We start from the raw sequence: 72,089 nt of genomic DNA, 5'->3' as shown, positions 1-72,089 counted from the left end.
TTACTTTAATATTCAGAAATGATGTTTTGCAGAAAAAAAATCTTTAACACTTCTCTGTTTTCTTAATGACATTCAAATCAGCATTGAAAAAAGGTGCAAGTTTCTCGCCTGGGCGAGTCTGACCACAAGTCAGAGACCACTATGATGACACACCAAATGTGTTTGATGGATCGCGGGAAAAGCGCAGGAAAGGGCTTTTGTTGAATAAATGCTTGGAGGTAAGGATGACAGCAGTGGTGTAGTCTACGGCGACACAGATATCACTTATTATTGATATCTACATATTGCATTGATGTGAATCACACTGCTGCTCTCTCATTTAGCTATTTGCGCCTTATGGATTGTTGTTGTTGTGGATGTTTGTTCAGAAATCTTAAAGTGTATTTGAAGCCAATAATGGTTGAATTCATTAAGTTTAAGCTGCCTATCAATCATTATATTTGATACCAGTGGACAGCCAGTGAAAAATGAGCTCTTGCAGCAGCTGCATCGTGCAGATCCCAGCCTATGGAATAACAGCTGCATAGTGCAGATCCCAGCCTATGGAACAACAGCTGCATCGTGCAGATCCCAGCCTATAGAACAACAGCTGCATCGTGCAGATCCCAGCCTATGGAATAACAGCTGCATAGTGCAGATCCCAGCCTATAGAATAACAGCTGCATAGTGCAGATCCCAGCCTATAGAACAACAGCTGCATCGTGCAGATCCCAGCCTATGGAATAACAGCTGCATAGTGCAGATCCCAGCCTATGGAATAACAGCTGCATAGTGCAGATCCCAGCCTATGGAACAACAGCTGCATAGTGCAGATCCCAGCCTATAGAATAACAGCTGCATAGTGCAGATCCCAGCCTATGGAATAACAGCTGCATAGTGCAGATCCCAGCCTATGGAATAACAGTTGCATCGTGCAGATCCCAGCCTATGGAACAACAGCTGCATAGTGCAGATCCCAGCCTATGGAACAACAGCTGCATAGTGCAGATCCCAGCCTATAGAATAACAGCTGCATAGTGCAGATCCCAGCCTATAGAATAACAGCTGCATAGTGCAGATCCCAGCCTATAGAATAACAGCTGCATAGTGTGGATCCCAGCCTATGGAATAACAGCTGCATAGTGCAGATCCCAGCCTATAGAATAACAGCTGCATAGTGCAGATCCCAGCCTATAGAATAACAGCTGCATAGTGCAGATCCCAGCCTATGGAATAACAGCTGCATAGTGCAGATCCCAGCCTATAGAATAACAGCTGCATAGTGCAGATCCCAGCCTATAGAATAACAGCTGCATAGTGCAGATCCCAGCCTATAGAATAACAGCTGCATAGTGCAGATCCCAGCCTATGGAATAAAAGTGGGGCTTTTATTGCTCAATCTAATTCATGCTGATAAAAAAAATGTCCATATGCCTAATCGACACATGCTCAAACGTTCACGCTTTTGATTGACTTTAAGGGCCATTCTGTAGTTGCTACATCCATTTTTTGACTCATAAATGATATATACTGTATATATATGCATTGATTCTTGAATAATATAACTTATAAATGCCTCATGATCTTAGTTTTTTAAAATGTTTTATTTAACCAGGCAAGCCAGTTAAGATCAAATTCTTATTTACAATGATGGACTACTCCAGCCCAACCTGGACGACGTAATCGTATTATTATATGTAGTAGAATGCGATGGGTTAGAAGAATGCTGCATAATCAACCCATGAAATCCATATAAGGCCAGCTATGTAAACCTTTACATTGATTTATCCTGCAATACATGTTGTTCAATTGGTTACATACATTTTTGTCTTCTTCTAATGCCTCTTAATGGGAAAGTAATCTAAAAGTAACTGAATGTAATCAGATAATGTTCCTGGGTTTGGGTAATCCAAAAGTTTTGTTACTGATTAAAATTTTGGACAGGTAACTGTTAACTGTAACAGATTACATTTAGAAAGTAACCTACCCAACCCTGCAGACAACGAACACAATGGCATTTTATAGAATTGAATGCACAGATATATCGTGACTAGATCTCGAGGCCCATTATTGTGCCATTAATCCACTGCCATCGACTCGTGTTTCAGCATGATAATGCACTGTCCCATATCGCAAGGATCTGTACACAATTCCTGTAAGCTGAAAATGTCCCAGTTCTTCCATGGCCTGCATACACACCAGACATGTCACACATTGAGTATGTTAGGGATGCCCTGGATCGATGTGTACGACAGTGTGTTCCAGTTCCCTCCAATAGCCAGCAACTTCGCACAGCCATTGAAGAGAACTGGGACAACATTCCGTAGGCCACTGATCAACGCCTGACCAACTCTATGCAAAGAAAATGTATCACGCAGCATGAGGCAAATGGTGGTCACACCAGATACTTAATGGTTTTCTGATGCAAGACCCTACTTTTTTTTGGGGGGGGGGGTAAATCTGTGACCAACAGATGCATATCTGTATTCCCAGTTATGTGAAATCCATAGATTAGGGCCTAATGAATTTAATTCAATTGAGTGATTCCCTTACATGAACTGTAACTAAGGAAAATCTTTAAAATTGTTGCTTGTTGCGTTTATATTTTACTTTAGTATATACCAAATATGGTTTAGTAGAGCAAAAAGCTCTAACTAAGGCCAAGAGGTCGACACGTAAGCTTCAATAAAAGTGATATTAAGAGTGGTGTACCATACAACAAGATAGCTCAGATGTGAGAGAACATATTTGAATGTTGAAATGTTGAAAGTAAAACACACCAACAGTAGATGTACTGGTATAAAATAGCAATGTTTACTACAAACAAGAAACACCTTTCAATTAGAAAACAGAAATTAACTTTAGGTAAAAAAAAAAACATAAAATACATAAAATGACTTAATTATGGCCTCTAAAATGTCTCCCTGGCAGTCACGTCCTTCTCCCACCTACACATCTGCACCCTTCTGGGAGGGAGTATTCAGACCCCTTGACTTTTTTCACATTGTGTTACGGTTACAGTCTTATTCTAAAATAATCATTTTATTATTATGATAATCTTATTCTAAAATCATTTCTAATCAATTGAATTTACCACAGGTGGACTGCAATCAAGTTGTAGAAACATCTCAAGGATGGAAACAGGATGCAGCTGAGCTCAATTTTGAGTCTCATAGCAAAGGGTCTGAATACTTATGGAACTAAGATATTTCCCTTTTTAATTTTTAATACATTGGCTCAAATTTAGAAAAAAAAACGTTTTCACTTTGTCATTATGTGTGCAAATTGCTGAGGATTTTTAAAAATGTAATCCATTTTAGAATAAGGCTGTAATGTAACAAAATGTGGAGAAAAAAATCAAGGTGTCTGAATACTTTCTGAAGTAAATATATATATATATATATATATATATATATATATATATATATATAAAGTGGGTGAAACAGTATGTAAACATTATTAAAGTGATCAGTGTTCTATGACTTTATACTGTATGCCAACAGTCTCTAAGGAGCAGGGTAGAGTACCGGGTGGTAGCCAGGAAAGAACAGTGACTAAGGTTCAGGGCGGGGCACTGGGCGGAGGACGGCTAGTGGTGCCTTTTTAACAGTTCAATGGCCTGGAGATAGAAGCTGTTTCTCAGTCTCTCTCTAGCTTTGATACTTCTGTACTGTCTCTGCCTTCTAGATGGTAGCGGGGTGAACAGGCCATGACGAGGTCCTCAATGATCTTCTTGGTCTTCAAGTTTCAAGTTTTAATGTCATGTGCACAAGTACAGTGAAATGCCTTTTTTTGCATGCTCCAAACCATTTTCCTGTGACACCAGGTGCTGTAGATGTCCTAGAGGGCAGGCAATGTGCCCCGGGTGGTGTGATGGGCTGACCGCACCACCTTCTGGAGAGACCTGCAGCTGCGGTCAGTGCAATTGCCGTATCAGGCGGTGATACTGCCCGACATGATGCTCTGTCAGCGATCAATGGCTTTTGGTTTGAATAAGTTCTAATCGTCACAGTGGGAACAACATCCTCTATGCACTTCCTGATGAACCTAGTCACCGAGTCAGTGTATACGTTGATACTATTCTCAGAGGAACCCGGAACATTTCCCAGTATGCTTGCAAAACAATCTTGAGGCATATGTGGATTCCGATTGGTCAGACCAACGTTGAACAGTCCTTACCAGGGGAGCTACCTGTTTAGGTTTCTGCCTATAGGTGAGGAGGAGCAGAATTAATCTGATTTGCCGACGGGAGGGCGGGGGAGGGCCTTGTAGCCATCCCGGAAGGGAGAGCGTTTTCCTCCTATTTACCTAATCAATCACTGCAAACCACCTCCAGGATACTGGTGCTGACTGAAAAATATGAAATAGGATAGCTTTTAGCATCAAACATACTATATGTAAAAGACTGTAAAAGGTATTATGCCAATTGCAATACCCTTCTCTTGAATACTTTCAGTATTTCAGTTCTTCCCACAAAAGATCAGGGCTTTGTGATGGCCACTCCAATATCTCGACTTTGTTGTCCTTAAGCCATTTTGCCACAACTTTGGAAATATGCTTGGGGTCATTGTCCATTTGGAAGACCCATTTGCGACCAAGCTTTAACTTCCCAACTGATGTCTTGAGTTGTTGCTTCAATATATCCACATAATTTTCCATCCTCATGATACCATCTATTTTGTGAAGTGCACCAGTGCACCAAAAATTGTTGGAAAACTTACTTGTGTCATGCACAAATTACATGTCCTAACCGACATACCAAAACTATAGTTTGTTAACAAGAAATTTGTGGAGTGGTTAAAAAACAAGTGTTATTGTCTCCAAACATAAGTATATGTAAACTTCCGACTTCAACTGTACGTGAGTGAGATATTATCATTTTGATTTTAGATTTTTTTTAGCATGAGCATTTTCCATAAAATACCGCATGTCAAATTTGTCCTTACAATTTGTTCAGTTCCAAGCAATCAACATCAATACTGATGAAAATCTTGTTTCATACTTGGTGTCCCAAGTGGCGCAGAGGTCTAAGGCACTGCATCACAGTCCTGTCTGCGTCACTACATATCCTGGTTTGATTCCAGGCTGTGTTGCAGCTGTCTCATCAGGTAGTGCACAGTTGTCTGGGTTTAGGGGAGGGTTTGGCCCGGCTGGGATGTCCTTGTCCCATCATGCTCTAGCAACTCCTGTGGCAGGCTGGGCGCATGCACGCCAACGCAGTGTTTCGTCTGACACATCAGTGCTTCAAGTGAAGTGGGCATTGTGTCAAAGAAGTAGTGTTTCTTGGTGGGGTTCTTGTTCCGGAGGACGCACAGCTCTTGACCTTTGCCGCTCCCGAGTCTGTACAGGAGTTAAAGTGTTGGGACAAGACTGTAACTACCAATTGAATACCATGAGAAAGGGGTGAAAAGAAAACCTTGTTTCGTGTATATTTGTTCAATATAAACATGATTTATTCCACCCATGTCTTGATTATAATTTATTTTTGTTCTATAAAAGAAAAAAGCTTTTATTGATTAATGTGATCTAGCAGAGGTAAATGGCAAACATTAACCACGTAAGCTGACTATATTGCTTGTAATTGACATAAGTCAGCATCTACGTATTAAGTATGAAGTATTTGTATGTAAATGGTTATGGCTGTGTTGTTTTAAAGACTCAGTCCATCATTGGGTGAATAACAAAAACATGAACACCAAATAAGGGTTAATTGCTGTGATAAGAGAAAACTGAGGACGGATCAAAAACATTGTAGTTACTCCACAATTACTAGTCTAAATGACAGAGTGAAAGAAAGAAGCATACACAGAATTAAGCCTATTCCAAAACATGCATCCTGTTTTTAACAAAGCACTAAATGAATATTGCAACTCACTCTTTGTCCTGAATACAAAGCATTATGTTTGGGGAAAATACAAAATCCAATATAAAACATTACCGAGTTCCACCCTCCATAGTGGTGGCTACATCATGTTTTTCAGGATAATAAAGAAACGGAATGGAGCTAAAACGTGGTCAGACTGCTTTCCACCAGACACTGGGAGATGAATTCACTGTTCAGCAGGACAATAACCTAAAACACAAAACCAAATCTACACTGAAGTTGCTTACCAAAGTGACATTGAACGTTCCTGAGTGGGCGAGTTACAGTTTTGACTTACAATACCTTTGGAAAGTATTCATACCCCTTGAGATTTTCCACATTTTATTATGGTATAGCTTTATTCTAAAATCGATTAAGTTGTTTTTTTTCTCATCAATCTACACACAATACCCGGTAATGACAAAGCAAAAGCAGGTTTTTAGAAATGTTTTCTCATTTATTAAAAAATTTATATATATGTATATCACATTTAGATAAGTATTCAGACCCTTTACTCAGTACTTTGTTGAAACACATTTGGAAGATATTACAGCATATTTTCTTCATGGGTATGGCACTACAAGCTTGGCACACCTGCATTTGGGGAGTTTCACTCATTCTTCTCTGCAGATCCTCTCAAGCTGTGTCAGGTTGGATGGAGAGCGTTGCTGCACAGCTATTTTCAGGTCTCTCCAGAGATGTTCGATCGGGTTCAAGTTCGTGCTCTAGCTGGGTCACTCAAGGACATTCAGAGACTTGTCCCAAAGCCACTCCTACGTTGCTTTGGCTGTGTGCTTAGGATCATTGTCCTGTTGGAAGGTGAAACTTCACCCCAGTCTGAAGCCCTGCTCACACTGGAGCAGGTTTTCATTAAGGATCTCTGTACTTCGCTCTGTTCATCTTTGCCTCGATCCTGATTAGTCTTCCAGTCCCTGCTGCTGAAAAACATCCCCACAGCATGATCCTGCCACAACCATACTTCACCGTAGGGATGGTGCCAGATTTCCTCCTTTGGCAGTCAAGCCAAAGAGTTCAATCTTGGTTTCATCAGACCAGAGAATCTTGAGTCTTTAGGTGCCTTTTGGCAAACTCCAAGCAGGCTGTGATGTGTCTTTTACTGAGAAGTGGCTTCCGTCTGGCCATTCTACCATAAAGGCATGATTGTTGGAGTGCTGCAGACATGGTTGTCCTTCTGGAAGGTTCTCCCATCTCCACAGAGGAACTCTAGAGCTCTGTCAGAGTGACCCCGGGTTCTTGGTCACCTCCCTGACCAAGGCCCTTCTACCCCGATTGCTCAGTTTGGCCGGGCGGCCAGCTCAAGGAGGAGTCTTGGTGGTTCCAAATTTCTTCCATTTAAGAATGATGGAGAACACTGTGTTGTTGGGGACCTTCAATAGTGCAGAAATGTTTTGGTACCCTTCTCCAGATCTGTGCCTTGACACAATCCTGTCTCAGAGCTCTACAGACAATTCCTTCAACCTCATGGCTTGGTTTTTGCTCTGACATGCACTGTCAACTGTGGGACCTTATATAGACAGGTTTGTGTCTTTCCAAATCATGTCCAATCAATTGAATTTACCACCGGTGGACTCCAATCAAGTTGTAGAAACATCTCAAGGATGATCAATGGAAACATGATGCAACTAAGCTTAATTTTGAATCTCACAGCGAAGGGTCTGAATACTTAAGTAAATCATATAAATAAGGTTTTCACTTTGTTGTTATTGAGTATTGTGTGTAGATTGCTGGGGTTTTCATGAATTTAAATCCGTTTTAGAATAAGGCTGTAATGTAACAAAATGTGGAAAAAGTGAAGGCGTCCGAATATTTCCGAAGACACTGTAAATCTACTTGGAAATTTGTAGCAAGACCTGAAAATAGTTTTGAATAATGGGCAAATGTTGCACAATCTAGGTGTGGAAATCTCTTAGAGACTTACCCAGAAAGACTTACAGCTGTAATCACTGCCAAAGGTGCTTCTACAAAGTATTGACTCAGTGGCGTGAATACTTATGTAAATGACATATTTCATTTCAATAAATGTGCAAACATGTCTAAAAATATGTTTTCAGTTTGTCATCATGGAGTATTTTGTGTAGATGCGTTAGAAAAAATATATTGAATCCATTTGGAATTCAGGCTGTAACACAACAAATTGTGGAATAAGTCAAGGGGTATGAATACATTCTGAAGGCACTGAATATATCCCTGGGAAATACTGGTAACTGGGTTATTTACCATCATCTCTGGGCCCATATTCACAATTCATCCAATAATTTGAGTGCTGATCTATCATGAAAAATAAGACAGGGTGGACAATATCAAGCGTCTCAAAGTAGGAATTATATTGTGTGTTTTCACAAATTGAACTATACATTTTTGCAAAATGCTTCATTTTTTTTTACAGGTATTCTAAACTCTGCATTGCTGACTGGATTTATATATCTGTATGACATATTGACATTCTCTCTTTTAGGAGAGTATATACTGTATATATATATATATTTTAAACAAAAATGGTTGAAGAATATGTGGAGTGAACCTGCAATCTTCAGCACTGTAGCCAGATCATTAACCCTCTGCATCACCAGAGGAAAACAGTGGTCTTCCAGGTTTGTGTTTGTCCTAACATGTTCAATCAGGACACAGAACACAATTTCTGAGTTATTGAAATGTTCCTATCCCTTTCATATGCTGTGTACATGTAACACTGTGTGATGATTTTTTTAAAATAATTATTTTCTTCATCACATACAAATGCATGCAAAACATATACAAATGCATGCAAAACATATACAAATGCATGCAATACCCATTCTGAAAAATTATGATACATAATAAATATACAAAAACAAATTCAGGTTTAATGCAATAATCTTTTAATTGATTTAAAGGTCCAATGCTGACATTTTAAAATCTCAATATCAAATCATTTCTGGGTAACAATTCATTACCTTACTCTGATTGTTTTCAATTAAAATTGTATTGTTCTTTTTTTAACGCAAAAACAAAGAGCTAAATCATAAATCCTGCAAAATCAGGTCTATCCCCTGGTGGTGCAGAGTGTTAGTCATGTTGCTGCAGATCTGAAGATTGCTGGTTCAAACGCACATATTATTTAACAACATTTCTGTTTTTTAACTATGAAATTGAGCCTCACATATAATCTACTAAAAGAGAGGATTTATTTTATTTTGTCCAGATGTATAAATCCAGTCAGAAATGCAGAATTTACTATAACTGTAAAAAAAAAATATATTGTGTAAATATTGACTGTTTAACCTTTTTTTAAGTAGATTGTGTGAACAGCAATGGAATATTATGTTAAACCCAAATGTGCTAGAAATGTCATAAAAACTAAACTAATTTGGAAATTGTGGAACATTGCACAACATTGTGGGAATGTTCTGTGCAACCTTTGTAAATATCATAATAATATTCTTGCAACATCCCAGACAACTCACATGACATAATGAAATGTTGTGGGAGCCTTTAAAGAACTTAGACCAGGTGTTCCATCAACATTTTTAAAACATTAAGGGAATGTCATGTGCAACCTAACTTAAACATTGTAGTAATGTCATCACAACTGAGCATATTTTGTGTTTTGGGAACCTATCTCTTGTAATGTAACCAGACTGTTCCCACAACCTAATTAATTGTTCTGGGAATCTTTAAAGAACTCATGAAGGCTGTTCTGTCAACATTCTTGCATCAAAATACTGTTTTGTGCAACCTCGTACAAACATTATCTGAATGTCAGCACAAAGTGACAGTTTTAGTGTTACGGGAACATATCTCTTGTTATGTCCCACACTTTTAGTACAACCTTAAAACAAATGTGTTAGACACTTTTTGGAATGTTCTTGTAACCTCAGATGAATGTTTTGGGAACATATCTTTTGTGATGTCGCAACAATGTTCCCACCAGACTGTTCCCACATCCTTTCTTGCAACAGCAGGTTCATGTTTTATACAAACATTGTATACTAATTAGCACGACTGCACAGTTTCACTATGAGAACGTTTGCTGCAACCTAATGAATGTCCTGGGAACTTTCACTGAACTAATTTTAGTTTGCTGGGAAAATGTTACTCGTACCTTGTGCTATTGCATTACCTGGAAACCTCATGAGAACTTGGGGATGTCGGTGGTTGTGTGGAGGTTGTTACAGATGTTGTGCCCAACATTTTAGTAAATGTTAGGAGAACATTCCAAGGATATTTAATAAAAACATGTATACATAATAATTATCCAAAACATTTTTTGAATGTTATTGGGATGTTATGATCCTAATGTTAAATTAAACCCTAACTAGAACTTAATGGGAATCTTAGCTAATGTTTTGGAAATGCTCCAAATTTGCCGGGTAAAACAACCTAAGGGGAAAAACATTTCTCAAAACCCAAGCAGAATTAGAAGTAAGGATTAGGATGTTTTCACCAAACAGGATGATAGTCCGGAGTATTATCATATTAACCATGGAACAAATCCGATAATAAAGGTGCATCAAAGTGATGTATCACGGTGTAATCTCAGGGAGAAATAGGGCCTTGATGGGATTAAGCGTCTATATGTGTTCTAGTTCTCGTCTGATCTGACCTGAGCTGTTACATCTCTGCTGACTGTGGCATCTTTCAGACCACTGGTCAGCTACAGTAGGCAACAGTCTATAATCACCTATAACAGAATCAGGCGGATTCACACAACTGCCCATCTCGTGAATGTCTTTGAACATCGCCCGCTCAGGCATTACGATTACATAAAGTATTATAGCATGTTTGGCCAAACTAATATGATCAACTGCTTGGTGTTAAACAGAATGCATGAGCAAACTGGATACCCCCATTCAAACCCTGAGTTCAGACATCCCAGCAAACAGGAGATGTCCTGAGAACGTTTGGCGACGATCCCATTATGTCCCTTAAGGGTTTCGGTGCGACGTTATCCCACTGACATTCTGAGAACATTCTCAGGAGGACCTTTGTCTAGTTCCCTGTAAGTTCCCAGGACCTTTTAGAACCTTTTTAGGACGCTCATTTTAATAGTCCTTAGGACATCGCATAATGGCCCCAAGGGAACATTCTCTAAGGGACCTTTTTATAGTTCCCGGTTTGACCTGGGGACGTTTTTAGGACATTCTTGGGACGTTGTGTCTTGGTCACCTGAACGTTCTTGGGATGTTGTGTCATGGTCCCCTGGAGGTTTTTGTCACGTGATGGTCCTAGGTGTCTCACACCATTAGAAGTAAGGTAATGAAATGGTAGTGAGAGTTTTAAGGTAAGTGGTACGCTGTTCAGCTAACATAGTGTAAAACATCTTAAATCAATGAGAACTACATTTTACATGATCAAGACTGACTCTTCTATTTGACCCCACCTGGGATTTGAACTCCTCACTTCTGGATTTAGGCATGCTGTTCTTTCTGCTGCACCACAAAGTCTGTAGAAGTTTGGTTCCCTACACATTCATTACCTACAATACATCTCTGCCATCTGCATTGCTATTTTAGATATCAGTTAAATCTCACTATTCTCTCACCAATTTAATTGACCATTTCCAGCACTTTGAGTTTGGGCTTTTTTTTATTATTCTCTTTTAATGTTACTCCTGAATCACTACGATAAATATAATATTTTTAACAGCACTGAGATTTACTTTGAAGTGCAAAGTATAGGAATAGGCCTACATGTGAAATCAGTCATTGATACAGACATGGTGGCGTAGCAGGAAGATTAGAATACTGTGAACAAGAGGTTGTGAGTTCAAATTCCAGGTGTTAAATAATGCTTACTATAAATATACACAATGTAATCATGTTTGTCAAATATGTAAGTTGTTAAACACTGTATTTTAAAAGCACTGTGGGTGTCCCTAACATTGCCAAAAGACCAAGAGCTGTGACTGGATCAGTGGTCCACCAATCAGGGCTTTGATGGACTTGGCAACAGTAACAAGGGGTAATGTGTAATGAAACTAGGGTGCACGTGCCTTGGGGAGGGAGAACGTTTCTTTGCGGCCATCAGGTGACGTCCCTGGGACCAGGGAACGAGACACAACCTCCAGGGGACCATGAGGCAACATCCTAAAACTGTTTGCAGGGGTTGACTTTCAATTATGGATTGTTAATATGGTCCATTCATATGGTCCATTTACAAGATTTTTGCAGATTCAGCAAGGATTTCTGGAAAACCTGTGAATTTGGGGAAATCTACTGGAATTTTGCAACCCTAATCTGTGATTAGCCATTGTGTCACTCGAATAGCCAGTGTGGCATTCCGTTACGAACCAATATGGGTCCCTAGAGGAGGTGGCCCGTGGCCCCGTACAGCCACACAGACAGGACTACACACTGACCGCCCATAGGAAGGGTGTCTGTAAACAATGGGTCTGGTAATCACCAAGCCCTTTCCCCAGATTAATGGTACTGATAGCAAGGATCAGAGTGAACACTACTGCCCCTTGATCTCCTCCTTCACTGTAGCCACAGTACCGTACGTTGGTATGGCGTCCATATTAGGACAGCTTTAGTCTCAGCAGGAGTTTACTGAGTCTGTCCTAATATGGACACCGTACCTGTGCTCAGATATGGTGGGTAGGCCATGCACTGGATGTCTAAACATGAGAGAAACAGTTACATTTTCTGAAGGATTCTAGTAAACCAATCATGTATGTTCATAATTTGTCAGTCTTCAGCAGAGCTTGCTCATTTCAGACATGTCAAAGAGATCAGTAATCCTATGCCCGTAACAGAGCTCACATGTGGTCTTCGTGTACAAAATAATGATATCTAATTAAAAGAGAAATTAGAAGAACAAGTTTGAAATGGGTCTCTTGTGACAATAATTCCTCCTTAGTGTATGGGCAAACAAGCATGAATGACTCATGTAATACGTTCAATAGACATGCTATGGTTATTGACTATGGACGTCAACAAAGAAATTCACAATGACTCATTTCTTCTCGCAATAAAAACTCGCTCAGAAGTTCACGTGTTGTGTGTACTCTCTCAGTTTGGTACCTTGCTTGTATGGACTGGTCCCCCTGATCTGCTTTACGCGATCCACCCTTCGGGAAATATGCACAGAGAACTTTTATTTCCCATCAGTCTTTGGCAGTGCACTGCCTGTTTCCCATCTGCTAGCTCTGAGGCCTGCTCTCCTCGGCCCTTCTTTATGACTTCTGGCTTTTCCTGCTGTCGTTTACACCACAAGGAGCAACGCTTGTTTGCGGAGAGTAATGTACTAGCATTTTCGGTTGCTTACACTTTTGGTCACCTAAATTTGCAGACTCTTTAAATATATGGTTGGTGACACAGTTCATGTTTTTTAATTCAGAGCATGTACGTTCTATACGCCAAGGTCAGACATCGGGCAACAGTGTTTTCTGATGTTTAAAAACACGGATTAAAATGCTATTGAACGTTTTTCTGCTATTTCACTGGAAAATGCTGGAGAGGGTGAACTATTGGATAGTGAATTTGTGCAAAGTTGAGTATGTGTTTACTGTAGGTCCAGTGTGTTATCAATGAATTATTGCAGCATCAGAAGGTTTTCATTTCTTATAAAAGAGGTGTAATACCACACCTGCCAGTTCATGCAATGGGATCAAAAATCTAAATCTCAATCACCAACATAATGTTCGGTACTAATGTTAGGTACTTAGAATAACTTAGAATAACTGGGATATACACTCAAGACCAATAGGAGATACTATTCTAATGAACTGCACAAGTCCAGACCTGGATTCATGCACCAGTTAGTGCCAATGATTGATTGCTGTCCATTTCTTTGTCATTTGATATTTACCAAGTATTTATCTGGATGATTATACCTATTCATGATTCAAAATGTCAATGTCACAGGTTATTTTTATTTTTTTAAGAATGAGAGACAAAAGGGAATTATCAAAGGGAAGCTTAAAATCATCTTCTACGTGTACTGTTTGTACATTTTCTGCCTGTTTATATAAGGCTGAAATGATTAGCTCGCTGCAATTTAGCTGCTGATGAGGCTCACCGTAGACTGACAAAAGGCCTGGGGATATCTCTGTCCGGATTGCCAAACATACATGTCAAACTTCAACCTAGGGTTTTGAGGCACAACATGTTCTCACAGTGCAAGCAGTTCTCACCAAGGCAAAAAAAATAAAAAATCACTGAAAGTTGTATTGGATGCCAAGCTACTACTACAGCTCAGGAAAGAGGGAGAGCTTTTCTTCTCAGCTTGTACGTTTAGATACGAAAAGGTCTGTATGACTTTGCACATTAATAGTGCACATCTATTTACTTTGAAAGCATATCTCTCACATTCTTACACTTGACTTGGTAACTTCATCCTACACGAGGGAACTGAGAATGCATCACTAAGCCAGGATGCCACAGTGGTGCTGCACGCAAACGTCTATGGAAGGCAAACAAGTCGTGATGATGTGCATTGCCGGTAAACTTGCTGACTCATGACAAGATATATTTGGACACTTTATTTTTTAAATAAATGTACTTTTCTCATTTTTCCATCACATTAAATTCCCTTTTATACTTTAGTTCTTTATTGCTTCACAAATATTAAGTGATCCACAAAAATAAAATAACTTAGAAAATAACCATGACCATCGAACATGAAAAATAATACAATTATAACAAATTGCATATAGCTATGTTATATCCCCAAAATACATGTTCTCCAAAACAAAATGCATGTGCAAACTACGAATCTGCATCAAAATAACCTGTGCCAATATACCAGTAACACATTTTCAGTTTTTTTAAACACAGACACAATGTGTTTGCTCATAATAATTTACCCTGACTGACAAGGTATTTGATGAAATGCATTTTGATATATTCTATGGGGAAATAATCTTTTTCAGAATAAAACACACAACACAGACAAACAACGGACCTATTGGCAAGCAAGGATATATACAACCATATATTTGCATTGAATTTTAACGATTTATCTGTACAAATTCTAATGGTGGTTTTACGATAGATTTCTAACATTTAAACTTAATTGAGTCAAACCTATGAGATAATTGTAGTGCTTTATTACATGGACTATATCGTAACAGTTAGTAGTGTGAAGGTAGGGCTATAGATTACCAGAGTTTACAACTACTAACTGTACCAAGAGCAGCACAGACCAATTGGCCCAGTCTTTTCACTGTCAGCTCCACCATTGCCCTCAGGCTGTCCATTCTGTATAACTACTCATGTCTCTATCACTTGACCCTCTGTCTTCACAACTCCATCCTTGCAATCGAACGCCCGCAACCGTCAACATAGTCCACATTTCCTTTATTTTTTTACCAGTATGGATAGATATACTTTTTTTGAGGCACATGGTAGCCATTTTGCAGATTGACATATTGAATTGGCACATTTTGTAACCTGAAACATTACTAAACAGCCCATATGAGTTAACATCATTGTGGCTCTGAGTATAAAGCAAGAGCAGACATAACATTCTGGAACAACCTCTTTCTTTCATATATCTGCTGTTAGTTTTTCTTCTTCTTCTTAAAATACCGGAATCAGAGATTTTTATTTATTTTATTATTCTTTTTTTAAATCTATAGATAACAAAATCAGCCATTTGTCATTTTCAGAAACCTAGTTTAAATTCATGAGTGCTCAGTTATTAATATTGTCCGTAGTATTTCACTATCTTTAATCTAAAAACACTTTCTGAGATGAAGGGCAGTGCAGCTCCAGATGCTCTGAACTATGGTGGTTGGACACATGCTGTGCACACTCTGATTGTACACCTCTTTGAACTGGCTATATTCCAGTCTTGTTTTCGTGCGTTCCATTCTACTAATGGAAATGGCAGTCCACTGCAAAGGGAATGGGTGTTTTGCAGTCTTTCCCTGTTTTTAGAAAAGGTATATTATTGAATTCCTGCATTTCTTCATTTGCAGACACTGACCCACTCTGTTATTCGACACTCTTCGCAGACCACGTAACAGCACCAGTGGAACTTGCAGTTGCATCGTTCACTGCGGGTCTGCTGTAAGATGTTATGTCCTCGCCCGCAGCAGAGGCTTTCACAGTTGTCCATCTCTGGACTCGTCTTGTTACAGATCCTCCCTTGCGTTCCGGCCGAGTCGGACCGCAGATCCCTCTCGCAGAAGTCCGGGGACTTCTCAAAGTAAACCAGCTCGTTGAGGTTGGATCTGCGTCTGTGTGTGGGGTGGTGGGCATGCTCCAGCTGGCCCGTGTTCCTGTTGTGGGCTTTGATGAGGGTGGCGATGTGGAAACGCTCCTTGAGCAGCGAGCCTACCACCCTGAACTCTGGTGTGACTTGCCAGCAGGTCTTCAGTTGGCAACTTCCTGATGTCCCGTGGCATTTGCATTTCCGTCTCATGTGGTCCATCACCACCTGCACAGAGAGGAACAGGGAACTGCATGTTAACATCCTCCTTCATCCCATTCTGCAGTAGGACACACGTTCCCTCATCAAATTAGGCAAATGAACTAGACTGTGATTAGACTCCTCTTTCATTCCACAGCTGTTAACATTTATCACATAATTGTCACTACAATAATTGGCTTAAGTGTTCTACAGTAATGTTCTATAGAAATACACTTTATTTAAACTATTTCTCACTCTAAGGCGGTGGAACTCCCTTCCACTTGATCCTGGCCCCTGCTCCTAACATGGGCTGTGTGTGGGTGCTTCATATTGCTGAGTGACCAATTAGGCATCAAAAGTATGTAGGTAGCACTAGCCTACTATTGAGATGTTTTGCCTGGAATAACTGACTCGAAGAAGCTGTGCTGAAGTAGTGCTCTTTCAGGACAATGCCAAGTTCACATCCCGAATGAGGATGTCCCTCCCACACTCCCAGACCTCCCATTTTCTCAACAATGCACTCATCTGTCAGCCTGAGTTATAAACTTTTAGATCCAATTACCAACAGGAAAAGGGGCCACCCTCAGCACTGACAGATGCTCCTTACACCCACCCCTATCAACAGCGCAAAGAACAAACACACACCTTCAGCACTCACACATTCTACTCTCTCCTAGGCCTCTACGTAGCTGCCCTGGGACACACACACACACACACACACGAAGACGTTCAAAACCTTTGAGAGAAGTCAAGTTTAGTCTGTCGATTGCTAAAGGATTCCGTTTCTACTACCACAGTGTGTGAGTGAGTCAGAGCTAAAACGAGCTGAGATGAAGCTGCACTTTTTCATGTACTGGGTTCTCTTTCTTTGTTTTGAGATAGAATCTGATGAAGAGGTGAGGAGACCCTGAAACGTGTTTTCCCTCGGTCGAAACGAGTCGAAACCCACTGTATTATTCAGCTGTGTTCTGATCCATTCAACAGAGCGCTCTGACGGTTTGAGCCGAGGGCTCGTCGCAGCCACTCTAAGACTAAAGGTCATTTTGAACAGTTGCCAAAAGCAGATATACTTTGTGGAGGAGCATGAATTCTTTAAGGCTTGGGTTTGCGCGCTGCGGGTTTCCATTCCAGGGCCTCTCGTACGTGTTCCCATTGAATAGAGAGAAAGTGATATTCTGTGTGAATTGGTAGAGCGGGAGAGTGATAAATGGACCCACTTGAGTCATCCATTAGGAATGACGGGGAAAGAGAAACAACACTCTTGATCTCACAGGGGCCGAAGCTAACAACTATCGATCACAACCCAATCACAGACCACCATCACAAACCTGGGGAAATACTTTCAGGCCTTTTAAGCTTCGTTTTTACATCAGACCAACTTACTTCCCTGAACTGCATCCTTCTGGCTATATATACACCCTGTAATTACGCAACAGTAACCCACTTAACCCTTTAGATACACACTGAACTGGCCGGTCTAATTGTCTCCCCTACTGTAGTTGTTTTCATGAATTCTCATAATCAACTGTCTAGCTAGTAGGTTTTTTATTTACTACAACAACAAAAAATCTAGACGAAGCAATATCCTGAAGCCTGTAAGCGGGGGACACAAAAATGACACATTCAAACGAGAGACGACTGAAACCAAAACTGGCATAAAACCTCAGAGCTGTCACAGTTTAGGAAATGGGACCTGCCTGCTCTTACCATAAGTGGCCTGTTCTGACATGACTGCGGTGATGATGATCAGATCAGGAAGATTGTTCCCTTTCCTCCAAGCCGTGGTGCACCAGGGTGCACCTGGGGGCATGAGCTGAGTCGACGTGGGTGTGCCTGTGGCACCGGGAGGAAGAGTGTGTGAGCCGCTGCTGAGCTGAGCTCTCCTGGAAGTGACTGCCTGACGAGAGACGCTGATATGGCAGTGATTTATGGTGCCCTTTTGGAAGCGGAACTGACTGGGTTATAGAATCTCACTCATAGGCCCAGAGGCTAGACAGGCCTGGAGGGGAGAACAGAGAGCAGAGTACAGGAACTATCTGATGGTCGTGTCTGTGTCTACCATCCACTGATTAGCATCTCCTAGGCTGCGCCCCAAATGGCGCCCTATTCCCTATGTAGTGCACTACTTTTGACTAGAGCCCTATGATCTATGGGATATACAGTATATATAGGGAATACGGTGCCATTTTGAATGCAACCATTGACTCATTACACTGCTAATACTGCCTGTCTTGTACAGGTCTCACTCTACAGTGTATTCACACAATACTCCCTCATGTTCACAAAGCATATTATACATGGTAACTGTCAGATATAAACAAACAATACTTACAATATTTAGCAAAGACTGGTACCTTGGTATTACAACTGTATCGTCTTAGAAAAAAAACTGCATACAAGGATTCTTTGGCTGTCCCCATAGGATAACCCTTTAAAGAAACCCTTTTGGGTTCCAGGTAGAACCTCTTTTGGGTTCCATGTAGAATCCTTTCCATATTAGTTCCTACACGGAACCTAAAAGGATTCTTCAAAGTGTTCTCCCGTGGGGACAGCCAAAGAACCCCTTTTCTTGATTTGAATACCCTCTTATACTGTATGAGGAGATGTTCATGTTTAACTACACATGGTCATATCCTCCAAGGCCTCTGTCTCAGCACTTTGACTGTCAGTCTCAATGAAAACTGTGGACTACATATGTAGGTCTTATAAACTAACATTGTAGTTATGCAAAGGGGGGGGAAAAAACTTCTATAGAAGTAATTGCCCTCAAATTCATTGGCAGACCACCGTTAAAAACACACATCTGGGCTGTTTTAATTGGGGAAGAGCGAGACAGACTCCTCTATAAACCAGCCCCAGACTGAGATCAAATAAGACATATTGGTAGCAGATTAGGACCACAGGCAATACTAGGTATTACATGGTGTACAGAGCACTTAAACACTTCGCTATGTTTGCATCCCAAATGGCTTCCTATTCCCTATTTAGTGGCGTTTGGGACACAAAAACCATGTTCCTTCCTCTATCAATGATATGTCTGTTTTATATTGCCATCGTGCTTAATCCCCTATTCCTCTCATCCTTATTGTGTCATAATAATTTTCATTGAATAGTCTTTTAAAATGTTAGGCCTAAATAACTTCTGTTGACTGTCTTGTTTGTGGATTGTTACTGGTATGTTGTCTATAATGACTCAATGTTTAGCAAATATGACGTTAAGTTATGAACTTAGCTACATCCTGTGGGTTATGACTTAGATATTTGTGGGAGATAAATCTGTCCTGGAATGTCCGTTTTTTTTTGAGCGAACAACGCAACATTGCACACTGCTTTATGTAAGTTAATTTCGAAGACATGCAATAACAACCATAAAAGGGACACAAAGCCAAGAATTCAAAGAATATAAACAAACCCACAACGCATTAAATTTCAGCATCAAGTAAGTCATTTAAACACGTCATCAAAAGAACGATTCAAACGTGGCCACACAATAACCGACAGTGAACAATGATTTCATCTTAAAGTAACAATCTAATGAAAACTGTTCACTGCACAACAAGCACATGCAGTCTTACTCTCAGTTAATTGTACACGACAGTCACAGATCCAATTTGGGCCCTTTAATAAAACGTCATTACATCGATAGCTTCCACATGCTGTGCCTTAAACAGTGTTGAGCATTTGTTGTGGCGGTGCCCCAGTGAGACCCTAGACCAGGGTGGTGAAACTGATCCACTGCCGGCCCAGTGGAATGCTCCCTCTCCTTAGATGCTACAACTCTCTAATGGAGATCCAACAGGCCACCGTAAAGGCTTCATAAAGGCCAGACCAAGCAGTCACAAGGCCCTGTCAATGTGTAATAAGCTCTGCTACATACGAGCGAGAGAGAGACCTCATTAAATCGAAATATACAACATAAAAGCAGAGCGCTAATATCTACTTCCAGGCACACTGCTCGTAGCTGGGAATACAGACATGCTAGGTGAAATAATGCCATCATTTGTTGGGGCTGTGCAGGTCAAATTGAGTGATTCCAATGAAAATGTAAGTGAAAGGAATTTTACTACCCTTGCAAATGTTTCCATGTTATCGACAGACACCGTAAACATTTAATCATGCATAGGGAATCTCGAAAACCATGTTCCAATCAATCATCAGTAATTATACACAACACACTGCTGTACACTAAACATTTGCTTAAAATTAACTCAGAGAAAATTGTTGGAATGAGAGGGATGTGCGTGCTTTGGTTAAAAATTAGATTTTTTTTTCTGGGACTTTTCTCCCCTGATCAACTTCTCTGAAATCTGTATTTGGGGGGGGGGGGGGGGGGGGGGGGGGCGAATCTCTTTCTACTTTCCGTCGTGTTTGATGTCTAAAATCTTTCGCTGTGTTTAAACATCTGTTTCCAAAGAGCCAACAGCCACTAATTAGAGCTTTTAACAAGACTGAACGTCGTGACAACCAGAGGGTGGGCATGAGGCGACATGTATACCCCACTAAAACCGCCACATTCCTCTATAAAAGACAGCTCCTTTTTAAGGGGAGGGGTTGGGGGAGGTGGAGGAGGGTGGAGGTATTATTTGAGACCTCACCTGTCAGTGTTTTCATTTTGATTTGGGGGGGGGGGGCTTTCTGCTCTGTTTGAAGTTATCAAGGTGCTGCTCTGGCTGTGTTCTCCTAATGATGCATAACTCCATGAGTCATACTGTACCTCTGATGTCTCTGTACACTGCTTTAGTATATTTAATTTGCACCTTCAGTTGTTTTCTCCTCCGAGTTTAGAACTCATTAAAGCATTGATATATGAAGTGTGCTAAGAGAACTGCACTCCACATACCCAGAGCATTGTGCAGCCTGACCTGAGTGACGACTAGCAGATGCACAGACTGCAGCTTTGAACGCAACTCTGGTCAAATCTGTATCAAAACACAGGTCAGATAATGTACATTGAGTTCATTAAAACTGCTCACAATAAACTGCATATACATTCCAGCGAAATGTAATTGTGCCATACTGAAATACATTTGATGATAAACTTCCTGTTAATTACACAGTTGCAACTGTTGGACAGGGTAATTGGATATCAGCTTGGATAGCTTTTGTTTCAACCAATGCGTATGTTAATAGTTCCGGTTTTCTTGGCTCTCCTTCAAGAAACTGTCTCCAAAAGCGGTTTTGTCAGTTTCAAAGCATTTCCCAGTAGCAGCAGGTACGTTTCTAGCACAACCAGCTATTGTTGCCAAATAGGCCTCTTGTCAAAAACAGAGCTTCAATGTGCCCAAACTATGAATCTTCCCTGCAACTTATCACCCTGATTGTCAAATAGATCAAAAAGTCAGTAGCTAGCTACGCCTCTCTATCTTCCCTATGTTGATATACTTTTGTCATAACACTGCAACTTCCTAAAACAAAGGGGTGTAACAATGATCATATATCATCGGTCTTGTCATCCAACTAACAACATTAGCCTTGTAGTACGTAACATAGAAACTCTGAAATTCTTAAGAGGATTAACTTGACTGTTGAATTAGAAATGACATTCGTTTTTTTTCAATGTATGTCGTCTGATTTTATAGTATATCACTGGCCAAGAAGCAAATCATTTTATGGCTCATTGTGCCTATCTATGGACACACAGATGGGTCACTGTGTTGTGCAGAGCATGGCTTTATTGCCGGCCCTGCTGCACATGAAAAGCAGGACAATCCTCTGAGTCTCTCTCTCTCTCTTTTCTTGGCTGAGTAACTCCACATTTGTGTTTTGTCTGAATAATCAAGGAAACCCGAAGTAAACGGATGAAAAGATACAAGACCAAATTACTCAGGAGGAAGCGTTGAACAATGTGGAATTTACTGCTACTTTTGGGTATGGCAGCAGTGCTGCCTGGGAGTGATCATCTACAGTAACAATAGGTAGTAGTAGTAGTAGTAGTAATAGTAGCAGCAGCAGCAGCAGTAGTAACAGGAGCAGGAGCAGGAGTAGTAGTAATAGTATAATAATAATAGTAGTAGTAATAGTTTTGTATTAGTTGTATTAATAGTAATATTAATAGTAGTAGTAGTGATAGTAGTAGTAGTAGTAGTAGTAGTAGTAGTAGTAGTAGTAGTAGTAATAACAATATTAATAGTAGTAGTAGTAGTGGTAGCAGTAGTGGAAGGAGTAGCAGTAGGAGTAGTAGTAGTAGTAGTGGTAGCAGTAGGGGAAGGAGCAGTAGCACTAGGAGTTGGAGTAGCAGTAGCAGTAGTAGTAGTAGTTGCAGGAGCAGGAGCAGTAGCAGTAGTGGTAGTAGTAGTAGTAGTAGTAGTAGTAGTAGTAGTAGAAGCAGTAGTAGTAGCAGTAGTAGTAGAAGCAGTAGTAGTAGCAGTAGTAGTAGTAGTAGTAGTAGTAGTAGTAGAAGCAGTAGTAGTAGCAGTAGTATTAGTAGTAGTAGTAGTAGTAGAAGCAGTAGCAGTAGCAGTAGTAGTCACAGTGGTAGTAGTAGTAGCAGTAGCAGTGGTAGTCGCAGTAGCAGTAGCAGTAGCAGTGGTAGTAGCAGTAGCAGTAGCAGTAGTAGTAGTAGTAGTAGTAGCAGTAGTAGTAGTAGTAGTAGTAGTAGTAATAGTAGCAGCAGCAGCAGCAGTAGTAACAGGAGCAGGAGCAGGAGTAGTAGTAATAGTATAATAATAATAGTAGTAGTAATAGTTTTGTAGTAGTTGTATTAATAGTAATATTAATAGTAGTAGTAGTGATAGTAGTAGTAGTAGTAGTAGTAGTAGTAGTAGTAGTAGTAGTAGTAATAACAATATTAATAGTAGTAGTAGTAGTGGTAGCAGTAGTGGAAGGAGTAGCAGTAGGAGTAGTAGTAGTAGTAGTGGTAGCAGTAGGGGAAGGAGCAGTAGCACTAGGAGTTGGAGTAGCAGTAGCAGTAGTAGTAGTAGTTGCAGGAGCAGGAGCAGTAGCAGTAGTGGTAGTAGTAGTAGTAGTAGTAGTAGTAGTAGTAGTAGTAGTAGAAGCAGTAGTAGTAGCAGTAGTAGTAGAAGCAGTAGTAGTAGCAGTAGTAGTAGTAGTAGTAGTAGTAGTAGTAGAAGCAGTAGTAGTAGCAGTAGTATTAGTAGTAGTAGTAGTAGTAGAAGCAGTAGCAGTAGCAGTAGTAGTCACAGTGGTAGTAGTAGTAGCAGTAGCAGTGGTAGTCGCAGTAGCAGTAGCAGTGGTAGTAGCAGTAGCAGTAGCAGTAGTAGTAGTAGTAGTAGTAGCAGTAGTAGTAGTAGTAGTAGTAGTAGAAGCAGTAGAAGTAGGAGAAGGAGTGGTACGTAGTAACTGTAGTATATCAATATTTCTATTGTTAACTCATTCCAATTGGGGCACTTTCATAAAACATACTTGACTAACCCTAAACCAATCCCATGCTCCTGCTACTCTTCCTGTCATCTGGAGCAACACAAATCTGACTCATATTATCCAATTAGTCTAACACCAGACCAATAACACCATGGCAACCCCAAGCATCTGTCCATGAAATCAACTATATGCTGGGAAAATACCTGTGGAATAGCATACTAATGTTATTCACTTGATCACTTATGGTATCACAACATCAGCCAAATGAAACTAGAGTTAAGGATAACCATGTTTTTTTAGACGGAAACTGTCAATATTTACGTTCTAATTCCAAACCACTGCTATATGGCCATCATAACCAAGCTTCTTTATTAGCCAAATGCTACACTGCCCATAGGAACACATAAGTAGATTAAACTGAGCATGCACAAATTGCAAGATCACATAGACAGGAGAACTGCCTATATTCTCCACATAATTAGGCATCTTGCTTTGAAACGTAATAATGATAGGAAAATGTATATGGTGAGGGGTGGTGCAGACACCTTCATTGCCAATAAATGTCAGCTGTGACATTTATTTCATATCAATCCTTTAACGATTTCCTATATTGATATCTGAAAAACCATACTAAAAGTATGAGTACTTTCAAACAACATACGCAGCTGCTTCCATGGTTGTTATTGTAGGCTACAACTGCCTGATTACGAACTAAGTGGGAGAGGAAGCCTGGCTCAAAAGAACACAGATGCAAGGCAATTGCATCATGTGGAGAAATCAGTGAGTAATCTGTATTGATAGGTCACTACTGACAACCGAGCCAATAAAATCAGAGCATGTGCCTCAAAATGACGTTATCGTTAGGACTCGAGTCGTAATCCTCTCATTTGTACCTGCATTCATGTGTCTTTTCCATTAAAAAAAACTCCTCAGTGAACTAAGAGTGTGTCCCAAATGGTGATCTAAGTGCACTGCTTTTAACCATAGCCCTATGGGCCCCCACAAACTAAGTCCTCGATACTCAACAGATGGTCCACAGGCCGGATCCAGACCCAGAGAACGGGGTCAATACGGACCGCGGATCCCGGCTAAAAAATAAAAAATAAATTGGAACTCAGTCGGACGTTGACGCTTGGTATCATATGAAAACACATTATACGTGGCGAAATGGGCACAATTGCAGGAAATTAGCAATTTCTCTCTACCAACAAGAGGGGTGTGAACGGTTTGAAAACTTTGGGATTGCATGGGTTGCAAGGTGGGGGTTTGTTACTGCGCATTCAGACCTTGCCACCAAATTTGTGTGACCGGACCTTCTCAAATAGTATTTTCTCTAGAGAGAAGAGAGCTGTACTGTAAACCCCTCTACACAGTCATAACTCCCACCACCCCCAAACAGCGCCCTTCAGTAGCTGAAACGCCTCCTCTCACCTGCCTGCCAACTCTGTTGTTGTGGAGCCTCATCCTGGCATGGATGTCCTTGTAGGTCTCGCGCGAATCCAGGAAGTCCCTGGAGAACTTCTCCCCAAAGTCCACATCGGGGCTGCAGCCTCCCCACTCCCAGGAGTCCTGAGACCCGGGCAGATCTGCAGGGAAGTGCTCCATGACACCGTGCACCATGCCCTTCCCGCGGTGTATGGCCTCCAGTTGCAGCCGGTTCAGTTTGACGCGGAAGGCCTCCTCGTCGCCTCTCCGCTTCTCATCACAGCCGCACGCCTTCAGCTTCCCCATGGAGCAGGCGTTGGACACGGCGTGAACCACGCCCGCCGCTGCGATGGCGTATGCAAAAGCACTCTCACGGAAACCTGGGGGTGTGGGGGGGGGGGGGAGAAAAAAACAAGGGGTCATGTTTAAGATCGAGATAGGATCCTGCTGTGCACCGTTTGATTCCTACTGCACATACAGTACAGTGCAGTAGATGACTATCTGTTGAGCTGAGGAGAGGTCCAATGAGCCTGCAGTACCAGTATGAACCCCCGCCGTGCCTCACAACAGAGGCAGAGAAACATCTGGGACAAGAGCAATTAATCCCAAACACTTGCATGTCTCCAGGCTCAGAGGCTGAAAGTGAACAGACCCCCACCATCAACCATCCTTTCAACACAAGGATCTGACAGTGATCATAAGCAGGGATGGAAGTGGCCGATGATGGTGCAGAATATATGAGCACCGTATTGTTAATCCCCTTTAAAGCTCTCGCTTTATTGAGCTCTCCGGCATGTTTACAATTAGCCTGGCTACTGTTGGCAGCCGTTTGATCTCCCTGCCATTTCAAATGGGGGAAGGGGGGGTGATTCTGATTCAAGTTAAGCACGGGTAAATGGAAGGCATTTCCCTTTTTATGCATTTTTTTCTCTATGCATATTCTGACCTTGAACCTAAGCATGAGAGCAGCGTGCTATTCAACCGCTATTCGTTGGAGGCGGAGATCAAAGAAATGAAGGTGTAGCAGTGGTGTGTCTACAGATATACTGTATTCTGACCTTGATTTCATTCTCTCATAATTCCACCACCTTAACGCACAAAGATCCCATGAATAAGGTCGAGGGAACCTGCCGGTTCCAAAAAGCATCTTCTTTATTATTTGGTGATAGAAATAACAGCATTCTCCATGTACTGTAATTTATAAATTGATAAGAGCTATTGATAAGAGCTAGGTAAATTTGTAATCTCTTTGGAGAAGGGGATTGTAAATACACATGCTGTACAGTGCCTTCAGAAAGTGTTCATACCCCTTGACTTATTCCACATTTTGTTGTGTTACAGCCTGAATTCTAAGTGGATTAAATATATTTTTTTGCTCACCCATCTACACACAATACCCCATGATGACAAAGTGAATGCGTGAATTCAAACAACCAAAAAATCTAAATGTTTATAAGTATTCTCACCCCTGAGTCAATACATGTTAGATTCACATTTTGCAGCTATTACAGATGTGAGTCTTTCTGGGTAAATCTCTAAGAGCTTTGCACATCTGGAATGTACAATATTTGCACATTATTCGTAAAAATAAATGTCAGCCATTTTCAAGTCTTGCCATAGATTTTCAAGCCGATTTAAGTCAAAATTGTAACTAGGCCACTAGCTTATGTTTCTTATGCCTAGGGCAGGGACCTGTCCCACGTAATGTATATACATATGTAATAATTCCACACATCTTTGACAGTGGATCCACACGTGTGTAAGGTGATTCTGAGGGTTTTTCTACAGTTGTGCTAGAGAATCTTAGCATTGTTACACCAAGTTAATGGGCCTAGACTTTCTCTGTCCAGTGCTCCCCATTTACAGGGTAAAAGGGCAACATACAGAGTATCTGTCTATACTGTACTCTCCTTAGTGCCCGTCAGACTTAATAGCCTGCAACCATGACTCGCTGAGTTCCTGTAAAACCATCCCTTCTCAGAATAACTCACTGAAGAGAAATGTTGTGTTATTAAACAAACATGTTTAGAATATGTCAAATAAATTGTTAAATTCAAGACTTTAAAGGAGCAATCCGCAGTTGAGACATCCATTTTTGGACTTAATTAGTGATATGTACCCATTGTTTCTTGAATAATATAACTAAGCCTCGTGTGCTTAGTTAAACTGGCATACCCGATCAGAACCCAAAGAATAGGCTTGTTTTGCTTAAATGTTTGTAAACAAATGAAATGTTAATAAACACTATAGCCTCAAAACATGACTGATGTCATGGATGGTCAGTCCTTGCATCCATACCTCTGTCTATGAACTTGAGAATGGTTGCATTTCTCCAGACCCAACCTTCAGATTTTTACCGAAACAGGGGCAGGATAAACGATTTGAGATTGTTTCAACTGCTGATTTGCCCTTTAAAGCTTACAGTTTGATTCCAAATCTTACAGCCAAACAGCCCTATTTGTCACCATTGTAGAGATGCTCAGTTCGGCCTGCCGAGTGGTGCAGCAGTCTAAGGCACTGCATCGCAGTGCTTGATGCGTCACTACAGACCTGAGTTCTTCGACTTTCCCGAGGCCTTCGCCTCTCCCGAGTCCGTATGGGAGTTGCAGTGATGGGACAAGACTGTAACTACCAATTGGAGATCACGAAATTGGGGAGAAAAAGGGGTTAAAAATACTACAAAAAATAAAAACATTTAAAAAAAGAGATGCTCAGACCCAAGTCCTAAACTGGCCATGACTCCAGTTCAATGCAGATTTTTTTTTGTTATACCTTAGATGGAGCACATGATTAATGAAAAACTGTACTGCACTGTTCAATCAGATGTGAGCCGGTAATGTCTGAAATTTGCACTATTCACAAAACATGTTCAAAAAAAAAATGCTACCATGGCTAAAAGAAAAGCATCCAAGGGGTTTAGGCAGGGCTTCCAAAACTTTTTTGGTCCACGACCCCATTTTGATTCCCCATAAAATTTTACGACCCCACCATGTAAAAAAAAAAGATGGAATCAACGGCCAATGTTTACTTTTTTAATTGGGGGCTATGACAGTCTATTACAAATCAGTCTGACAGTACTTTTGACAGTATTGAAATGCATCAGAAAGGTATTGGGAAGTATTCAGGTAATAATTTTCTTTGATCTTCGCCCCCCAGGGTCTGATTTAGTGCCTGGTTTCTTCTAATGAGGTTTGTGGCGATTGTAGAGGGAAACAGAGAGTCTTATCTTTCAGTGATTGTCATAATATTTTGGATCGTAGCCCTTTCATGCATTCGATGACCAAAAGTGGCATCTTTGGCCTCATGGGTGGATTTCATAATGAATAAAGATATTTATTTTTTTAACTACAAAAATCTGAATTTTCTTTGTCAAATGGTTTTGTTATATTTCAGTCTTCTGTGATGTATATAAAGTGTAATATTGGGATGCAAACCAAAAATTGAAAACATTTCAACTCCATATCTGACATCTGACGTTTTTGGAAATGCTGGTTTAGATACATAAGATATAGTCAATGATGTTTCATTGATCATCCCCTATTCACGCACATGCACACGCACGTACACGCATGCAGGCACGCACACACAGAGTACTTTTTCTCCCTCTCCATCTTGCCATGATTCCATGGGGGGGGCGGAGGACAGCACTTAGATGCAGTCCAGAGACACAGACATGAAAATGCTGTTTTAGATTTCCTCCCAAGCAGGCTGAGGCGAGAGACCTGGAACAAATCAGTCTAACAAATAATTTAAAATGAGAGGCACGCCCGGCTGAACTGATGGCTGAGGAAGTGGGAAAATTAATTAAAGATTAAAGAAAACTGTCACTTTGTCTTACAGAAACTAACTAAACAGGTTTATGTATTGCCACTGAGAGTTGGGAAAGTGCTGAGAGCAAATTCACAGCACTTGCACTGGCAGAGAGTAAAAGCACTAACCAGGCCTCGAGAAGGCTCACTTTATGTGTCTCATTGGCTTTTTAGCTTAGCTTTAATTCCGGTTAATGTAGAAATATGGCCCTATAAAGTATGTCAGAATTAATCAACAAGCAGATATATGTTTGAGGTAAAGAGGATATGACATCCGTTTCCTGTAGTAAAATGAGATATCCAAACAAACAATTAGTTGGGGCATGCATAATATGCTGCATTTGTAAAACCCCACTCATAAAAGCATTGAAATAAACAAAGACTCACATTACTTAATAGCTTTATTTCTGCCATCGGGCTACTTACTTACTGTATGTAAAACGTAGTACAAGAAAATATTATTTCATGCATCTGCAACTATGCAACAAAATATTCATTCAGTATGCATTTCTTAGCGGATGAATCACCTCATTTAAAAGTGTCTGTTAATATCTATCATTTAGAGTTTCTATGCCTCAGGAAAAACATACCCGTCCAATACCAAGTGCCAGAAAACCAACAACTCTTCCAATAATGATAATGGCAAACAGCTTTGTGAGTCAGTGTGTGAGGTCAATGAGTAAAGGGGTCCTGTGGTAGAAGTCCCAAATGGTACCCTAGTCCTTTTATAGTGCAATACATTTCATAAGAAGGGCATTCTATAGAGAATAGGGTGCCATTTGGGATGCAGGCGTGGTAATCAGAAGCACCCTTTTTAACTAAGGGGGTTCCCTACACCCTACTTTCTGTAAGGTGACTCACCTCGTTTGAAAACCACACTATCGTATGGGATCTTGTTCCTGGTCTCCAGGCTGGAGCAGTTCCACCTGTGTCCTCTGAACTGATGTTGGCACTCATGGATGGCGATCTGGATCCCTTGGATGGCCGAGGCGGTGACGTCGGGGTTTCTCATGCACACCTCCAGTTGTCTGCGGTTCAGTCCAGGCAGGGTCAAGCAAACGGTGTTAGCGTTGAGAATGGGGTCAATATTGGGGATTTTCAGCCCTAGAATCTCATTGGAATCTACCCTGGAACACAGAAGGTTTGATGTTAAGGTGTGCCTGTTCTGTAGTACATGATTGATACTTCTATGCCCCGTAAATCATGTGTAACAACCGTCATTCACAAGACAGGAGTCAGGTGTTTAACAGTATTACACTTCTGAGAGTTTATGGTTGTAAATTGTTTCTGACAATATTGACTCAGGAAGCGTTTGAAGGTCTGAAAGCGGTACATTGTACAGTGAGCAAATAAAAAAGATCTGTTTTATTATTATTGTGTTATGCATTCTTAAATATATTGCCTCCTGCACACACACACACACACACACACACACGCACGCACGCACGCACGCACGCACGCACGCACGCACGCACACACACACACACACACACACACACACACACACACAATGAAGTTCATTACATTAAATTCCATTTGTGCAATCATTCATATTTGCTGAGTTGTTACTGTAATCATAGTATTGACCAATAAAACATGTATAAACATGTACCAATCAAACACCAATGAAACAAATAACAGATTGCATTTTCCCAACCCATTTTGACCATGTCTCAAAGCACTTTTTTCAAACTTGAAATCGTGCAGTCTGGTATTGAATGAAGGGGCATGTCACAACAGAGGATGGAACCACATGTTGGCAAGAATAAAAAAATAAACACTTATCCCACAAGTCTGGGATAACTTTTCAAGTCAATAAAAAGATCCCAATAAAGTACTTGGGAACACTTATATGTATGTGATACAGCATCCTGATCTTTAAACAGGTATGCGTAAATACATATTTCATAACCCTTTCATTCAATGTTGGGTTATTACAGCATCCAAAGTAGCTACCTACACTGACCCAACATGGAAGGAACAAAAGCCTGTTTTATCTGCAATATTATACTTATTATGTGATTATAACAAACTGAACCCCTCTTAATGTTAGACAAACAGGATTTGCAGAGCTAAAACTTGTTTTGAGTTATTTATTGGACAGTACTATAATTGCACAATATGATTTGCAAACAAAAGCAATACCTACAATGAACCTGATTGCACCTTCATAGATTAGCCTGGGTTAACTGTAGCTAGGTTATGTAATTAAAACACACCTGAATGATGTAGCAACTGTATAAATACTTGCGATACAAACTTTATATAAACACTGGCACAATTATTTATTTTTATTAACTTATGTATGAGTACATCTTGAAGATGAATAACTACGCCAGTGAAAGTAGAAGGCATCCAGCTACTATTCAAATAAATGTTCAGGTAAAATATTAGAGTAAAGTAAATTAAACTTCTCAACTCACCTTTGATTGAGCAGAGTGATAGCCATCAGAAGACATATTAGGCGGCAGAATGAGAAATCCATTGTATGGCTCGTTTTTGACCAAAGATACGTGCAGAGATAGAGCGCGTATAACAAGTTTTATGTCCCTCTAAAACCTGACAGCTTTATCAAAGGCTCGTCCACTCCAGAGTTCCCGGCGATGGAGTTTGAGGATGACAGGTCCTGGGTTCAAGTGTGTATCTGATTTGAGATCTGATAAAAGGCAGACAAAGTGCTGGATGTATCCTAACTACTGCAGGACAAGTGATTTAAAGAACTAAAAAGTTTGACTGCACTTTCTTATAACTTATTGAATGAAGATACATTGGAAGTGAGTTGACTGAACACTCTTTCATGCTATCTCATATCTGCGCAAATGTACGATAGCTCCGCCAAGATATAAGCATTGGAATCCATCCGAAAGCAGTGGGTGTACTAACGCGCACTATCTTGAGTCTCGTTGACTTGTGATGTTTTTCTTATAGCCTACTGATAGCATTCTAAACTACAACACTTAGCACTTTGCCAGCCCACTTCGACGTCACTCAGGGCAAAGAAAAGCGGCAGAAGAGCGCAAGTGTCTTGTTAAGGGATATGGAGATTCCCAGATAAGAGGTCTAAATGGGTCCGTCTGGGACAGCGGCAAATACTTTTAGTCCTCTTTTCTTATGATGATGATGATGAGATTGAGAAGGATGATACAACAAAAGTTAATTGACTTACTTTCAGTCAGAGAATGAGTTGACATGGGAATGATCGGGCTGCACTTTTATAAATAACAATCAATAATACTATTAATACATATGATGACATTGTAACTTTTCTTCCTGACTATAGTTACTTTATAGTTGTTCAACCCTAATTTGAATGTCCATTGATTTATTTTCCTAAGAGCTGTATTTTCTAAATACGAAGTTGTTCCAAGCCATGTGATTACGCATATTATTAGGCTTTGAAGAGAGCGTGTGGGATGAAGAAATGAAACCATTTAACCTTTAGCCACCGCCACCGCCATCAGTGTAAAGTACCATTCTGACAATGTGAAGTCACAACCTGAGTTCATATGGTCTGAACCTCTCTACTTGACTGGGAGTAGATACATGGCAATTGTCCCACTGTCTGCTTCATACTACTTCAGATAACCACGACTGTGAGCCATTACGACTGAGTCAACTGTTCTGCTTAAATGACTCACGTATTACTTTCCTCGGGTCACATACATTACAATATACACATTTCCTCTCAGAGAATTAAATAGCAAAATGTTAGAATCTCAAGAAAAAATAAATACTGCTTCCATCTGGTGTGCTGTGGGGTTTTGCCAAGATCTGCAGTCAAGACTCTCAGGACTCTCACACAAGGAGCCTAATTGTTTCCCATTGTTCACTGGGGAATCCATATGCTGTTCATTTAAATTGATCGGTCCCAAGTCAACCAAGGGTAGGCCAGTTCTAGCTTACAAAAAATGTGTTGCTTTTCTCAAATGATTCATGGCAATTAGCTTCCTCAAGTCATTTGAGTTAAAACGTTGTGTGCTTTACAGTGTCCTGTCCAGGGACGAACCATGGCTATTTCCTACCAATAGCATGTATCTAAAGGCTTATACAGTAGATTGTATCATTATATTATTATTCTATTACTTCCGTTGACACTATATTCATATTTCAGGATAGGCACTATGAATTCACCAATATACTTTCTTGTCAGTTATAATTACATTCCAACTTTTCTGTCCACCTACCATTCTCTTGAAGTTAAGTAGTTGTGCTTGTATTTGTGTCCCTCATTACAAATTTACGACCAGTCTCTGTTGGGAGAAGCCCCTTGTGTTCAGAGGCTCAGAGGAGAGGGGGAAAATCTGTCATGAATTTGAGTGAAAGGTTGTACTGCATTGTTGCTCAAATAGCAGAAGGGATGGTATAGTAACTCTTGCTATCAAATGAACATCCCTTTTCTAAGAATTTTCTCCCTTCCAGTCGAAAAATGGACAGACTGTGAAAAAAACGATCATATTAGAATAGAATAGAATAACTTGATTTTTCCCAAAGGGAATTTCAGCTCCCGTATTGTGAAAACGCTGCTTCATTACTTTTGTACTACATTACAACTATTCACAGTATTAAACACATTTAGTGAATATATATAGAAGAATAAGCCATTCTACTAGTTGGAGAATACCCATCTACACTACTGTACATCTCCATAGTAACATCCACTACAGAAATGGAGTGATTATGGTACAGTAAAATTCGGCAGAATTTCTATTAAAAAAAATAAGAAAGAGACTTACAGTAGTGTGCAGGGACACTTCAAAGATGGGAATGAACTTTTTTAGTTCATGAAAAGCCAAGACATTATAGTTATAATCATGTTTATTGAAACTGCACTGTTCAACAGATGCATGGTGCAATAGAAAGTTTAGGCCGATCTTGTTGTTGCTTTGTATCTATGTTGCAATCTTCTGGGAGGAAGAACAGTATGGTTTTCAATTAACTAGTCATTGTGGGACTGAAAATAGTTTGGGGATGAGTGGAACTTTATTTTGGACGGTCTTAACAACTCACAGAAGGTACACTAATCTGTCGCCTCGGGGAGGGTTTAAACTTTTTATGGGCTTTTGAAAAATGTGGCTTGTTTTGTTTTGATTATAGCAAAGAGAGTCAGAAGTGTGGTGAAATGATGCAGAAAGAGTGTGGCGTCTATGCAGTGTATTTATCTGGAAAGGGACATGCTGGAGGTCAGGCTGAAATAGGGTGTGTCGCAAATCACGGTCCTATGGGCCTTGGCCAAAAGCAGTACACAATATAGGGAATAGGGTCCGATTTGGGATGTAGATTGCCGCTCTCTACCTCTCTCTAATGTCTGACATGCATAAGAGCACAGGAAGATATAAGTGCAGTCCTTCATGTGACATTGCCTTTTGCCTTTTGTTGTTCCCATGTTACGATGGGAAGATATAATCTGCTTTCCCAATGGCACCCTATAACATTTATAGTGCACTACTTTAAACCAAGGTACCAAAAGTAGTGCACTATATAGGAAAAAGGGTTCTATTTGGGTTGTACCCATACTGACTGTAGAATGTGTGAATAGCTACAGTTGAAGTCGGAAGTTTACATACACCTTAGCCAAATACATTAAAACTCAGTTTTTCACAATTCCTGACATATAATCCTAGTAAAAATTCCCTGACTTAGGTCAGATGGGATCACCACTTTATTTTAAGCTTGTGAAATATGAAAATAATAGTAGAGAGAATTATTTATTTCAGCTTTTATTTCTTTCATCACATTCCCAGTGGGTCCGAAGTTTACATACACTCAATTAGTATTTGGTAGCATTGCCTTTAAACTGTTTAACTTGGGTCAAACATTTCGGGTAGCCTTACACAAGTTTCCCACAATACTTTTGTAAAGTGCAACAGTCCCTCTTGCAACAAAGCACCCCCACAACATGATGCTGCCACCCCCGTGCTTCACGGTTGGGATGGTGTTCTTCGGCTTGCAAGCCTCCCCCTTTTTCCTCCAAACATAACGATGGTCATTATGGCCTAACAGTTTTTTGTTTCATCAGACCAGAGGACATTTCTCCAAAAAGTATGATCTTTGTCCCCATGTGCAGTTGCAAACTGTAGTCTGGCTTTTTTATGGCGGTTTTGGAGCAGGGGCTTCATACTTGCTGAGCGGCCTTTCAGGTTATGTCGATAGAGGACTGGTTTTACTGTGGATATAGATACTTTTGTACCTGTGTCCTCCAGCATCTTCACAAGGTCCTTTGCTGTTGTTCTGGGATTGATTTGCACTTTTCACACCAAAGTACATTCATCTCTAGGAGACAGAACACGTCTCCTACCTGAGAGATATGACAGCTGTGTGGTCCCATGGTGTTTATACTTGCGTACTATTGTTTGTACAGATGAAGGTGGAACCTTCAGGCGTTTGGAAATTGCTCCCAAGGATGAACCAGACTTGTGGAGGTCTACAGTTTATTTTCTGAGGTCTTGGCTGATTTCTTTTGATTTTCCTATGATGTCAAGCAAAGAGGCACTGAGGTTGAAGGTAGGCCTTGAAATACATCCACAGGTACACCTCCAATTGACTCAAATTATGTCAATTAGCCTATCAGAAGCTTCTAAAGCCATTACATAATTTTCTGGAATTTTCCAAGCTGTTTAAAGCCACAGTCAACTTAGTATATGTAAACTTCTGACCCCACTGGAATTGTGATACAGTGAATTATAAGTAAAATAATTTGTCTGTAAACAATTGTTGGAAAAATGACTTGTGTCATGCATGAAGTACATGTCCTAACGGACTTGCCAAAACTATAGTTTGTTAACAAGAAATTTGTGGAGTGGTTGAAAAACGAGTTTTAATGACTCCAACCTAAGTGTATGTAAACTTCCGACTTCAACTGTATCGAGATACATAGAGCTCATGGCGTTACAGTGTCTTTACATCCGTGAGTTACAAAAAGACTGGGGACACAATGGACTTTGGGAAAGTTGCTGTTGTGAAAACCGAGGCTCCCTCTTCTGGACAGTAGAGTAAAACAGAATATAACCTAAGCCATTTTGGGATATCTTTCATCCAGAATGCAGTCCACAAATTAGTAAAGTGAAATGTTCTTGGGGAAAAAAGTAACGATTTCCACTATTCTATTTCGTTCTCTTCTATTATTTGTTTATTCAATTCTATTCTGCTCTTTTCTGAAGCCTTGTGTCTGGGTATCCTCAAGCTATTCAAAGGCATCCCATGACCAGGTAGTTGTTTGTGGTTTGAACATAGCATTGAATGTGGTATTAATTACTGGAGGGCAACAAGCAGGGAATCCTCTGTGCTGGGGTTTACCTACCAGCTGGTTCAGGCACTCTACAACCCATTGAGGAAAATCTGAGCATCACTTATTTTCTTTACAGCTTGAATTAATCCTGGGCTTCCCTAATTTGACATGCAAAAACATCTACATGAGCAATGCTGGTGATACAACCAGAGAAGTATGTAGGGTCGAAAACATAAGAGGTACAATAATGTTGATGTTTATTGCTGTGCAATTACGCAAAGAATTGCAGTATAGTAGCTGGCTAAATGCATAAGTATTGTAACTGAAATGACAAACACATGTGCGCACGCACAGTCTCTCCGAGCTTTGCTCTGTTGTTGAACAGTGGGAGCTCTCTCTCTCTCTCTGCTGTAGACAGTGGTCTCTCTATCTCTCCCTCGCTTTCTCTCTCTCTCTCTCTTTCTGCTATAGACAGTGGGCTGTGCTGACCCGACCATCTGGACTCTGTCTCTCTCCACGGCTTCCTGTGAATCATCCACCAATGTCTTGTTTATCAAGACAAGGATCACATCAAAATAAGGATTGGCACTTTTACAACTTTAGGTAAACTGCACATAAAGTGCAGAAAGTTACCGGAGGAAGGAGAAAGGAGTTGCTCGAGGCATTATTGATAAACAATCTGAGGAGAGAAATGGGTTGGAGATGGAGATCTGAAGAGATGCTATGCATGGCCTTCCTTCAAAACGACCTCTAAGTGGAGTGGTCTCAGGTCACAGAGATGAAGATAAGGATGAGAGAGAAAGCAGGGAGTTCAGTCTGTTGAAGCACCTGGCCCACCAGGACAGTGGTTGCGTGTCTCAAATGCCATCCTATCCCCTGCACTACTTTTTAACCAGGGCCCATAGGGCTCCTAAGGTCAATGTAGTGCACCATATAGAGAGTCAGGGTTCCATTTGGGAGTGAGTGCACTGAGCTGACCAGGCAAAAACAGATTACTGTGGCTTGCCAGTGGCCTTGAACAGCAAACTATACTGTAGAGTATTTGAAAGCCCCATAACAGTCAACAAGAAGCTCCAAACCCAGACGTGTTAGTGTTGTAAGTCAACCCTCTTGCAATTAACCAGCTGTGTCATGACACAACATTTCAAGGAATTGTCTTTGAAGCATGGTACAGCTGGGGAGAGAAAAAAAAAACACCCTGTTCAAAGATCGCCATCTTGTGTTAAAAGATCATACTGTCCTCTGAGCTGGCACTGCATCTTGCTGCTGATTTAGTATCTTTTTTTTCCTTCTTTTTTTTACATAGAAAGGGGGAACCTGATCCTAGTTAAGCCCACCTACTCTGAGATGCTTGATACATACAGCCCCGGGACTCTCTAAAATTGAACCATATATAATAAACACTCAACAAGAGGGCTGTGTTCAAACAGAGAAAACAACATTTGATTGGGGACATAGGCTAAACAGCATTAGGAAATTCCCGTCTGGAGTGTTGGCAAACAAAAGTGTTTATTGACAATGGAGGGACTGTCCTGAAGCCTGTTTTCTGTTGAACTGGAATTGCCAAGTCAACCTCAAACAGCAGGTTCCTCAATCACTCCCCGACCAAGCAGCAATTTTTTTTGTTCACCGTGAAGGATAACAAGGTCTACTTTTACTACACAGAGAGTTCCTCCCGGACAAAGTAATGATACACTGAAGGTAATTGCGTTACTCACGTACTCTATTGCCACCTACCTCGGTGGGCCCCTCTCAGTCAGTCCACCAGGCAGACAACAGCTGAACTTCCAGCTCCAGCGGCATGTCTCTCTCGTAAATATCATTGCTTCATCCAAACACTGTGCTCACACATGACTAGAACAGAGGTTTTACACTATGTGGGTTATAATTAGACTGATTACGATCAGATCAAGCCTCACACAACGCTTGGGAATGGAGTCGAGAGCGTCTCGGTGAAGATCAAGAGAGGTTCACAGAACATTATGGGTGTTACATTACCTGTGACAGTTACTCTTGCTCTTACTCTCTCCTTTGTTCCTGGTCAAGATTCAAGCTGACTGACAACAGAGAACGATCTCCCCAAGGAAAGGAGCAAGCAAGAAGAGATTCACATCTAAGTCATCTAAGTTGTTCTCATGTCAACAGTTACACTCTGTGACAAACCTTCATCCCATATCGCACCCTATTCCCCATTTACTGCATTACTTTTGACCAGAGCTGTGTGGCCCCTGGTCAAAAGTAGGGCTGTAAATAGGGAATAGGTTGCCATTTGGGACATTGCCAAAGGTTCCGGTATCTAGAATATGCACCTTTAATGAGAACCTCTAAGCTCAGTGACTAGACCACCGGGAGTTCATTCATCATTGCCCTTATGATAGTCAGACATTACCCCAGGAGGATTCATATTGGTCTGATTGATCCAAGGAAATGTGTCTGCCTCATGACATATAGCCACATAGAGTGGCAGGCCTTCATTAACGTCTCTGTGTGTTTTACAATCAACGGGCAAAGGCAGACACATATCCGAATACACCACATTCCTCAGGGCACTGTTCAGGGGGAGACGTGGAAAAGTACACCTCTCCATTGAAAGACGGCAGGCAGGCTGAGAGGCAGCCACATTAATACCAGGGCTTCTATAAATCTATCCACTGTCTATGCAGTTCCTCTGGCTCTACCGACGCTGAACCGTGGCAGCTCGAGGAGAGAGCGCTCCTAGCGCTTTCCCTGTCTGTGGCCTACCTCTGTATTAAACACTGCTGGCTCCACTGAAACGTGAATTCCTGGAAAAAATGAACTTGTGTCAACTTGCAAGGCTCAAACTAATACAGCAGGAGTTTCTTTTTTTTTTACATCATAAATAACTCAAAACAACAAAAAAAAATTGTTGGGTGGCAAAATTATATAGTTGAAGCAGAAGTGTTGAAAATATATCTTCCAGAATGGTCATTGGAAGGGAGTGAGGTGAAACCATCCACCCTGACCCAGCATGAAGACAATTAATATGAATAACACTTACACAATGTGTTGAAGGTCAACGGAAGGCAAAAGTGCAATACGTTTCTATAAATCTACTCGTTTATAAAGGGTTATGCATTTAAATCTCTGCTTTGTCTTGGTCTAACAAAAAAAGGCACTAAAACGAGACAAAAAAAAAGACATTTGAATTCATTGCTACACAGACCAGAAAACAAAAAATACAAATAAATGAAAACTAGAGTGAACAATTTACTTTTTATTTGTATAGTAAATGCAGAAACTCAATTGCCAATTTATTTAAATTGATATAAATACTGTAACTGGAAAGTAACTAAATGGACATGAAATGAACTTTGTAGAATAATACAAGTTTAATCAATGAACAACTAAGTATGAGATTATCAAAATGATGTCTAAGAATCCAAACAAATGCTGAGAAATGATCTTTAAATCATTCAACATTCTATGACAAAATCCTGTTTTCTAAACTTGTGTCTTGCTTTGAATCCAGAAAGCAACAAAACAACCTTCTTCCATTTTGACAAGGGCTGTTTAAACATACATGCAGTAACAGTAAAACGCTCCTGGCAGCCCAACAAGTCCAAAAGTTGTTCTATGGGGAATGGATAGGCCAAGATCTTGCTTAGTCATGCATATATCTCACATATGAAATGTCACATTTGGTCTGATTTCATAATTTGGTCGACTACAACCCAAACTTAACATGGTAAAGTGACCAATTCTACTGCTAAACATAACTGTATGTAAAGAATGCCTAATATTTTAGTAAATCTCAGTCAGAATAGTTCAGTTTTACCAAGTCTTTCTCCCTTAAAGTGATATTCTTTTTTGTACAAAAACTGTATTTAGATTAAATTAAACACAAAATGTTGCTGATTCCACAGATAGAGCTAGTAGCTCTGAGAATAGAGTGATCCTGTGCAGTGGGTAGTCACTGTCATGGTAACGATATGAACTATGAACTCTGGCCAGAAATCATCTGGTCATAAACCATGGTATATTGGCAATAAATTATAGCGATGTGATCTCTCATCGTACTCTCTCTTTGTTTTGCCAATGGTTTCTTGTCTTACAGATCCCTGAAAGGTAAGTAGCAACAAAAAAACGTACTCTAAAAGAAGGGTACGACACAGTACATTTCAATAACTTATAGCTATGCACATCAACAGAAAATGTACAGCGTGTTTGGGTACCAACACAACTCATGAGGAATCGTTATTATTATTAATCACAGTGAATGCTTTATTCACCCCCCCCCCCCCAAAAAAAAAAAAACAAGCAAGGAGATCTTATTTGCCTATTCTAAAGAATTTAGGGAGAGAGTAAAAATAAATGGTCTTTCTAACTTCCAACTCACTTCAGCAAGTTGACTTATCAAAGAGACCAATGTATGGATTCAATGTCAGCATTGTATGTGATTGTGACTGGCTATTCTGCACAACATGACTATACCTAACAAAGCTTAACGTAACAAATGCTTTAATTGAAAGTGCATTACAAAAGACCTTTATATTAAACAGATAAACATAATATCATACTTTCTCGATACTGCACCATACAAAAAAAAAAAAGTCTGAACATATTTTTCCATTTGCAAACTACTCCAACAAACAAAACCAGAACTGTAACAAATGGCTTACATAGATAGCTCCAACATCCAAAGTGCTTTTCAGAGAGACGGTAGGCACGTTCCTCACCTTATCACTATGAGTAGTCTTGTCATAAAAATTTTTAATAAATAATTGTCTCGGATGTCAGTTCAGCTCCTCACCATGAAACAAGATGGGGTTCGGTTCGTCTTCCAAAAACACAACCCCACATTTCCCTTTTTTATACATTTTGTGCTAGATACAAAAAACCTGTATTCCATGTTGAGCATGTCCATTTACCTTTCACATGAAGGACATTTATGTTACATAGGAAAATATTTTATCACCATGACTGTATTTTCCACATGCAAAGTCATTATGTTTTCTTTACAATAGTCACCCCTCGTAGATACATGGTTAACTAACTATGCAAAGTTTTTCCCTAATGGTGGGTTGTAGGCCCCATGTTCTTAGTGGGTCCTAGCATTGGGTTTGAGGCTAGAAACAGTTGTTATGCTATTTTCTGGGTCAATGGCTAATTCTAAAGACCTGTGGTGGGTGGTTCACTGTGCAAACATGTTTGGGAACCACTGCTTTAGAGGCTAACAGCTCTGTACAGATGACTGAGAATAGTACCAAACTTTCTGGTTGTCTTATATGACATGGGACCCAGCATTCTGCTCTAGAAAGTTCTGGGAGCTGAAATGTAACTTTTAAAAAGAGCCTAAGTTCAGGGTCATAGAGCTCTATGTGGTGAGCACTGAAGTAGTGGCCATTCTGGACTGTTCTACAGCTTGAGAGGAGAGTTCCTCCAGCTGTCTGTCCAAGATGATCCTAGATAAGACATTCATCTTTCAGCGTGCTCCTGAAGTGAACTGTGGAAGCCTGATCTCAGTGCATCATCCCTGTGAGGCTGAAGAGGCCTGAAACCAACCAAGTTCCTCTGTGGTAATGCTAGTGACAGAGACTGAGCTCTTTCCTCACCGAGCACTTCTTACACTGCACCACGCAGCACCAGTGGAAGCGGCAGAGACAGTTCTCCTCGAACACTACCGTCTCGTCTCGGTAGCCACGCCCACAGCACAGCAGGTCACAGCCGCTCACGTCCATGGCTGTGCTGTTGCACATGCGGCCCCGCGTGCCCAGCGAGCCTGTCTTCCTGTTGGGTGAGCAGAAGTCGGGCGATTCGGCCGAGTAGATCAGGTCCTGTTTGTCCGGAGGCTTGATGTTCTGGCCCACAGGAATCAGGGTCTTGCCATCGTTGCCTCCCATCACCTTGGAAGCTCCATTAAACCTCTCCAGAAGGCGATCACCCACCTCCCGAAAGTGAGGCATCTTTTTCCAACAGGTCCGGAGTGTGCAAGACCCGGACAGGCCATGACATTTACATTCAGTCCTCATATAATTCCTCACCGCCTGTAGTTAAGACACAGAGATAGATAGGTGAGATAAAAGCAGACACCATACAGAAGGAATTTACCCTCCCCCTCCTGCCTCTGGCCTTCACAGAGCTCCCAGACCTTGACAACAGAACAGAACAGATATCATTCAGTTATACTTGTGCTAATTAACCCTGGCTGCATGCACTGCTCTAACCTCTCAGTAGCTCTTTAAGATCACATTGTTGTTTCTACATTTGGGCTCCCTTTGCTTCTTGTATGTTATTTTTCCAAAGATGTCCTCCCAAGACTATAATTGGCCCAACTACACAGCCACTCCTCCCCATTTACCTGTCTCTGACCCCTTGGAAAGGTTTTGGCTTGTGTGACAGTGTAACATACTGTGATGAAGCAATACTGACAAGGGTGAGCAAGTCCCAGGAAATTCAGAGTAATAACCTGTAATTACCTTCTCAAAAGAGCAGACAACCTCCAAACTGAGTCAGTGTTTCCCCTATATTCATATTCATTTAGCAGCGATGGACCACCGCTGCTAAATTCTTTCCACCGCTTCTGCCGAGACTCACTTTTAAATCAATAGTTGTTGGTTCAATGACTGGAAGTATATGGGAACAGCTAGCATGTTCTTGCACTAAGGCTAGTAGCAATGCACCCCCCCCACACACACACCCTTGCCACCATTGCTGAAAAAATACTACGGGATCAATGTTGCAATGTTCCTCTCTCCCTGTCAACAAGAAAGTCATTGTATTTCAATATTTCACTTTGTCTACATACATGTACTTAGTCCTTCATGAAGAGCTGGAAAAAATCACAGTTTTATAAGGAGAAATATTAGCAGCTACTTGGCTTAAAGGTTTGAAAACAAACTGTGTGGCACACACTTGTTTCCTTGTTCAGAAACACGATTTTTGTTCAACTATCAGTTTACAGTGTTATAGAACTATTGTAGTGTGGTGCGTACTGGCGGCCGAGAAGTCAGGGGCAGGTGAGCGAAAACTGATTTACAACGGTGTCGTTTAATATCCATAAACCACCGTCAACAGAACAATACAATAAATGGGTCAAACAAAACCCGGTAAATACCAGCATACCGTGCATAAGCAATACAAGAAACAATTACCGACAAGGACATGGGGGAACAGAGGGTTAAATACACAACATGTAATTGATGGAATTGGAACCAGGTGTGATGGAAGACAAGACAAAACCAATGGAAAATGAAAAGTGGATCAGCGATGGCTAGGAGGTCGGTGACTTCGAAGTTTAGAGTCCAACTATGGCTAGAGGATGTCTTGGATGATGCATTGGATGAAAGGAGGAACATTCAGCTAGACAATTAAGACTTTCAGCATGAACCTAATTTTCACCATTGTTAAAAAAAAAAAGTAAGCATCAGGTGAACATAATCTAAAACATTTCTGAAGTATAATTTCCTGTACTTCTGCTTATATCAGCACAGGTCATGTAAAACATATGAGATTAAGTGTGTTTGGAGTGAATGATAAAAAAGTTAGCTCACCGCTTGGGGTGGTCTGGTGCTCCATAAGCTACTGCCTCTGGGGCACATTAACATTGTGCAACTGCAAGGATGGGTTCGAATACGACCCACTGTTCTTTCCTACCTATATATATCCACTGTAATAAAGCATGAAGAAATACGAAAGGAGTGGGACTGTATCACCCGTTATTTAAAAAATGTAAGTTTCACTCTACCAGTCGTCCTGCTTCGTTGTTGTGGAGATCGATCAACGTCCTGATGTCACTCTTGCCCTTTTTCCTCTTGGCATCCATGAACTGCTTGGACTTCTCGTAGCCAAACTCCACGTCGTCTCCGCAGCCGCCCCACTCCCACTTGACTCCTTCGACAGAGGTGGTGGTGGAGAAGGAGGCAGGCCGGGGGGGAGCCCTGCTCCTGGTCGCCTCACAGCCACACTGCAGCAGCTCCCCCATACTGCAGGCCTGTGTTACCGCGTGGGTCACCCCAGCCGCCGTGATGGCGTACACAAACGCTGTCTCCCGGATGTCTGAAAGATCATACAGACACAGACACACACAAACACAAACACACACACGCACACACACAGGGGTGTCATCAGAGGAGTGAACAAAGAGTGACCCAGGGCACCTAGTGCTTTTCCAATTTAAATTTTATTTATTTTGTATTTAACCTTTATTTAACTAGGCAAGTCAGCTAAGAACAAATTCTTATTTACAATGACGGCCTGCAAATGAGTAGGCCGCCAGTGTTTTGTGTTAATGCAGGCACTAGTGTTATTGTGTTTCAATCCAGAGTGTGACACTACAGACTTGTGGCGAGAAGAACCAACAACCTCTGCAGCATTCAAGACTGTTGCTTTGTGCGAAGGTGTTAAAGTTCACAGTTAGCCATTGATATGTTAATCCTAGGAGAACAGTAGCCACGGCCTTGCCTTGGCTCCAAGTCAGAGCAGGTCCGCTGGAGCCAAGGCCCAGTGAGACATGGGTGCCGGCCCGAGTAGATGGAAACAGAAAGGTTGGATCCTTTCGGGTAAAACACTGGGGTAAATCCTCAATACCCCTGGTATCTCAGACACAGCTGCAGGGCTATTACTGTAGAAGAGGGGGCTTACCAACCTGGCCCAGAGGGATGTACAGCTGCAACTGCAGATTCCCCTGTTCTTTGTTACTTTGGAAAAGATCCAGGTGTATTTTAGGCCAGTTGTCGACAACATCTCTATTCACTGTTTCTAGCTGCTATATTTCCAGGAACTGGGGGAAGGGAGGTAGGTAGTTAGCAGTCCATTGTGTCGAAGCTAAAATGAATGACTTATTTTCTGGAGCTGGAAGACATGAGCGTGCAGTCACCGCTCTGCCCTGTTGCCAATTCCATATCGCATGATTCAGTGAATGGGATTCATTAAATCTAGTGAAACAGAATCGGTGCCGTGCGAGGGCCCTGCAGACCAGCACCCTGTGATATGAATACCAGCTGTCTGTCTGCACACCCAGTGATGGCTCCATACAGGCCTGTTCTGTGTGTGTGGCGTCTCCCTGCCAGCCCCAGCCCCAGCTCAGCCCAAGCCTTGCCCCAGCCTCAGCCCATCCCAGCCCCAGCCTGAGCCCAGTCCAGCCCCAGCCTAGCTCAGCTTTGAAAGTCACCTGAACAGCCCCAGCCCAGCTCCAGCCCTAGAACATCCCACCTGAACACACCTCATCCTGATTCCTCCTCAGTCCTCCCTACATACTTCTCCAATAAAGCCCCTCCCTGCCTGCCTGTCATATGCATTGTGCAGGCCATTCCCTATCACACACCATCACTGTTTGTTCTCAGATTCAACCAGCTGTATAGATCTGGGGGGAAAACAAACGTTCTCCTCCCAGGCCAATTGAGTGTACAGAAGGGGTAGAGCTGACTAACTCAATAACTTCTGTTGAGACTCCTCTTAGACAGGCCAGTCACGTCAGCTGCTGTTGCAGGAGGTATCATATAGCCTGTGTCTCAAATGGCACCCTATTCCCTTTAAAGAGCACTACTTTTGACCAGGGCCCATAAGGCTCTGGTCAAAAGTAATGCACTGCATAGGGAATAGGGTGCCATTTTAGAAGCGTCCATGGAGGGATTGAAGGGAGACGTCGAACAGTCACACCTGTTTACTGTTTCAGCAGGAGAGGTGGAACTAGAGAAAACAACTACAGACAACTGTTTAGACCCCCCCCCCCCTTTATTACAAACACAATCAAAAAGTGTGTCCGTTCAGTTGTACAATGTGACCGACCCTCTTGACTAAGATGATAAAAAACCCAGTTACATGACTACGAGAGAGAGGAGATTATGAAAATGTATATCTCTTGATTTGAACACCCTTTTATAATTTCCTCCAAGACACAAATTCCAAACTTCTCCAGCAGCCTATGCCTGGGCTTGCCTGGGAGATCACTTGGTGCCAGAAGGGGCTTCACGAGGAATTAGCTAATCTTTTTTTAATACTCAATCTTTGAGTCAATGATGCATGGGTTCAGGTAAAAAAAATAAAAAATATGGAGGGAACCCAGGGCCCCTCTCTGTAGCAGTACATGTGACAAAGCCTGACGAGTTCGAATACTTTTTATTGATTGATTTTGCTTCCATGTGTCACAGTCAAGTTGTGTACAGCACATATCTCATAGAAAACCTGAAATCCATTCTATTAAGTCATAGAACAGTGAGCACACCAAGTAATCCCTAAAGATGCACAAAATAGACGATGACACTTACTCCAAAACTATACACATTCCACCTTAAAAATTATGCCTACCCTTATATTGCATAGCTTTTACTATAATCTGATAATTGACTCAACGCAGCTGCTCTGTTGATCTCTGAATGGCGAAAACACATATTTCTTTCATCGTACAGAGTCCAAGGCCATAAGCCCCTCTCAAGCCCTCAACTTCGAGCCAGAGGAATGTTCAAGAGTATTCTGACTGTAGCTGGACATTGGTGTTCACTGGATGCACACTACTGTGCCTTAACACAGGTGTGAAATAAATTATTATATTGAAAATACATGAAAAATCAGTAAGGTTAACAACTGTCTGCCCCAGTGGAGCAGTGAGAGGTTGATATAGTACACAACTTTAAGTGTTGGTGGTATGGATAATGTATCAATGTTCATTTCTATGTGTACAATTTATCCCATGTCCAACTGGGATCATTTAATTGACATTGTGTCACAATGTCTCATCTCATTCAGAGAGGAATGTGTGCAATGTTAAATAAGTATGTTTTTAAATCATTTGTTTTTATATATAGAGTACCAGTAAGAAGTTTGGCCACACCTACTCATTCAAAGGTTTTTATTTGTTTTTACTATTTTCTTCATTGTAGAACAATAGTGAAGACATCAAAACTATGAAAGTAATGTAGTAACCAAAAAATTGTTAAACAAATCAAATTATAATTTTATATTTGAGATTCTTCAAAGTAGCCATCCTTTGGCTTGATGACAACGTTGCACACTCTTAGCATTCTCTCAACCAGCTTCATGAGGTAGTAACATGGAATGCATTTCAATTAGCAGGTGTGCCTTGTTAAAAGTTATTTTGCAGAATTTCTTTCCTCCACAATGTGTTTGAGCCAATCAGTTGTGTTGTGACAAGGTAGGGGTGGTATACAGAAGATAGCCCTATTTGGTGAAAGTCCATATTATGGCAAGAACATCTCAAATAAGCAAAGAGAAACGACAGGCCATCATTACTTTAAGACATGGAGGTCTGTCAATGCGGAAAATTTCAAGAACTTCGAAAGTTTCTTCAAGTGCAGTCGCAAAAACCATCAAGCGCTATTATGAAACTGGCTCTCATGAGAACCGCTACAGGAAAGGAAGTCCCAGAGTTACCCCTGCTGCAGAGGATAAGTTCATTAGAGTAACTGCACCTCAGCATGTAGCCAAAATAAATGCTTTGAATTCGTGCAAAGAAACCATTACTAAGGGACACCAATAAGAAGAAGAGACTTGCTTGGGCCAAGAAACAAGGGCAATATACATTAGACTGGTGGAAATCTGTCCTTTGGTCTGATGAGTCCAAATTTGTGTTTTCTTGGTTCCAACCGCCATGTCTTTGTGAGCGGATGATCTCCGCATGTGTGGTTCCCACCGTGAAACATGGAGAAGGAGGTGTGATGGTGTTTTGCTGGTGACACTGTCTGTGATTTATTTTGAATTCAATGCACACTTAACCAGCATGTCTACCACAGAATTCTGCAGTAACGCCATCCCATCTGGTTTGTGCTTAGTGTGACTATAATTTGTTTTTCAACAGGACAATGACCCAACAAACCTCCAGGCTGTGTAAGGGCTATTTGACCAAGAAGGAGAGTGATGGAGTGCTGCATCAGATGACCTGGCCTCCACAATACCCCGACCTCAACCAAATTGAGATGGTTTGGGATGAGTCGGACCGCAGAGTGAAGGAAAAGCAGCCAACAAGGGCTCAGCATACAGTGGTTGTTAGATGTCTCAACCCATGTTCAAGAATGGTCTTTTTCTCCCTCATTTTACGTTATTTGAAAAGGAAATAATCTCCAAAATATTGTTATTTTTTAAACAAAACAATTATTATTAATTTAGTAGAATTATATAAAATCCCGTTGGATATTCTCACAGATATTTTAAAACCCTGTTATTAGCAGGACAATATACACTGCTCAAAAAAATAAAGGGAACACTAAGATAACACATCCTAGATCTGAATGAATTAAATATTCTTATTAAATACTTTTTTATTTACATAGTTGAATGCGCTGACAACAAAATCACACAAAATTATCAATGGAAATCAAATTTATCAACCCATGGAGGTCTGGATTTGGACTCACACTCAAACTAAAGTGGAAAACCACACTACAGGCTGATCCAACTTTGATGTAATGTCCTTAAAACAAGTCAAAATGAGGCTCAGTAGTGTGTGTGGCCTCCACGTGCCTGTAAGACCTCCCTACAATGCCTGGGCATGCTCCTGATGAGGTAGCGGATGGTCTCCTGAGGGATCTCCTCCCAGACCTGGACTAAAGCATCCGCCATCTCCTGGACAGTCTGTGGTGCAACGCCACGTTGGTGGATGGAGCGAGACATGATGTCCCAGATGTGCTCAATTGGATTCAGGTCTGGGGAATGGGCGGGCCAGTCCATAGCATCAATGCCTTTCTCTTGCAGGAACTGCTGACACACTCCAGCCACATGAGGTCTAGCATTGTCTTGCATTAGGAGGAACCCAGGGCCAACCGCACCATCATATGGTCTCACAAGGGGTCTGAGGATCTCATCTCGGTACCTAATGGTAGTCAGGCTACCTCTGGCGAGCACATGGAGGGCTGTGCGGCCCCCCAAAGAAATGCTGTAAGCACAACCCCCACCTGTGGACGTCGGGCCCTCATACTACCCTCATGAAGTCTGTTTCTGACCATTTGAGCAGACACATGCACATTTGTGGCCTGCTGAAGGTCATTTTGCAGGGCTCTGGCAGTGCTCCTCCTGCTCCTCCTTGCACAAAGGCGGAGGTAGCGGTCCTGCTGCTGGGTTGTTGCCCTCCTACGGCCTCCTCCACGTCTCCTGATGTACTGGCTTGTCTCCTGGTAGCGCCTCCATGCTCTGGACACTACGCTGACAGACACAGCAAACCTTCTTGCCACAGCTCGCATTGATGTGCCATCCTGGATGAGCTGCACCACCTGAGCCACTTGTGTGGGTTGTAGACTCCGTCTCATGCTACCACTAGAGTGAAAGCACCGCCAGCATTCAAAAGTGACCAAAACATCAGCCAGGAAACATAGGAACTGAGAAGTGGTCTGTGGTCACCACCTGCAGGACCACTCCTTTATTGGGGGTGTCTTGCTAATTGCCTATAATTTCCACCTGTTTTCTATTCCATTTGCACAACAGCATGTGAAATTTATTGTCAATCAGTGTTGCTTCCTAAGTGGACAGTTTGATTTCACAGAAGTGTGATTGACTTGGAGTTACATTGTGTTGTTTAAGTGTTCCCTTTATTTTTTGAGCAGTGTATATATTGTTCATGGCTCCCGATTGGCGCACAATGGGATTGCCTTGCAGTTCTCCAGTTGTATCCACTGAAAGCGTGCAAGGTTCAAGGTACGAGGGCAGGGGGCACGGGATGGGATGCAGAGCCATGCACAGAAGACTGACCTAGCCCATGGGGAATGGAGGAGGAGGAAGGGGGACGGGGGGTGGACCCCATTCATTGTCATTAATAAAAGAATGCTAAAAATAGTTTTTCAAAATGCCGATGTATATTTAGTTATTGATCTATAACAAATTACTATGGGAATAAATATCACTGAATTACAGAAATATCCTCCAATCCTTAATATGTAATTATTGGCGGAGAGTCATGTCATATTTTTCGACATACTGTAGGCCTACCCAAGGTGACATGAGTCTAACTAGTGTTGAATAATGTGCTGTTAAAAGTGGTGTAGGTCTTATTTATTTAAAGAGCATATTGGAGTTAGTGTAACCTTTATTTAACTAGGCAAGTCAGTTAAGAACAAATTCTTATTTACAAGGACAGCCTGCTCCTTCTTCTTCGACATCAGGGAATTGAACCCCGGTCTTCCCCACAAAACAGGGATTCTTTAGCTAAATAGCCCAGTATTGTACTCCCGACCGCCACGTTGTACATCGCCATATTTTCCATTCCATCCTAACGGAAACACAGAGGGTTTTACATTTTTCTTGGAATAGAAACACCATAATATTAATTAAATTAATTTAAGCAAGTACCAGTGAAACGTTTTGAAACACCTACTCATTCCAGGGTTTTCTTTATTTTTTACTAGTATCTATCATAGTTTTGATGTCTTCAACATTATTCTACAATGGAGAAAATAGTAAAAATAAAGTGTTCTAAAACTTTTGACCGGTAGTGTATATTTAGTCTCCCACCCGCCTTTTGGCGAACACCAAACGTGTTTGCTTATTTTTTTTCTTGAAGAATTTTTTTTTTTCTGGACACTCTTCCGTAAATACCAGCTCTGTGGAGTGTACGGCTTAAAGTGGTCCTACGGACAGATACTCCAATCTCCACTGTGGAGGTTTGCAGCTCCTTCAGGGTTATCTTTGGTCTCTTTGTTGCCTCTCTGGTAAATGCCCTCCTTGCCTGGTCTGTGAGTTTTGGTGGGCGGCCCTCTCTTGGCAGGTTTGTTGTGGTGCCATATTCTTTACATTTTTTAATAATGGATTTAATGGTGCTCTGTGGGATGTTCAAAGTTTCTGATATTGTTTTATAACCCAACCCTGATCTGTACTTCTCCACAACTTTGTCCCTGACCTGTTTGGAGAGCTCCTTGGTCTTCATGGTGCTGCTTGCTTGGTGGTGTCCCTTGCTTAATGGTGTTTCAGACTCTGGGGCCTTTCAAAACAGGTGTATATATACTGAGATCACGTGACAGATCATTGGACACTTAGATTGCACACAAGTGGACTTTATTTATCTAATTATGTGACTTCTGAAGGTAATTGGTTGCACCAGATATTATTTAGGGGCTTCATATCAAAGGGGGTGAACACATATGCACGCACTACTACAAGTTATTTTTTCATTTCACTTCACCAATTTGGACTATTTTGTGTATGTCCATTACATGAAATTCAAATAAAAATCTATTGAAAATACAGGTTGTAATGCAACAAAATTGGAAAAACGCCAAGGGGGATGAATACTTTTGAAAGGCACTGTGTTACCACTCATTTTGACATCTTCGGGAGATGAGAATCGTAGGCTGAACAATAATAGGCTACGGACCTAGAAAGCCGGAGCTTATTCAGAAGTCCCATTGTGTTACGACCGGTTGTAAATATATGGTGTAGGCTAGGTTCCATAAGGCTAGGTCCCGAGTTGGGGTGTTCCTCTGCGAGATCCATGTAAATATATGGTGTAGGGTAGGTTCCGTAAGGATAGGTCCAGAGTAGGGGTGTTCCTCTGCGAGATCCATGAGTGTCACTACAGTGTAGGGTAGGTTCCGTGAAGGACAGGTCCCTAGTGGGGGAATTCTGAAAGAGGGACAAAAGTCTCAGCCACAGTGGCCATGAAGTCGAAGGGTGTGTGTGTGTGTGTGTACGTTTGAAGATGATTCATGTGTAGTAGCAGTAGCAGTAAAGAGAGATTGGTTTATGCCTTAGTGGTGCGGGGAAATGTGACAGATTAGGTGAATTGACAGACACAAAAGTATCATCCAGCACTAAAAGGTGGAGTATGGTGTAGTGACCAAACTATTGATAGCCAAAGCTGTTACTACTCAACACTGTTGGGGGGTGACGCTGAGTCAGTTATAATGGATATGGCTTTTAGAAGCCAGTGTAACTGTATAGCTTCCGTCCCGCTCCTCGCCCCTACCTGGGTTCGAACCAGGGACCCTATGCACACATCGACAAAAGCCACCCTTGAAGCATCGTTACCCATCGCTCAACAAAAGCCGCGGCCTTGCAGGGCAAGGTCTACGTCAAGGTCTCAGAGCGAGTGACGTCCCCGATTGAAACACTATTAGCGCACACTCCACTAACTAGCTAGCCGTTTCACATCGGTTACACCAGGAGACTCCCGGAGTGGGATGGGTAGAAAGGCTAAATGTTACCAAAGCATTAGAAGTGCAAAAAAAGGCATATGACCAGCACCAAGCACCAAATAAATGGTGGGAAAAATTTGCCAAATTGGACAAAATTGCTACACATTATCCCATAGATAGAAAGTTTAAAACCACCCAAGAATGCAATCGTAGTGTGGAATATTGAAATCAGAGAACAGTCCAAACTACAATATGCAGGCATCCTAACCATGGCATTTTATCAGCAGCGGATAAAACTGGAAAAAGGGAAAAATAGAGACCTGCAAGGTCAAATGGAGCAGGCAGTGGACAAGAATGAGACAACAAATAAGAAACTAGGCGTATCCGAAGGGAGTGCGCATAGATTAGATCAGGGGTGTCCAACCCTGTTCCTGGAGAGCTACCTTTCTGTATGTTTTCGCTCAAACCCCAGTTGTAACTAACCTGGTTCATTTTATCAACCAGCTGATTATTAGAATCAGGTGTGCTAGATTAGGGTTGGAGTGAAAACCTACAGGATGGTAGCTATCCAGGAACGGTTTGGAGAGCCCTGGATTAGATTAACAAAAGCAGGAATTGGCTGTTGCGCTAGAAAAGAGTCAAAACCTAAACCAGGAATTAGAGGGTGCCCTTGAGGATAGACAAAAACAAATAAAACAACTTCAACAGTATTACAAATACGTGTGGAGGAGTATATGTAATTGCACCTCATCCGCCGTTCACCACATGCTACAAGGTGAAAGGTCACAGGTAAAAGAGGCAAAAGAGCGATATGGGATATGAGAGGCAGAGGACAGGCAAATTACGAGTCTGGATTACAGTAGTACCGGACTGGATAGTGATTAGCATTATCCAGGTAATCATAGAGATGTGCACCCAGTACGAACACACGAGACCCCGGTTACATATTATCCGTGACAAATAGTACCAGGGGAGGACAACCCTGTTCCTGATGACGCACATCCTCAAGTACGGATCCAAATTCAGCATCACCATCAGCCAATGAGCGAATTGGGTAGTATTATGAAAGAGGCACCAGATCCAGTAAGGGAGGGACAGGAATTTATCAGTTGCCGGAGGAAACAGGGTCGAATTTTTGGGTTCCATGCTGGTGATTACAATCATATTGTACGCTCGCTTTTGCCAAGGGCCATGTTACCAGCACTCGCACGGGGATATCGAAGCATGTGACCCAGCCGACAGCAAATTATGAAATTTAGGGATTCTTAACTAGTTGGGAATGTATTGTTTAGACGGATGCGAGTAAAATTAGTAACTGAAAGAAAGAGTACGCGATTACGTGGATCGGATGGATGATGCGTTACGTCTTGTCATGGTTCCTCCTGGCACCAGAGGGCAGTAGAGTCCGCCCTAGAGACTTTTATTGGACTCAGGTGTGTCTTATTATTTTAATGATGTCCCTCTTTAAAAAAGGTGTGTTTTCTGTGGTCGTTACGTGAGTGAGTTTGTGAGACTTAGTGTTTGTTGGCTTTTCAAGTGTACTGTGATCCCGTGGCTTCTGTTTCTCTGTAAAGTATTATGTTCATCCTTAACCACTGATTCCTTGTCTGGTCTCTTCTCTGCACCTGGGTCCAACCGTACCACGTCACAGTACTGATCTGACAATGGGGGACGTTACAGGGAATTGGAAGAGCAGAATTTAATATGACTGGGATGGCGATTTGTGAGGCTAATAAATTAAGGAAGTGGGTAATCAAGTCTCTGGGGAACGATACCACTCTGTGTATATTGTTACAGGGGATAGCTCGTAGGAGAGGAATGACATCTGTGCACAATATAGAGAACACTATGATGTTTAACTGAACATCACACATACCCATATCATGGTGAGAGTAGCAGAGATAGTGTTGTCATTTCAGACACTATTGTCAACTTTCAGTGAGGCGTTTGTCAAAGAAGGTACAACGCTTGAAAGAATAGCTACAGATCGCTGTATACAGGAGGCCATCTCACCGGAAGGGAAGTTCACTGAGGTAGTATCATCACATCTCCTGCAGAGTGTGATTAAGAAACATGTGACTCAGAGTTTTGTAAGGTTGGATACTCTTCCAACTCCACTAATATCTCCCACATTTCTAACAGCCAGCAAACACTTGACATTTCTCCCAGAAGATTGAGACCGAGTGACGGTAAACAGAAAGTGTCAGAAGCTGGCTGCTTATCAACCATTGGGACCGAAAGTTAGCACAGTAACGAGGGTGTTCACAAAGGGGTGGGTGTGGATCGGCCTTGGGATGAGCGATGTGTACCTAACTGGAGCACAGGAAAGTATTATCCACGGTACCGACTGTAGCAGAATATAGGAGGTCATTGAAGATATTGGTGGCTAGGGAACCAGGTATGAGTTGGGAGACAGGTAGGGAGTATCTGAAAGGTTCAGTCCTAGATCTATCTGTGCATTGTTGGGATATCATCTTCTGAAGGCATTGATATACAGTGCTGATTTACCTCAGGATGAGATAAAGTTGATTAGGGCGGTGTATCTTGTGTATCTCGTGAAGGAGTTTGGGAGCGAAGTGAAAATGACATGGCTTGGGAACACCTCTTGTAACCTGTGGCCTGACAGGGGGAAGTCTGGGTGAGGCATGAGGAGATTTTTTAGGGCCTTCATTTTAGAAGAACCCGGCAGAAAATTATCCCAACGGCATAGAGTCAAGTGAAGAGCGAGTGGGAATCGTCATGTTATCAAATTTCAGTTTGTCTTTGCATATATAATTATGCAAGGCTTAGCACATTATTAATACTTGTTATGTTTTGTGTTTCTTTCTGCTTTTCAAGTCTTGTGCTATCACTCTCTTAGGAACCAGAAGGAGGAAGTGGAGAAAGTAAAAAGTCCATCTGAAATGGAGGAAGTCAAAAGCTTCAGCTGAAATGTTATTCTCAGTTGAACGACGAGAGATGGAAATAGCAGGGTGCATAGTGTAATTATAGATCAGAGGCCATAAGCCTTGGAGGTGTAAACATAATTATCAACTGTGAATGTTAACCATGTTTAAATTCCTGTTCATTTATAAGTAATTCCAAGTTTAAATGAGTTGAACAGTATGGAATTCATGTGCAAAAGGGGGGACTGTTGGGTACTACATTCTAAACTTGAAATATGAAATATCCCTATTCATGTTATCATATTAGAACCGAGGGTATAGAAATCTACTGAGTGAGAAAAGGGAATGCAGAAAGTGCACATTCTGTCAGAACATGGTATTGTTATATATCAGGTATCCTATGGAGAGGGCCAGAGTCTGGTTCCAGTCAACAGGACAGTCGTGAGTTGGTGAGGAGTGAGGAATTTGGGCCAAGTTCAGGTCAGATGAAGTGAGAAAGAACACGCATCACTAAATTCTGTCTAGCAACAGAGATGCATTGGCTGTCCAGATGTGTAAGGGAGGAGACACGGCAAAGGAAGAAGGTATAAATATATGGGCTTGTGTAAATATGTCTTTGTCTTTCAGCTGTTTGAACCATTGGGTGAATAAACTTGGTTTGAGCTTTGACTAGTTGTCCGTTAGTTTTTCACTCCATTTTTCAGAACCTAACACTCTCAACCAGCTTCATGAGGATTGCTTTTCTAACAGTCTTGAAGATGTTCCCACATATGCTGAGCCCTAGTTGGCTGCTTTTCCTCCACCTCATCCCAAACCATCTCAATTAGGTTGAGGTTGGGTGATTGTGGAGGCCAGGTCATCTGATGCAGCTCTCCATCACTCTCCTTCTTGGTCAAATAGCCCTTACACATTCTGGAAGTGTGTTGGATAATTGTCCTGTTGAAAAACAAATGATAGTCACAATAAGTGCAAACCAGATGGGAAGGTGTATCGCTGCAGAATACTATGGTGGCCATGCTGGTTATGAGTGCCTTGAATTCTAAATAAAACAGACACTGTCACCAGAAAAGCACCACACCATCACACCTTCTCCTCCATGCTTTACGGTGGGAACCACACATGCGGAGATCATCTGTTCACCTGCTCTGCATCTCACAAAGGCACGGGGGTTGGAACCAAAAATCTCACATTTGGACAAAGGACGGATATCCACCAGTCATTGTTCGTGTTTCTTGGCCCAAGCAAGACTCTTCTTATTATTGGTGTCCTTTAGTAGTGGTTTCTTTGCAGCAATTCGAACATGAAGGCCTGATTCTCTGAACAGTTGATCTTGAGATGTGTCTGTTATTTGAACTCTGTGAAGCATTTATTTGAAGCTGCAATCTGAGGTGCAGTTAACCCGAATGAATTTCTCCTCTGCAGCAGAGATAACTCTGGGTCTTCCTTTCCTGTGGTCCTCATGAGAGCCAGTTTCATCATAGCGCTTGATGGTTTTTGCGACTGCACTTGAAGAAACTTTCGAAGTTCTTGAAATGTTCTGCATTGACAGACCTTCATGTCTTAAAGTAATGATGGCCTGTTGTTTCTCTTTGCTTATTTGAGATGTTCTTGCCATAATATGGACTTGTTCTTTTACCAAATAGGGCTATCTTTTTTATAACACCCCTACCTTGTCACAACACAACTGATTGGCTCAAATGTATTAAGGGAAGAAATTCCACAAATTAACTTTTAACAAGGCACACCTGTTAATTGAAATGCATTCCAGTTGACTACCTCATGAAGCTGGTTGATAGAATGTAAAGAGTGTGCAAAGCTGTCATCATGGCAAAGGGTGGCTACTTTGAAAAATCTCAAATATATTTTGATGTTTAACACTTTTGGTTACTACATGATTCCATATGTGTTCTTTCATAGTGTTGATGTCTTCACTATTATTCTACAATGTAGAAAATAGCACAAATAAAGAAAAACCTTCTTTCTTAATGAGTAGGTGTGTCCAAACTTTTGACTGGTACTGTATATCAGTGGAGGCTCCTCAGAGGAAGGGGAGAACCATCCTCCTCAGCAAATTTCATAAAAATATAATACATATCCTTTTTTGATAAAACTATACAAAATCTATTAATGTCACAAAATAATTTATTAAAACACATGACTTTTTGCAATGAAGGTCTAAACACATGGTGTAGCTGGAGGACAAATTGCTTCCGTCCATCTCTGGGCACAATGACTTCAATACAAAACCTAGGCAGCTCATGGTTCTCACCCCCTTCCATAGACCTACACAGTAATTATATCAACTCCAACCTCCAACATATCAGAGCTCTTGCAGCATGAACTGACATGTTGTCCACCCAATCGAAGGATCAAAGAATTAATCTAGTACTGAAAGCATAAGCTACAGCCAGCTAGCACTGCACTGCATCAAATGTGGTGAGTAGTTGACTCAAAGAGAGAGAAAGACAAGATTTGAACAAATTCATTCATTCAAAAATGGAGGAGCAAGAGAGAGAGAGATTTGGTCATTTTTTGTCACTTTCACTTAATTAGCTAGCAAATGCAGCTAGCTAGTTTAACCTACTCAAACACCCAGTTCAAACATAGATGAATGCTATGTTAGCTAGCTGGCTATGACTATCCAACACTGGAACTCTTCCAAGTCAAAGTAAAGTGCATTCGGAAAGTATTCAGATCCCTTCCATTTATCCACATTTTGTTACGTTACAGCCTTATTCTAAAATGGATCAAATAAAAACATCTCCATATCAATCGACACACAATACCCCATAATGATAAAGCGGAAAACTTTTTTTATTTTAGCAACAACAACTAAAACTATATATACCTTGTTTGCAATAGTATTCAGACCCTCGAAATTGAGCTCAGATGCATTCTTTCCATTGAATATCCTTGAGATGTTTCTACAACTTGATTGGAGTCCACCTGTGGAAAATTCAATTGATTGGACATGATTTGGAAAGGCACACACCTGTCTATTAAAGGTCCGACAGTTGGCAGTGCATGTCAGAGAAAAAACCAAGCCATGAGGTCGAAGGAATTGTCCATAAAGCTCAGAGACAGGATTGTGTGGAGACACAGATCTGAGGAAGGATACCAAAAAATGTCTGCAGAATTTAAGATCCCCAAGAACACAGTGGCCTCATCAATTTTAAATGGAAGATGTTTGGAACCACCAATACTCTTCCTAGAGCTGGCCGCCCTGCCAAACGGAGCAATCAGGGAGAAAGGGCCTTGGTCACGGAGGTGACCAAGAACCCGATGGTCACTCTGACAGAGCTCCAGAGTTCCTCTGTGGAGATGGGAGAATCTTCCAGAAGAACAACCATCTCTGCAGCACTCCACAAATCAGACCTTTATGGTAGAGGCCATAAAGGCCAGGCCCTCCTCAGTATAAGGTACAAACTCCACTTGGAGTTTGCCAAAAGGTACCTAAAAGATTCTCAGACCATGAGAAACAAGATTCTCTGGTCTGATGACACCAAGATTGAACTCTTTGGCCTGAATGCCAATCGTCACGTCTGGAGGAAACCTGGCACCATCCCTATGGTGAAGCATGTTGGTGGCAGCATCATGCTGTGGGGATGCTTTTCAGAGGCAGGGACTGGGAGACTAGTCAGGTTCAAGGGAAAGATAAAAATCTGCTCCTGAGCGCTCAGGACCTCAGACTGGGGTGAAGGTTCACTTCCCAACAGGACAACGACCCAAAACACACAGCAAAGACAATGCAGGAGTGGCTTTGGGACAAGTCTCTGAATGCCCTTGAGTGACCCAGCCAGAGCCCGGACATGAAACCGATCAAACATCTCTGGAGAGACCTAAAAATAGCTGTGCAGCGACACTCCCCATCCAACCTCACAGAGATTGAGAGGGTATGCAGAGAAAAATGGGAGAAACTACCCGAATACAGGTGTGCCAAGCTTGTAGAGTCATAATCACCGCCAAAGTCGCTTCAACAAAGTACTGAGTAAATGGTCTGAATAATTATGCAAATGTGACTGTGTTTTTAATTTTTAATATATTTGCAACATTTTCAAAAAAACAGTTTTTTCTTTGTCATGGGGTATTCTGAGTAGATTGACGAAGAAAGAAAACTATTTAATCCATTTTAGAATAAGGCCATAACGTAACAAAATGTGGAAAAGTCAAGGGGTCTGAAGACTTTCCAAATGTACTCAAAAGTTTGGACACTTACTCATTCAAGGGTTTTTCCCTTATTTAAAAAAAAAAAGAAATCTCTAAATGGTAGAATACATCAAAACTATGAAAAAACATGTGGAATCATGTAGTAACAAAAAAGTGTTAAACAAATCAAAAAATATTTTATATTTGAGATTCTTCAAAGTGGCCAAATGGACAATGACCCAACAACCCTCCAGGCTGTGTAAGGGCTATTTGACCAAGAACGACAGTGATGGAGTGCTGCATCAGGTGACCTGACCTCCACAATCACCCGACCTCAACCTAATTGAGATGGTTTGGGATGAGGTGGATCGCAGAGTTAAGGAAAAGCAGCCAACAAGGGCTCAGTATATGTGGGAACTCCTTCAAGACTGTTGGGAAAGCATTCCAGGTGAAGCTGGTTGAGAGAATGCCAAGCATGTGCAAAGCTGTCATCAAGGCAATGGGTACTAATAATAATAATAAGTATGCATCCCAAATTACACCTTTTCCCCAAAGGTATTGTCCTATATAGGGAATATGATGCCATTTTGGACTAAGTGTGTCACATTCATAAGGAAGGACTACTGAAGGACCTAGAATGTGTGGTGGTTGTTTTCTCTCCAAGAGTCTGGAGAAAACATCTCCGCCAAGCCAGGCGATGCAAAGCTCCCAAATGATGATTGACAGAGAAGCAGACAGAAGCAGGAACATTCTGACAAATTAATATTGAGTTGCATTCCTGAGGTGGCAATGGAAATTACATTCAGACTATATTATGATTATTATATCTAATCACAACCACATATTGTCTCTGAGCACGTCTAACTACTCAATTATAACCATGAGACAACATGTCGAAGCAGCCAGCAGGGATCACAGTTAACCTCTGGCATCGAGAAGCCAACACAACAACAGCTTTGGATTATACATTTAAATCTAGAAAATATAGCTTCAAGTTATTTTTGCAAAGGGAGAAAAATGTAAGCTACTTCGTGCAGCAGCCACAGCCCACCGCGCGCATGTGAGAAAGTGAACCTGTCTTTGCAGATCTCCCTGCACTGACAAATGGTCATTAGTGGTACATCTTGATAATTGTGCTGAATGCTTCAAAACAGAGGAGCACTTAAGCCTTACCTAAAGACATGGAGGAATTTACGATTAATTACCATTTTTTACCTAGCAGTTTCACAGAGTTCTCTAGTTCTCAGTGAAAGGAGTTGCTAATGTTGTAGCCTAATCCTGACAGCAACATCTCGTCACTCAATTTACACTCAACTAAAGCCACAAAGATGCTACTCAGATCAGACTGTCTATGAACTGATCAGTCCAATAAGTGGTCACATACCACACCACAGGCACTCTGCCCTCTGCTGGCCTTCAGCAACAAAACAGGAACGTTACAAACCAGAGTTTACAGGAAGATGACATATGTAATCTAGCACTTTAGGAGGTATCATCTTAATACCCAGATCTTCCTCATTGTGCGACCAAAATGATGTTAAAACACCCGCAGAATACTTAGCTTTGCCACAGGAGATTACAGGCTTCGTCTGGAATTGCTTATACGGTGCGACTACGGCATGAGATATGTTTAACTCAGAATGTAGTCTTAAGAACTAAGTAGAGGTTCTTTGAGACAGAAAATCTTTAAGTGAAAGTTAGAATAGGCATTTCTGCTTATCAGATGACTGACGATGAAGAACAGGAATTTTGTCAGTGCCGGCGGTACGTTAGTACTCTAATTGTTTTGAAGATGAACGACATCCTCTAAAGGCCATGTATGAGCTAAATAGTTAAGAAGATTAAAACCAATAAAGGATACACTGTATTGGATCTAAACGGTGGCTTGTTGACAAAAACACTTCCTTGTTGGTACACACAGAATGGTCTCTATGAACCACAAACTGAAAGGTGAAAAAGGGCGAGACACCGTACAAAAAGCAGGACAATAATTGCATAGTAGCAGGACCCAACAGTTTTATTTCTGACTTCAAAAGAGCACAGTTGATGTTAGAGATCAATGGTTATGAGAAGCAATTTAGGAGATCAATTTGGAGTGTGCAATTGAATGCAAAAGAGGAGCAGTCAAGGGTAAATCTGCCTTGTTAACATACAACAGATGGCCTTGTTCTCCACTGTACTTGGGATCAGACCTGAAATTGAAGTGAGGCCATTGGCTGTGCTCTCAAAGGGTCAAGGGGTCACATCCTAAGTGATACACTTTTGAACCATGAGAAAGGCACTTAGATGATCATTCTCCATGTCAGGCAGCATGTGTGTTGAGGTATTAGAAAAACTTTGGGGGTAATTATTAAAGGTTCCTATTTATTTCCATTACGACAAGTCCTCACTCACCTTGTTGGAGTATTTTGCCAAAGTACTTGTTCTGACTGGTGCAGTTCCAGCGGCGAAAGCGAAACTGGTACTGGCACTCCCGCACACCCAGCTTGGCACCCTTGGCGACCTCGTGGACGATCTCTGGCTGGGTCTGGCACAGCTCGGCCTGCTTGCCCGCTAGTCGCTTGGTCTTCCTGCAGATACTGTTAGGATCCATAACCAGAGGGCTCCCCACTGCCCTACAGGGAAGCACATAACACATAGACTGTGACTACAACTCCTGTGTCATGCTACAGTGGCATAACATTATTATGAGGTCTTGTTACATTTCAGAGAAGTATCTTACCTAGAAGTAGCACTACATTTAAATGAACGTGTTCTTCTATCAGGCAGTTTGGTTACTTGACACCACATAGTTGTGCAAAAAAAGACATTTCAGGTGTGGAGAGAAATAGTAAAGCTGTGCTGATCGTCAGGGAAACATAGGAAAGAGAGAGAAAGTTGCATCTTAATTGCTGTGTTTCTTACATCGCGTTGACAGATGTATGTTTACACTTAGGTAAATTGTTTATTTCAATTCCTAATGGGAGTACGGGCCTCAGGTCCAACACTGTGAACTCTCGCCAGTACTTCCCATGACAGTTGCTATGACATAATGTGAGAACAGCCCTATCCCCCTGTTCCCTCTATTCAATAACTCTGCATCTGACTCCAGTTCAGCTGATGTGATCCGTAAACCTCGAGTCCATTTTTATCATTATGTGGGAGTAAGGAGTGAGTGAGAATACCTCATTGCTTTTCACTCACCCCTGTCACAGCTAATCTTTCTAAGTAATAACATTCATCTGCCTCGTGAGTTTGTTTTAAGAAGTCAAACAAGCGCTCTTTCCAATCCCTAGCATGGCGGTCTGATAAGAAGCATGAGACACAGGATATTTGCTCTTAAAATGTAATGCATCCCATCTCCGGTAAGTCAATTACTTTATTGAAGTAGAAACCATTTATATATCAATGTCTGAAATGTCACTGTATATCTGTGATTCAATCAAAATACCAATTATTTGTACAGTTAGATGTACCTTTTTTAGTTATAGCGTAATGGAAAACTACAAACTGAACTGCCAACATGCTGTACACTTGTCCTTGAAAGACTGAAAAATAGCATAATGGCTGCACAGATTAAGCAAATAGAAATTCCTAAAAGCCTAAAAGTGGGGAGTGAAAAGCAACTTAATGCCCACAATGTGAGTTATCTTCGCGGAAGTGTGAGAACTTGACTCCGACAGTCCAGCGTCAACAACTTCTGGGATCCAGACATCCTTCAATGTATTGACAACGTCTCCACAGAAACGAATTACAGGGGAATTACATCTCAAGCACGCTCTAGTATTCCTACACAGATCTGACTCCAATGAATCCACACCCCTGTGTAATTAAGATCTGCAGATGCAGTACTTAGCAAGACACCCCAGGTCTTTACAACCCCTGATTATCTGATGTGTCACGGCCTTCAAATCTGTGTGAATCTGTGTGCGAGGATCACAGCTTTGAATTGGCTCGACGAGCGGCTCACAAAAATAAGGGACCAGGATTTACTGCAGTAGGTGTAGACTCGTAAAAAATAGCAGCCCATGTTGGACAGAGTTTCTTCTCTAAGTCCTGTGTCATTGTTCAAGGCAAAGGCAAACCCTCCTAGCACAATTCAAAAGAAACGCTTGAATATCACATGAGCAGCTGATGCAGCTTGAACAATGGCAGGGCCGTGCCTAGCTTTTCGGGGGCCCTAGGCAAAATGTTGTTGTGTGCCCCCCCATTTTTCCATGGGGCGGAGAAAATGTTGCTATTTTATAACAAACTTCATGCAATTCTGCTACTTTTGCCATTGGTCAAGTTTTAATAGCTGGCTAAACTAATTTACCAATCTACAAAAATGTTGCTGACATAGGCTAATTGAGTGATTGTCAGTGACTGACATAACAAGGGAAAAACTGCTGCATAACCAAATTTCCAAATTGCACCTTGTGTAGTCTACTATTCTAACTCTCAACAGTAAATTGAGACTCAGACTGAGTTCAACATTTTTTGTAAAATAATATTAATCAATACAAAAATGTTGTCGGGCCACCTAATAGCAAGTGTGGGGCCGGCCCGGAACGCTGGCATTGACCAAGTCTGAGTATGGTCGAGAAATATGTAGATGAAGACATTTGTCTGTCTTGACCACCATACTGTGTTCCAGTGTTAATCCAAACCAGCACTAACCTGAACAGGACCCGAAAAGGAACATAATGCTATTAGTGTTGAATATAAAGCATAGGGCTCTTTATAAGCACACATAAAAGGAACTACAAAATCAAGCAATCATTCTTCCCTGTCCATGCAATGTGTCTGTATTCCTTTGATTTATCAGTCACAGTAAAGCCCCTGGACATGATAACGTTGAAACAGAGTCCAATCATAACACAAATGAGGATGTATCGCCATCGATGCAATCAAGAGCCCTCTAAGCAGCGTCTCACATTAAATAGCATAGAAATGACCAGAGACCAAAATAGAGCGGGAAACACTGATAAGGGGACAAGTATCCAAATAATCAGTCTCAATGTAGGCCGACGTGATCCGTTGGAGATAAGCCTTTTCTTCTAGCTGTATGTGTACCTCAAGTTACATTATGAATTGCACGGCCGTAGATACGTGTCCCTTTTTTCACTTTGCAAACGAGTGAATTTCATCCTCCTTAATCCTCTAAGTATGCTGGATATGAAGTCAGTCACGACGAGGCTGGATCGCTAGCTGGAGAGTGGCTTGGGTTCAGCTCTGTGGTCCGTGGCTCAGAGCCATGGCCCAATCATCGCTAGAACTCGACACTAAATCAAGTGACTGGAGCCCGGGGTCCTGCATGACACCGATGCACCGCTGCTGTCTGTCACATGTTTGTCTTGCAATAAGTGAGGATAGCATGAGGCCTACGTGTGCACTGAAAAATCCCAACGTCGGGAAATCGGCAGAGGCCACATACTCTCCGGTTAAACAGTGTACATAGTATCCCTGGCCAAGCCTCGTCATTGAATCTTTATCTGATCCCATCTCTCTGGCCTGGATTGGAAATCATGCAATTTTCCAGAAATATGTATTGCTTTGAAATGGGAGTGAGAACAATAAATATCTAGTATAATGAAGTGCTTCTCTGCAGGTGATGCAGAGCTGTAGACTGGTCCGGGACCCATTCCAAGCCGGGTGAGTGGGAATGGCACACGCTATATGCATACCTGTGGGCCACACTCCTTGGCTGCCTGCCAGACTTATGACCCACACTTACCCAGGAGGATCAGGAGGTTACTTGTCCTGAAACCTGCAAAGGCATTCCACACTCGCTGGTCTCACTGCTCTCTGTCCAAATGATTAGAGCCTAATCAAGGAAGCTCTGAAAGAATGGGTTTATCTCTGGACGTTTCATCTTCCCCACAAATTACATCCTGTCTGTCTGGTCACGCTGACAATCATTTGCTTCAAAAGACAAGGGGTAGAGAGACAGGGGTGTGATGGCATGCCCAGCTCTCAACAGAAAGCATCTTTGTCCTGTCAAACTGCAGGACCTCCAGGTGTGCTCACCTGAGTGCTCCAATTTTGTCTTAGAGGAGAGATGTTCACAGTTCAGCAGTACTAATAGCTGGCCATTATCGAGATTGGATGAGATGCAAACTTGAAATGGTTTGATTTATCTAAACATCCCCCTTCAGATGTGCATGTCTCAAATGAATGTATTATACTTTAATAACACATCTGGCTCTGTCTTTTCAAGTCTCATACATCTCAGAGTGCTGAACAAAGAATTGTTTTATGATGACATATAGGCACTGCCTCAAGGTCCACCTAAAATTCCAACTCTGACAGCACTAATATCTTCTCTTTTTTGTTTTTACTACAAAGGCAGACCTCCAAAAGTTGCAGCTGCATCTTTCTGTCGAGCCAAGGCATAACATTAGGGTCTTTCGTTTTTAATTCGTTTTTATTTTTTATTTACTTAACCACATTTTATAGATTCGTTTGTTATCAACAATAAAAATGCTGTATCGAAAAAATATTGTGTGGTAAACTAACAAATGTTGGGAGACTGACAGCGATTGTTTTGTCAATCGTTACAATTTATTTGAGTAAGGTTGCAATACGGTGAGAGGTTAAGCAGAATCTTTAATTGGAAAGTAATTGCAGACAAAGCTTCACAATGCGGTCAAGGTCATCAAACGTGTTACCATGTTATTACACTTGTCAATACGAGGCGATTTGAATAGTGGTTGTATCAATAGAGTCGGATCCAGAATTGAATTTTAGTGCAATATGCAGAACATGGACACAACATCAAAAACATGGACACGCGTGCATAACCTAGCCTACAAAACATCAGATGACATAAACGCTTTATTCTGAGAAACCTCATTTCCATTTGCAACTACACTGGAAGCACATGTTAATTGTATGTAGCATGACTTACCACCATAACCCAATGATATTGACCGGACATAGGAGAATAAAAAACAGGGCAAGTTGAGTCCGAGATAATAGAATCGTCATGATGAGAGTATCCTACCCCCAAAAAAAGTTACGTTCAAAAATTAGAGCCGTCAATTAATGTGTTGTTGTTTTCTTGGGACGTCCTGCAAAATTGGTGATCTGCAGGATTTAGAACCTCCACGAAACGCGCAAAAAATCCATTGAACTCCTCTTTGGGTGCATCACTAACGTTCGATTACTCGGTCAAGAGGGAAGAAACATCCGTGGTGAAATGTGTTAACCTCTTCATAGTCCTTTCTCTGGCAGTCAGATTCAAAGCTCAAATGCCAGAGGAAGAAGTGACAAGCACGTCTTAACTAAAACACACAAATTCCAATAGCACAGCGATTTTAATCTGGCAGCAAGGATACTACAGCCCGGGGGAGGTGGGATGCAGCCAGACCTTGGGCAGAAAAGTAAACCCAATGACCCAGCAGATTCCGCGTGGACAATTAATGTTGACGTTATTACGCAAAAGTAATCAATTGTATTGGCCTTGGTAACATTGGTTGGATTAGTGCGTTGCTCGGCATCGAAATGGTTGTTCATTTTCGATTCACGGGTAGTAGTCAAAGCGCACAAGTTTACCCAGGTGTCTGCGCGCTCGTGCACCCCCCTTCCCCCCACACCCGTATTCAAGTGGGAACGTATTTTCCTTGGATAAGAAATGCGCTCATCTCCAACCCGGTATGACGTTGCTTCGGGGCAAGTGAAATCCTTACTGTCGCTCAGAAAAACTGGATAATTACTTGGACGAGCCTGTGTGCACAAGGGTATTTTGTGAAATGGGAGAAAGAGAGAAACATTTCCCTTGCGTGTTTACAGTAAAGAAATAAGAGCTCACGGGAATGGAGGAATTCATCTCAGGTGTTGCAAATAGGCATACCTCTGCCATATTTGCCCATATCTGTTGATAACGTAAACATGCACACTTTTGGCGAAACTATGTATGCCCTCACCTGTTTTTCTATAATAAAGTAGGCCAATAGACCAGTAAACACAACTTTCATTGCAACTACAACAGCTGTGGAAATGCAACAACATGCTAAACTATTTCTTGACAGACTGTTATCAAATGTGTTTGTGCTCATCCATTCATCTATATTTTTTATTTAGGCCATGTAGCCTATAATCTAGGCTAATAGCTCCATCTGTGCTCAAATCTATTTTGTGATGTTTCCATTATAGGCCCGACTCTTATGGAAACACCTGCTCTCAGTGCTTTTTCTTTGCTGAGTTCACATTCTATTTTTTTGTTGTCATATTAGTCATTAATAAATGATTTACAATATTTCCAAGACAAAATGACACGTGCCCATGTGTCATTACATGTCTTACATAGGTATCATTGCCACGTTTATATCTCCCCTTTCGAGTGGCCAATATGGCATCCCGATAGAAAATTCAAGATCTCTGCTCTCTTGTAGCCCATCAAAGATTCACCTCTGCATTCCAACACAGTGAAGCAATCAATCACAATATAGTCACAAGCCAACAGGTAACAGCACTAGTCTCATTCACATGGCTCACTTCTCTCTCTTGATAGCCCTGAACAGCAGTGTGTAAAGGACAGGAGCCGTTTGTCTGTCTCGTGACCAGGTCTCTTTCATTCTCACCTTTTGTTTTTACCTCCAACGTCAAAAGGTGAGATATGGAATAGTTTTGTCTGAACCGCAGGTGTTTTCACGGTAGTGATAGTTCCATTTATCATTAGATAAAAGAGAAGTGATATCTGGCTCAGCCTCAATGTATGGTAGGTTGAAGTGCATCAAACAGTAGCAAAGCATCCCCGGGTCATGTGACAAAGCAGATATTCAATCAAATATGATGTTGTTGTTTTTTTATTTAAAAAATGTGCATGACCTACAGTATACTCATGATCAGATGTAGGACGACATTCAAAGTGGGCTGATGTGTGTGTTTGTTTTGGCGCAATGTTGTATCAAGTTTGAAGTGTATTTATTTACCACATCCAGAAAGTTCATGTCCCAGCTTCGAGTGCAATACATTACATTTGACCTAATCCAATAAATATGCCTAGATAAGTTTATCCTTACATTTTTGGAATTCCTGCAATTACATTCCCCGCTATTTACATGAATATGTGACTTGCACTCCTAATGAAATAAGAAAGTTATACAAAAAAAAATGGCATTATCTCTCCTTGTCTATATTTAACTGAGGCATAATGTCAAGCATGACTACTCCACTTGCAGTCTCTCTAACTCTCTCGCTCTCTCTCTGGGGCGAGTGTTTTTGTTAGGGAGGACTGATTCTTCATACTTGGTTTAAACTTTATGGACAATAAAGATCCTATTTCAAAGTACAGCAGGGTGTTGAGCCTGAGGTTTTGGCTGAGTGTGCCTGAGAACAGCCCAGAGCAGACCCAGAGTTTGTCTTTAGCTGACAATGCTTCAACAATACATTTTCACTGCTAGTATGTGCTCCATACTTTGCCCTCCACCCTTGCCCAGCACACTCCCTCTTTCAAAATGCTTTCATCCAACCATGAAATGGCTACCTACTGTCTGCCAGGGGATTGCACCTTCTATCTCTGGTTACCAGAGCTTCATCTTTCTACCACACATTAGCCCTTTGTTTCTCAAATCTTTCAATCCCCTTGCTTTGGCAAAAAGTCCGCCAATACATTCCCCTAGGATTATCATCCAAAACGATTAGAAATCCCATCACACATCACATTTCATATGCCGGGGTTAAATTAAGGCTAAATCAGAAACACATGACGGCGATATTCCTTAACCTTTTTAAACAAACCACAAGTCGTTTCTGCAATTCCCTTGAGAAGTCAAGTTTGTGAAATTTTATTAACAAACATTGATAATGGCGCATGATTTCACATATCTGTAATTTAAACACTAAGTATGTTTGGAAAAATAAATGGCGTTATGTCATATGATACCCTGACTAAAGCAAATTAGGGACACGGACGCAATGTTTTTATCAGAATTGTGTAAATGTTATTAGGAAAATAGTAAATTGCCCAGAGGGAAAAAAACACCCACAAATCAATGTCACCCAAAAAGCAATCTGCCCTGTCAACTATGACCCTTTTGATGACCCTTTTCAGTGAGTCCAGACTGCACGCTTCCTCAACGAAAACCGAATTCTTGTGCAGATTACACATTCTAATTGTAAAAAAAAAGTGTTAATATTTTTACTGATCATGAGATCACCCCCTCAGCAGCAAATAGTCCCCTCAGAATCGGGCCAGCCTATTGGAAACCTAATTCATTCCAGCAGTGGTCGCATCTTCCAAGTGCGTCACATTTAATACTCCACAATAACATCACTGTTGAACTTTTGTTTATTAGATTAGGTTTGGCCCAATCGATTGTGTTACCCATGGTGTTGTGTGAAAGTGAGACCCACTGTGTGTCTATCAGTTATATGCATAGCTGCTTTGACATCACCAAGGTATACTCTGTTGAATAGGGTCATGTTACACAAAGCCATGGAACTAAATCAAATCAAATTGTATTTGTCACATCCGCCATGTACAACAGGTGTCGACCTTACTGTGAAATGCTTACTTATGTGCCCTTAACCAACAATGCAGAGGTTAAAAAAAAAGTATGAACAATTTGCTCATGTAATGGAAAAATAGTAACACAATAAAATAACAATAGCAAGGCTATATACAAGGGGTACCGGTACCGAGTCAATGTGCAGGAGTACGGGTTAGTCGAGGTAATTACAGGTAATGTGTGTTCTTATCTTAGGTTGTGTTTAAAAGACAAAGAGACAAAAGGAGATGAGTGGAGCTACTTCTGAATCTTCTTTCATTGAGCACGCGTTTCCATGTGCAACAGTACACACCCATCTGTGTCTAACAAAGGAAATATTTATGTACTAGTGGATCTCTCCTGGAGGAGATGGTCTCTGAAGATAACAGGCATTCACACTGATCAACGGAATGATAAACCCAGTTCATTGACAGTGATCATAATGAGATGTAGCAAAACATTGTGCGCGACAGTGTGCAACCAAGGGAGAGATGCATTATCTTGAGTATGTACAACAACATTGAAGATGTGATTTTCTTTACTTTAAAAAAATCTTTGCTCTATTACCTTTCTTTTCTCTTCGTTACCCTCACTCACTATATGATTATTCATCATGATGTCTCGTGATGTTATGTACAGTAGGTAGACTACATAATGAAGCCTTGCTACTTAGAAAATATTGCATAATTAATTTTGTTTGATTTTTACATACTGTATCATAGCCTATTGAATGAAGAACAATTTTAGATGAAATGTTTTCCTGTGTGTAAAACGTTGATATGGTTTATTAGTATATACCGCCATCTTGTGGAAATCTATGTAAAAGACACTTCAGAGAGAACAGAAGAAAGTATTAATGACTAGCCTAGGCTGCTCTGTATGTGGTGAGCTTTAACCTGGAATAATTTAGTAGGCTATTTCGTTTTTTTTTAGGATCCCCATTAGCTACTGCTGAAGCAGCAGCTACTCTTCCTTCGGTCCACACAAAACATAATACATGACATAATACATTGGCCTAACATTAATAGACAAGTAGGCTAGGCTATATCAGGGACAGAAGTACGTAATGTAAAATAGGTACACATGCTTTCATCGATTATGCCTTCATAATCACGTGATTCATAGATGCTACTGAATGCAAGTGCGACACACAAAAACAAAAATGGTAATGCAATAACAAGGAGCTGCCTTGCATATAGGCTGCCACTTCTCGCTAAATTCCCCTGAAGTGAAAATCAACCATGTTTTGCTAAATTCACCTGATGTGAATAAGGCTACCTTGTTTCTATAGTTACAGTCCATAATGGGTAACCTGGAGTAAGTATAGACTTTTACAGTTAAACTAACTCCGGCAATGGGTTTTCTGGGGTAGCATGTAGGTTAATCTCTGAAAATTGTAGGTCTTGTGTTACAGTTACCACCCACAATGGATTTCATTAGATAAAATGCAACATTCATGGACATGAAATAACCAGGCCTTGAATTCGGATAGGATTAAATGTATAGAAATCATTCCTGGTCTTTAATGGTCATTTTAATTAATGACATCCCACTGGGCACAGACGTCAATTCAACGTCTATTCCATGTTGGTTCAACGTAATTTCATTGAAATGATGTGGAAACAACGTTGATTCAACCAGTGTGTGCCCAGTGGGATTGACTTTTGAAGAATAATTTATAAACAGAGATCTTATTAAAATACAATATGATTCTATGCAATGTGCAATTCTATAGGTCTACTTATAAATTCAGTATGACTAATTAGTAGCCTAGGCTACCGCTGTCTTGTCATTTTGTTTGTTAAGCTTGCAGATGTTATGTAGGCTAATACCTTTCATTAATTATATTTAATTGTATTCCAGATTACAGTATTCTACATCAACAATAATGTGGATGCTCCATAATTTTCAATAGGCAAAATGTAATCTTTTTGAACATTCTGCACCCTCCTGAACCGGTCTCTGGTGTCACAGGCCTGAATCAGTCCCTGAAGAATGAACATTTAAAGTTGTGAATCTACCTACTAGGTTTACCACACTATGGGGGAGTCAACGACCAATCCTATTTACCTGAAGCAAATTGCAATCACGGCCAAAGGGCCAATGGATGCGAAGCCCGCCCTCGGAAGCCCCGCCTTCCTGGCCCTAATACCAGGGCTCGCATCAATTTCCTCAATTCAGTACCGCTCTTCAGCGAGCCCAAATCCCCTGACAGCGCAGGGCCAAAATATGTCATACCACGTTCCCTCCTTCAGCGAACAGTAGTTATATTCAAAACTGTACATTCCCGGTATAACATAGTATGGGAACATAAAATCATAAAATCAGTGTTACCAAACTAGGAGACCAAAGGCAGTCCAAGCACACACAGGTTCCACCGTCTCCAAAAATGATGTTACAGAAGCCTCATGAGGCCTGAACTGTCAGAGCCCCATATAGGGAACCAGAACCTACTGCAACTTGGTTTTGTGCACTGACATGCTGCCACTGCAGCCCAAGTCCATAAACCCCATGGTTCAAAGAACAATACTTGAAATGTCAGAACTCATACAAGGAACTCATGAAGCTCTCAATTTGCTCCACTACAGCCCCGTCG

At 41.3% G+C, this 72,089-nt stretch overlaps 2 protein-coding genes across 2 annotated transcripts; both read right to left on the bottom strand.

Annotated features, from left to right (window-relative positions):
• Nucleotides 1-14,309: 14,309 nt before the first annotated feature.
• LOC109871395 (protein Wnt-10a) lies at nucleotides 14,310-31,655 on the bottom strand. Its single transcript, XM_020462252.2, has 4 exons — nucleotides 31,176-31,655; nucleotides 29,614-29,879; nucleotides 24,950-25,323; nucleotides 14,310-16,225 (listed from the first exon to the last, which is right to left on the bottom strand). The coding sequence occupies exons 1-4, from the start codon at nucleotides 31,235-31,237 to the stop codon at nucleotides 15,755-15,757; spliced, it is 1,173 nt and encodes a 390-aa protein (XP_020317841.2). The 5' UTR covers nucleotides 31,238-31,655; the 3' UTR covers nucleotides 14,310-15,754.
• An 8,743-nt stretch (nucleotides 31,656-40,398) lies between these two features.
• On the bottom strand, nucleotides 40,399-66,594 carry LOC109871286 (protein Wnt-6). Its single transcript, XM_020462112.2, has 4 exons — nucleotides 65,911-66,594; nucleotides 61,437-61,657; nucleotides 43,683-43,993; nucleotides 40,399-41,982 (listed from the first exon to the last, which is right to left on the bottom strand). Exons 1-4 carry the CDS (start codon nucleotides 65,988-65,990, stop codon nucleotides 41,521-41,523), a joined length of 1,074 nt encoding a protein of 357 aa, XP_020317701.1. The 5' UTR covers nucleotides 65,991-66,594; the 3' UTR covers nucleotides 40,399-41,520.
• Nucleotides 66,595-72,089: the final 5,495 nt, after the last annotated feature.

The sequence above is a fragment of the Oncorhynchus kisutch genome, linkage group LG26 (genome assembly GCF_002021735.2).
Source record: "Oncorhynchus kisutch isolate 150728-3 linkage group LG26, Okis_V2, whole genome shotgun sequence".
Taxonomy (NCBI): Eukaryota; Metazoa; Chordata; class Actinopteri; order Salmoniformes; family Salmonidae; genus Oncorhynchus; species Oncorhynchus kisutch.
Note: the sequence above shows the minus strand (reverse complement) of the source record. Positions and strands in the feature narration are given on the sequence as shown.

What these genes read in the sequence shown, in the direction of transcription:
- LOC109871286 (XM_020462112.2), bottom strand. Translation starts at nt 65,990, where the DNA reads ATGACGATTCTATTATCTCGGACTCAACTTGCCCTGTTTTTTATTCTC. An exon ending in TGGCAAAATACTCCAACAAG is followed by an intron (nt 43,994 to 61,436) that starts GTGAGTGAGGAC and finishes ATGATCTTTCAG; the next exon opens with ACATCCGGGAGACAGCGTTT. An exon ending in ACAACGAAGCAGGACGACTG is followed by an intron (nt 41,983 to 43,682) that starts GTAGAGTGAAAC and finishes TCTTAACTACAG; the next exon opens with GCGGTGAGGAATTATATGAG.
- LOC109871395 (XM_020462252.2), bottom strand. Translation starts at nt 31,237, where the DNA reads ATGGATTTCTCATTCTGCCGCCTAATATGTCTTCTGATGGCTATCACT. An exon ending in ATCACTCTGCTCAATCAAAG is followed by an intron (nt 29,880 to 31,175) that starts GTGAGTTGAGAA and finishes TCTGTGTTCCAG; the next exon opens with GGTAGATTCCAATGAGATTC. An exon ending in ACAACAGAGTTGGCAGGCAG is followed by an intron (nt 16,226 to 24,949) that starts GTGAGAGGAGGC and finishes CTCTCTGTGCAG; the next exon opens with GTGGTGATGGACCACATGAG.